This window comes from Telmatherina bonti (genome assembly GCF_933228915.1).
Source record: "Telmatherina bonti genome assembly, chromosome: 1".
Taxonomy (NCBI): domain Eukaryota; kingdom Metazoa; phylum Chordata; class Actinopteri; order Atheriniformes; family Telmatherinidae; genus Telmatherina; species Telmatherina bonti.
Window position 1 is genome coordinate 36,883,993 of NC_136619.1, and position 72,089 is coordinate 36,956,081.

Below are 72,089 nucleotides of genomic sequence, written 5' to 3' on the forward strand. Positions count from 1 at the left end.
AAGGGGTTTTCTCTTACTATCACAAAATATATTAGTGGAAGGAAAATGCCTCCGTGGATGATGAGGCCCACTATTACAGTCACCATGTACATCCCCAGCTGCCTTGCAACCACCTCCAAATCAGCAATGGAGATGATCTTTCCACAGATGAGACAGGCGATACCAACAGGAGAGTACCTGAAGACCAACATAATCTGCTATTATTATTTGATGTTTTTTTCCAGCACATGTTTATGCAGTGTACACAACAATAACAATGATGGCAGAGAAATACACTTACCACATAATTGCACCAACAAGTTTCATAATAATCTCATTCAAGACGTTGAAAAACTCCAACATTAACTTGGCTTTCTCTCCCATTTTCCCCATAATGACTCCAAAAGCAACAAAGAATCCAATCAAACCTGTTCAACACAGAACACAATAACACTCATTTGGTTCAAATGGAGGATTTAACTAAATCCTTTATGGTAATATTCTAACATATTACAACAAACCAGACAGTCTGTATGCTCTGTATGCTCATTTGCATTTACATCACAAACAAGTGTTTTAATGCAGGTTTGAACTGTCAACATATTATCAAATTATTCATATACCTGTCAAGCAGGACATTTATTTGCAAGGCTAAAGGCAAAAACTCAGAAATTTAAAACAATTTAGAAAAATTCTCAGTCAAATTTGGCCAGTTGCAATTTATTTTTTCTAAAAAACATGAAAAAAACATTTTTTTTTCTTTCTCCAGTAACACCAAGTTGTTTCTGTCGTACTTCTCACTTACCTAAGACATTCATCCCACTCTTGAACTGAAGTGACCTCTTGATTGTGAACTGTGGAGGTGCTTTGGTTCTGTTAGTGGGCACTGGCACTTTGGTGGTTACTGTCTGGATCTGGATAAGAAACAAATAAAGGGAAAAAAATCAAATGTTGTGTTTGAAAAACCAAAGAAGATAAAAAACAATGTGGGTGAATTCCTACCTGCTGGAAGCAGGCCTGCACAAGGTTCTCTGGGAAAAGATTCCTGATGAGATCAAAGAGAGCATCCACGCTGGAAACCTCGTCGTTCTTCTTTCCCTGCCCGAGATTGGCCCTCAGCTTGGGATTTCCCGGATGTATGACCAGCACCAAGATCACTCCCAGGACTGCGGCAATCACCGTGGTTGACATGTAGTACACCATAGCCCTGGTGCCCAGACGGCCGCTGGATTTGGCATCCAAACCAGCAAGTCCTGGAGGTACAACATATATTTATGCACACTAAATTAAGTCAGTACATTTCCCACACCGATGTGTTTGTCACTGGGTGATAATTTAACTACTTTATTGCTTGTCAAAACAAATAAAGTACACACTGAAAAACATTTAATAAAATTGAAATTAGAATGAGTTACAATCTTACACTGGAACAAACAGCGGTAAACAAACAGTTATAAGATTAAAAATGCAGTAGTAACAAATATATTTTATTGTAAAACTTGGTATTTTAACAGAGTAAAAAATAACTGACAGACTCAATATCAATCTATTTGCATCTAAATGAATAATATTCTGATATCACAGGAGTCTTTCCCTGAAAAAGTGGTAAGTCTTGGTTGGGAAAGTTAATTACTAGGAGTTTCCTGATGAGGTTCTGTGCAATCTAGTTGGATTCAGGTAATGTCAAAATAACTACACTTTACAGTATTAACTATACTGACACTATAAACTACAAGTGTAAGTGATTATTATTGTAATTCTGGTAATAATGCAGTTTTACGTATTCCAAATGTTCTTACATGGCAGCTGAAAATATCTGAGATTCATGTCAAGAACATAAAATGTTTGTGTTTTAAGAAAAAAATACTACTTATAAAACTTATAAACTTATTTGTACTTATAAAACACGTATCAAGATACACAGAGATTCAAGAAACAAGAAGATTTAAAACATGACAGCAAAAGTAAAAAAAAAAAAAAAAAAAATTAAAGTTCTAAAGATTGGGAAAAAAATATACAGTAAAAAATGTAATATAGACATGACAAAGCTTAGTTTAGATGTCAATCTGTTTTGATTTGTAAAATAATGAACATTTTTAATATGAGAGAAAGGTCATGTGTTTTTCAGTTGCAAAGAAATTCAATTTGTAACCAAACATTTATGACTTTACAACTACTTTTTTGTGAAATTCCCCATTTAAACTAAAATAACAGTTACGCATCATGCAAGGTTCGCACACTGTACAAAACAAAGTACTTATTTCAGACGTTTTAAGAACTTATTAGTTTACCAAAATGATATTACACCAACTCTCCAATTTTTTAGTTTTCCTTCTCAATTGTGAGGTACCAACATGTTCTGTGCAACCTGATTTTAGGACAGCTGTTTGCTGTTTCAACAGAGCATTGTTTGCTCACCCACCTGTAACCAGACTGGAAACAACAAGAGGCAAAATAAGCATCTTGAGCATCCTCATGAGGATCTCTCCAGGGAAGGCAATGATCATTATAACATCAGGAGGGAGAGGTGATATGTGGCGCAGAAGCATTCCAGCAATGGTACCAAGAAACACACCTGCCAAATTAAGAAAAGCACAAATCAAAACACAAAGCCATGAAGTATAAAGTGCCTGCAGATATTCTGGCAACTGTGCATGTGTGACAAATAAAAAAAAAAAAAACAGTTAATCACAACAAAGTAGCTTAGTTGTAGCTGTCAGTTGATGTTAAGTAGAAACCAAACAACTAAACGAAAGTGTGCAAGAAAAAACAGAGCAGATTTCATTGTCCTATTATTGCAAATATATACCTTTTTTTTTCTTTACTTCAGTGGATGCAATTTATAGAGATTTGAAAGCTGCATGAGCTACATTATCACACTCCTCCCTTTCTTTATAATACCGGCTATTTCAACACCGCAAAGAGGAAGGTGTGAGATGTTCTATATTTCAGTGCGATTCTGTAAAACGTTTTGGCATGGTGTAGCGCAGAACAGCGGCTCAGAGGTGAACACAAGAAGATCGGATATTTATAAAGCTGAGGTTTCTCTCGGTTCAGACTGTGTTTTCATGATGTGTGGGAGGATTTTCCTCTGATGTTCCAAGTTCCTCTCACAGCCCAAAGCATGAAGCAGCACTTACTGAGTCCACTGTTTGCACATGCAAGGCATGATGGGAAACACAAAGTGCTCACCTGATGTTTCTGTCTTCAAAGTGATCATATATACAGTATATATATATATATATATATATATATATATATATATATATATATATATATATATATATATATATATATTCACATTGAGTGGAAAAAAGAAACAAAATTTCCTTATTCTTTGTGTTTGAGAGCTCTTTCATGTTTTGAAACCTTTGGGTTTGACTGGGACCAAACCAGGAATGTCATGGTAATAAGAGAGATAATGGCCCACCTTCAGGTCTGAATTATTATTCACACAAACCAGGGAAGTTAAAGCACAAATGCTTTTGACGAGAATGAGATTGCTTGTGTTTAATTTTTACAGCCTCCCTGTCATGCAGAAGAATATTATGATTAAAAACAAGCTGAATGAATTTGTATGATAATGTTTTATTAACTCAGGATCACATGTAACAGGATGAGAGTGTGTCTCTGACTTCCTGCGCAGACTTTGAAGCCTGTTGGGAACTCCAACTCTCCACTGGAGGTTTTTAATCTTTGCATCTGCTCTCGTCCGCCTTCCCGGTGAGCCACGGCTCATCTTGTACCAATGCAGTGTTTGAAATCTACTTCCAAGTTCACAGAGCTCCTGAACAGACTAGAAGATGAATGGATTGCCTTTGTTAGGAGCTGCTATAAACTTACCGAGGATCGTGAGAGTGAGAACCATGTTCTTCATTATCTTTTCACAGAGCTGACTACAAGGATAATCGGGGGTGTCCACGATGGGCTCCAGGTGGCTTTCGCCCATCCTGACCTCCACTTGCTTCTGCATTTTGTTGGCACTGAAAAATACAAAACAGAAAGGGAGAGCCGGTATTGATAAGTGGCACTTAAGGTATAAGAAACTGCGATTCAGTATATTTCATACTTCTAAACATGATGAGCAATCAAAGTTGTTTTCTCATTTGCAGCATTTGGAAGTCAAATAATCTGGGTTTTATACATCCACCTCACTCTAAAGAATTTGTCACACTCTTAAAAGAAAAAAAAAGGTCGGGGCAATAGAGGACGGAGAGTTTGGTTCCCGTCAGATTCTTGTCAGCTTTTCCAAAAAATATCTTTTCTTTGAGCCAGTAAAAAGCTGGTGAGCGCTTGTGCTTTTGTCCCTGTACCATAAACTCCAGTGAAGCTCTTACATTTTGTCAAGAAACTCACTTCGACTCCTTAGACTTCATATTGATGGGAAAAAAGAGAAAAAAACAAGAGACAGAGGCTTCAGCTCACAAAAAGCTCAAACTGAGTTGCAGTTTTTGCCTTAGGTAGTGAACGAAGATTTGTCCAGTTGATTAAATTGGATATTGTAAAAAAGTTAAAGGATGCCATGTTATTGTTACAATAATGCAGACTGTTTATAATCTGCATTTTACAGAGATAATCTTTGTTTCATTTAGTACATTTGAATAATCGGAGCACTGGCTTTTACTCACGTCCTTGCCTCTGGTTCTGTTTGTGTTTGCATGATAATTTATGCTAATATGAGATATTCAGTGTTAAATCACAGAAAACTGTGTTTTTATGGAATATTAATGTAAAATCAAACAGCTGTCTGCAGGAAATGTTAATGGCTGCATTTTGGCATGCTATTTTATTTGTTAAATGGTGACTGATTCAGCCCTTATTCTTTCCCAGTTTTATGTTGAGAATGTGTCCAAAGCTCGGTATGTGTGCTGCTTAGATATCCTGGGTGTTAATTACAGTTCACAAGCTGATCCATCCTACTATGCAGTTCTTTATCTGCCACCTGATCATGATTCTGGAGCAACAAGAACATCGGGTTTGTTGTGCTCTGACTTAAAGCCTCTTTGACTAAAGATCAAACCCTCCCCTGGAAGGCTTTAAATCCCATGTAGAAGACAGACGTACATGGTTATGTAACGGTGAATCCCTGTGGTCATTTGAACAACCTTGACCAGGATGACCTAAACACCTGGAACGCAGCTTTAGCTGCAAAAAAATGCAGAATGCAAATTTCCTGAATCCAAAGACTGAAAGCTTTTTCTCCATTGAGAATAACTTCTGCAGATACGAGTGGACATTTAAAAAGAAAAACATCACTTCAGTCAAGGTTCTGTTATGTGCATACATGTACACGTACTGCACTTTTCCTTAGCAGGGGCTTGATAATTTAGCATATGGATTTGCTTTAATAAGAATAAAGGGAAAGGGAGAACATGCAAGGTGAGGACAGGGCAACTGCCAAGTCAATCAAGCCTGCCTGCTGCACTGCGCTTTGGCATTAATGAGACTTAAGCTATTTAAAGAGGATAAAATTAGCTCTTCCAGCACACAAGTGATTGAGTTATGTAACAGAAAAGGGTCGTCGTAGGAAAAGTCAAGGTGCCACCACCACCTGCTTGAAATGAGAACGCAGGACATTGTTAATTTACCTTTCAAGCCTCAGCGTCAATGCCAAATTTATAGTTTTCTGCAAGTGAAAACTAAAAGAAATGGCACGCACCTTTAAAGATCAAAACTGTTTACAGGAATGGATTATTTTGCAACATTTAAGTTGTGAAAGAGTTAACAATAAATGCTATTTTCATAAAAATAACAATATTATATAAAGACCTTTGGATGGTTACTTTCTTCAGGGTCAAAGGTTCCATGTCCTTTGTTTAGAAAGTGATGATGAAAACAGACATTTTACGGAGGCATCATATCAAATCTGTTGTACAATGCTCGGAAAATTGACAGAAGAACATTCCTGAAGGATTTATGTTTGTAAATAACAGGCAGCAGCAGTTGTTGCGTCACAGATGATGCAAGTGTGCATGATGAAAGCTGCACAAGAACTGGCAACATTCTTCTTAAGGCATCCGTTGCCAGTGTAGACTACAACCATATAACTGCATGCAACTAGAAATACTCACCAGCTCTTTGAAATGTTATTCGAGGGTGAAACTGCACTTGTGGAGAGACACTACACAGCCACGGGTGCCAGAGGAAAAGTTGACTGAGTCATGACTATGCAGCAGTAAATCCAGTCAGAACCATCAAAAGCACTTTAGTCCTCTCTGTTCTTTGAAAATTTGCAGATGAATTTCCTCTTGAGCATGTGATGTACATCCACAATCGTAGTTGTCAGTTGGTTCAGCTGTGGGGAGGTGTGGAGAGGTAAACTGATGAACCCTGAGGTCTGACAGAAGTCTCCCAGACAGAAAGGGTGGAGTCAACCTGCTCAGATTAGCAGGGAGGTGAAAATCCCGGTTGGTACTTTTAACTTTTTGTTTATCGTTTTGTTATGTTTGTTTCTTATTTTGATCTTTTTAAATAGTCCTAGCTGATCACGGCAATGCAAATATGGTCATAAGTATCAAATATAAAATGTCCAAAATATAAAGTAGGTCTCAAGCGAAGATCCTTAATATGATCAATTTGAAGGAAATTGTTGCACAAGTTAAATTAAATGAAATCATTTGGAAAAGTTCCTTGGTCTTTTAAATAACATTTATTTATAAGTCAATAATTTTCTTTTAAATGTGACAATATTATATTGTACCACAAGAGTAGGCTACGTATGGCCTCCACCGAGCAGTTTCCATTATGTACGATAATGTTCATTCAGAAAAATACTGAATTATTGCAAGCTCTAAAGAGCCATAACATCAGGCATCTTTACTTTACTGTTCATTAATGTATTTTAGTCTTACATGGTAATTCCTGTTTAGCATTTTCTTTCAAATACATTGTTGATAATAATCAAATAGGTCACCTCACATGGGACTGAAATTACATCTGCAAAAATATATGAAGAGATATTCTACAACATTCATTAGGTTTTTTCAGACTGATTTGCTTGTAATACAAAATGGCTTTCTACATTAGTAGTATGAAGTATTATATTGTAATTGCATCACTTCACAGTCAACTTTAAGCGACTACAAGCGACTTCTCGGTTAGGCAGTAAAAGGCTTCAGGCAGAGCCACCTTTATTAAATGACTATTGTTCATCTGACCAAAAATGGCAAGCTTTTCTTTTAGTTTTATTCTAAAATACCTAAATCGGACCTGTATAATGCTCGTGTTTCGATGGGATTACTTATCTCCAAGTGATTTTTGTGGTGATTTTGACATCCAAGTGTGTCTGGGAGATCTGCTCAGTGCATAAACTAATGCTGTGATGATGGAGTTTATTAACATCTCAGCTAAAGGTAAATTAAGCTGTATCTGCTGACTTAAAAATGAAAAGGACAACTGATCTTTGCATCGTGTCTCTGTCTCCAGAACATTGATGTTTCAGGTATTAGCAGAGGCACATCGGTTCAGTTCAGCATTATCATTAATTGGCCCGGTGGCTGCAAGTGATTTTCTCTTTTAAATTCAAAATGACATAAACATGGAGTTGCTATGAAATAATACAACGTAGCAATGTTATTTTCTATTCTGGTAGTTGCTGTGTTTTTCTGGTTTCCAGCCGCACAAGTGTTTAAGTATTAAAATGCCATGAAACAGGTGTGTATCCCTGCAGTTTACATATATATCAAATGAAAGTCTGTTGCACAGATTAAACATTAAGTCTGCGTAAAGACGTCAATTACCAGGTTGCTCCCAGAGCAGGGACAAGGAGTAAAGAGCAAAGCTAAGAGCACATGGCAAAGCATTCATCCACACAGTCCCAGTTGCTCCACCTCTCCTGCCTTCTGCAACAAGCCAACCTCATGCTGCAACACCTGACAACACAAGGCCATGCTTAGACAGCAGGTGTCTATAATTAACTAATCTGTTCTGAGCCATCCTAATTCCACCACACATACACACCAAGATGGATCAGACACACTCAGAGAAGTCTGCAGCTGTGACAGCTCCACAGAGACTTCTTGGAACTTCAAGACACATGTTTCATCACATCGATTCTATTAAACTGATCTTTTTTTTTTCTTTAAGAAATGTTCATTGATATTTTATTGTGACATTGTTTTTCAACAGCTCTCGTGTTTTAACTACAAAGTTTTCAGACATTTTACTTTTAAAGACAACAAATTTCTGTTTGTGACGTAACAAAAATGACGCGCAACTCAAAATGTCAGTATAAAAATGGTGTAAGAAGGGGATTTTTTATTTTTTTATTTTTGTTAACTAATCCATAAAGTGTCTTTTCATTCTTGTTAGATTTTAGCAAAATCAGCTCTAAAGACTTTGGATGCACATTTCTGGGGCCATATTTATCAAGTGTCTTAGAGTGCCATTTAATCAAACTTAAGAATAAAACCTTCATCAACCTTCTCAAGTCTAAGAAGTACTCCTCCCCCTCCAGATGTTTTAGAGACCTTCAGTAGAGGATCACACAAGAGCTGATGCAGATGTGCGGACGTTCTGGGACTGGAAGGAGGTTTTAGCTTTGCTTAATGACGAGCAGATGATCAAATTGCTTGGACAACATTTTACAGATTTAATAGGAGACGTCATCTCAACAGTAAAATTATTTTACAATTTATTTGTTTTTTAAGAAGGAATTAAACATTTCTTCCACATTCATTGCCAGTCTCTATAAGATATTTTGATATTCTCAGATAAATAGTTCCATTCAGTGATTGGTCAACTCAACGGTCTTGGAAGTGATGTCAACTAAAAACCCGTTTACGGCAGCTGGCGCTGTCATAACCTTGCTCTGAGACTGACGCTTAAGATTTAGGTCTACACTTTACTGAAAATGTGAGTCAGACACTTGATATGTAAGTTATAAGTGCAGCTTTTAGTAAAGAATTTTTCCTACTCATAGGTCAACTCTTAACAATGATCCAACGAGTAATTCTGAGAAGTTTGATGACTATGACTCACTAGTTGCTTCGCATTTGGCTACCATGTTGACACTGAGATAATGATGAAAACTGACACTGTTCCACCCAACATTTATCCTGGTTACATCACAAGTGCACACAGGTATAACTGTCAAATCAAATAGTCATAAAAGCCAGTGAGTGCTAATACAATGTGAACCAGGGACCAGCTCCCAGTTTTGGTCCAGAAGACAGACATACTCTCTACCTTATAGATCTTATATATAGACCTTATTGTCTTGCATCTTGCTCTCATACACTGCTGCAGCCCCAAAGGGGACACAATTGTTGTCTGAGGGCTGGTCCCAAGTGGGATAAATGCAGAGGGTTGCATTAGTAAGGGCATCTGGCATACCTCTCTGCTCCTTATCTTCCATGAATAAACAAGACAGTATCGGCATCATTAACAAATTTTTTCTCTTTCTGAAGGTCTTCTTGATGAAAGTTGCAGTGCATGTCTTTGGTTTTGCTTAACTAGACTATTTATTATGAATTGGCTGTGATGTGTCTGTAAAGTGCTCTGAGATGACATTGTTGTGCCAGTGAACTGAATCGAATGTGTTTAAGTTGGAAACGGTGATCAATTTTAGTTGTTTGTTCTTTACAGTATTTACTCCCAAACATGTTTGACTTATTACATTTAAGATTACACTTCAAAACAACCTAAACAATATAGTTTCCGTTTTATTTTCATTTTTTTCAACACAATATATAACTTTATGGAGTGTTGGTGAGGGAAAGCAGGAAGTGTTATCTGCTGGCAGGTGAGCATGTGGCTGGGACAATATCAGCATGTTTATTAACTCTATACATAAATGAGTGTAAATATTCTGAATCTTGTTTGAGGCACTTCCAGCCCGTTAAATGTTTGTGATAAAAACTTAAAAATGTACATTTTTGAGAAAAAATATTATTTTTAAAATGGAATAAATAACCAACATTAAAAAACTGGCCCTTTTTAATGGTTTTTGTTTTTCCTCATTCATCATTGAAGTAAGAATGTTTACTAATACTAATCAAGTTTATCATTTAAGTCATTTATCATACAACCTATCCACAGATTTGTACTTCTTTTTAATGTTTAAGTTTCAGAATTAAAGTTCATATTTAGCATGAAGCAGCCTGTGTTTTAACCGATTTACATTCACAAGATGAAGTATTAACATGAGGGCACAAAAGTTCTGCAGTTTTTCTATCCTGCTTTGTTCTGTTTTAATTATGTAGTTAATATTTACCTTCATTGTATTCAGATATGCTACTTTTAAAACATTTTAGGATGATTTAAATAAAATGGATAAAATAAAATGCTTGAATGTAATCATGAAGTGAGCAGAGCCCTGTACATGCACTGTTTATATTACACAGGAACTTTTTACCTTATTATTCTCCTGCAGTCAAACATCATAAAGGATTTGGCACTTGATGTAAACTATTTTAGGAAAAGACATATAAAACAAATAAAAATGCCATTTTTACCATAATACAGGAAGACATGCAATACCTATAGTACCTATACAATCTCTTTTAGTACGGGGCTTTTATTTCATTAGTTTCTAGACATTGGATCTGATTTTAAAGTAAAACTTCCACAATAATTCTAAGCAAGTGGATGGAAAAGCTTCCTTTAGAGATTACTCTTCATGTTTTTACTTTTTCATTTCTTTTTGTTTTTAGCTTTCAGGATTAACTTTTCAATTCCATTGCAATAAATTAGGATAAAAAGTGACGTGAGAACCAAATGTATCTGTCCTGTAGATCAGGGGTCTCCAACTCTGGTCCTCCAGAGCTACCATCCTGCAGGTTTTACTGTGTCCCTGATTCAACACACCTGACCCAAATCAAAAGCTCATTAACAAGCAGGTGCAGAAGATGACAGCAAATTATTGGAGAACCTTTTCATTTGAATCAAGTGTGTTGTACCAGGGAAACACTAAAACCTGCAGGATGGTAGCTCTTGAGGAGTTGGAGACCTCTGCTCTGGATAAACTTTCATCATGGAAGTTTGTGACTTTATGTAGTGATTTGATGGAAAAAAAATAAAGTAGAATATTTCTTTTGGATATTGATGCAAATCATCATGCAAGCAGGTTTATTGTATTTTAGTCATTTGGCAGACATTTTTATCCAAAGCAAATTACATGTGAGAAGTGATTAATTAACCTAACACTCTTGTGGGTGGGAGGATCAGAATGCCTGGAGAGAAACCACGCATACACGGGCAGAACATGCAAACATCCACATAGAAAGTCCACTGTTAAAACCTCTGATCAGACTTCCAATGAACTGATCAATCGCTTGCATTCAATTTCTTCTGAGATGTGAAAAAATAAAATAAAGCCAAACATCAGAAAACTTTGCCTTTCCTGAATAATGCTCTTTTAAATGCATGGAAAAAATAAAATCTAAACCACTTTTTGGGAAAATAAAATATTCATAAAAAAAAATAAAAAGCAGTACATTCGTTGAGTGTCATCGCTAAAAACAATCCGCCGTACTTTGCATAATTTAGACTGAAATGATGATGCACCGCTGATGATCGTGTTTCTGCAATGGTTTTAATGGCGTCTGTCTCATAAGAGGGGAATTTTAAAGGCAGAGCTCAGCTCCAGATTCTGATTATGCCAGTTAAATGCTCTTACTTATGCAGATGTACAATCAAAAAAAATCTAAATTGGATAAGCAGCTCTTAACTTGCTCTGCCATCATGCCTCCACTTGAGAAGGAAGGAAAGAAGGAAACGTAATTTTCTACTCAGTCATTTGAGTCCTCTTGTCCCTTCTCACGCAGATGATGAGGAGTTTAAGGTAAATCAGGCCTGCCTCACCAGAAAATGTGTTGAAGGTATAATAGAAGTCAAAAGTTTGGACACATTTCCCCTTTTTAATGAAAAAGTGTGTCCAAACTTTTCACAGGCACTGTGTGTTTGTCCAAATTGTGACACTGCTATAAGTTTGGTGAAATTGTAGTGGTGTCGCAGTCAAGAAAGAAAAATGGAAAATGTGATTTTTTTGTTTAAAACAGCATTAATGCAAAGTGATATAAAGCCGTATCCATGTGCTTCTTATTTGAGCCCACCATGTTTCTTTTAATGGTAATTTTAACCATATTTTGTTCATAATTGAAGCTAATCAGGTGTCTAACATGTAACACTCAGTGAAATTAGAAAGTACAAAGCCCTTGGACAATGGTGGGTCTGATGGGGCTCATTAAGTTCCACTTTTTATCTGGTCTAACTGGAACTTATTTTAATTTTGTAACACATCATAAAACGTAGCCAAATGAGATCTTAGTAACTACTGTGAAGCTTTCAATTTTCTTTTATCTTGCTCATCTTTTTTATCTTATACAAATTTTTTTTTTTTAAATACAGATATATGCATGCACCAATTTAGATGTCTGAAGTGCAGGAATTGTAATTTTTTTTTTATCCATCACTGTCAAATTGCTGATGAAGAGAACTTAACCAGAAGGGAAGGAAAACACTAAAACTGGTTTCCATCTGGGTGCATTTAAACACATGACTAAAAAGTGTGTAATGCAGCTTTAGTGGAGCCACCTAATTCTTATGGGAACAATTTTTTAACGTACCTTTTTGGTAAGAAAAGAGAAAAAAAAGATTGTACTAAAATTTTGCATTATTCAAGCCAAGAAAGTTCATCAGTATTATCTTTTGTATGTGATGGACACAAAACATATTCAAGTTTAATTTTTACATTAGTCTTTTTAAACTTATCTTTCTTTCTGTCTTTGACAAATAAAAAATATTTCAGACGATAGATGTAAACAGTCAATGCATCCTGAAACCCTGAAGTTACATTGTTTTGCATGAATGGAATATATATATATATATATATATATATATATATATATATATATATATATATATATATATATATATATATATATATATATTCCATAAATGCAAAGCAATGTAACTCCAGGGTTTCAGGATGCATATACTAATATTATAAATAATAATAATCATATTAATATATGTTGAGTGTATATATATATATATATATATACTCAACATATATTAATATGATGATTAATTAAACACGCCAGAAAGCAGACTTATACAAGAACTGTCAGTGTGTTAAAAGGAGGTGTTAACATGTGAAGATGAATTACTCTTGGTCATATAAGTAAACATTTCTTCATTTTTGTTTCTTGTTTCTTTAGCAGAACATTAATTTGTTCTTGAATAGATATGCCAGATTTGAGCAAAGAGTTGAGCAAAAGATGTCTTGACAAAAATTATTTTAGTAACAATGTTGGTTAATGTTGGAGATTTTGCATCTTCACGTTTTAATTTTTTATTTTATTAGCTTCACTACCATTTATTTAACTAACTGTTCCCACAACAGGAGGTCCCACCTTGTGTTGAACTCATGTTTTACCTCCTAGCTTCAGTTTGACTTATTTTAGAGATGTCTTCTGGCTATTTGGGGTTATAAGGAACCAATGATTTTCTTTTTTTATGATTTACAGTATACATTGTCGTGTTTAAATATATTTATTATAAATGATGTTCCATTGAGGATAGATAAACAGCAGCTCTTCTGACACCACCAAATGACACTTTAAGGTTCCACTTACACAGAGTTGAGTATTATAGAGCAGACGACCAGATATGTGATGTTGTGGTGTGAGGATGCCAGGTCTCAGGGGAATAAAGTTGTGGATTTTGCGTTTGATTTTCAAACATTACATTTAAGGACCTTGAATCCTGAGTGTTTCATTGCATGTCCAGTGACAATGCAATACATATTTATATGTTTGAGGGTGAAAAGGGCATTATTCTTTTTAAGCACTGAGTTGCTAAAATTAGATTGATTTCAAGGCTTACTTCTTTTCAGCAAACTGCAACTTTCTTCAAATCTGTTTCTGATCAGAAAGCTCTTTTCCCTCCCATTAACATCTTCCCCCGCTTTTCTTTTAATGGAAAATGTGAAAACAGTCATCTTAAACAGGAGAGAAGGCAGATCAGAGCCTTGTGCCGACCAGTCGCCCCTGGTAGTTACATTCTCTGACATGAAGTGCAGAAAAAGTAACCGTCTCATGTGAAATCCATCAAGTTAATTTACTTGGGATTAACAGTCGAAGCCCTTTGGGCCATTCTTTTGAACTTCATCGTCTTGCAGCTTTGTCTCAAGTTGTTGTGGGAGTCGATCGCACTGGAGCATCATATCTTTACTGATGCACACATCAGTGGCCTAAGGCAAGAAGTGCTGCACCGCTTAAAAAAAAACTGTCACATTCCTACAATGCACTGCTTGACATTAGTTCCTGTCTTGAGATGTGAAGTCATTAATCTTTTAATTTAACAGTTTTCATTTTTCAGTTTATTTCCATACTTTGAGGACTGATGACTTTCAGTGGGAGCAATGCGCCAGTATCCTGGCGTGACCTACATCGAGCCATCCACCCAGGAGTAGGAGGAATACAACTGAGCACCAATCATCACTCTCAGGTATGCTCAGAATGGGGTCACATCAATCACAATACTGTCTGCAGTAAATCCTTTCGCAGAACTATATTTAGAGATGTCTTTAAACCAGCAATCCTCTAGAATATAAGGAATACGATTTGTACAAAATATGATCATTTACATTCTGAAAAGGAGGGAAATCATAAGAATTACAGGTTGAATTTCTCTTCCTGTCATTGCACCTGTGTCTGAGGCCCTCTTCAAATGTTCTTATAAAGAAGACATGCTTGTATTATTATTATTATTACTAAGAATATTCTCAAACATCCTGAAATAAAAGCACTCACCTGTGGAAGTCTTCTCTTTTGCAAACTTGTGGCCTTTTCCAAGTATTTTCCCTGTAGCTTATGTGCAGTTATAGCAGCACTAAGATTTGCAAAGTTTGGGAAGAAATTAACTGAAGCAGCAGGTTCTTCCTATTCTCTAAAAATTAAGCAAGTTGAACAAGACCCAGCATATGCACAGTGTGTTAACTGATGCACACGCAGAGAGGGTGGGGATTTGAGATGAGAGGTCAGCGCCTCTGCTCAGGTGTGAGTGGGATGTTCTTTCAGTTACAGAGTGATGGATTAGCAAACCTTTAAATCATTTAAGCATCATGGAGTCATTTTAAAATGGAGACCTTTACTAAATAAAATTAAGGCTCAAGTGCATTACTTTCTCAAATGCAATCTAATGAATCTAATATTTGCAGTGCATTACTCCTAAACATTGGCTAAATTGGTCTGCAGACTTTTTAAATGAGCAATCAGTGTAGCCCACTGATGTTTTGTCTCAAGTATGACAGACATACAGATGTTACATTTCAGGACATGTCTGTTTTATTATTGCAATTCACCTTGGAAGAAGCAGTGACTGAGGACTGAGCTGCTCATTGTTTAATTGGCTGGGCTTTGCAGGTGTCCTGCACAAAGCCAGGGTAAGCACAGCGGGCGTCTCTGTCGCAGGAGTAAGAGCTAAGTTTAGCAAATCCTCTCAGTGTGTTTCTCAATGACAGCACATGTTGGACAGTCTGCAGGGAAACTCACGAATGCATAACCTCACTCACATGCGATCAGGCTGCACACACACATATGTGTGCATATTTACCGTGACGTTAAGGTTCAGTTTGTACACAGTGTACTGCTGTACACATGCATGCATGCATGCACGTCTTGGAACTGCACACAAAGGTGGAATTATTTCTCAATTGCATTATCAATCAGGGGTTATATATAAATGCATGCAAGAGATTTTTCTAAGATGAACAGAATTTTTCTTCTTATTCTAAATTTTAAACTATGTATGCAAACTGATTAATAAAGATCCATATTCAGTCTAGCTGAGAAATGCCTACAGTAGGCACATTTGCAGAAATGTATGGCTGACTTTGCAGATAATGAATTCTCCTTCACAGCTAATGTTTATCTCCAAGATATTAGAGGTAAGAGCCCTGAAGTTAGCTGAGATGAAGTGCGTTGCCAAGGAAATATAGCAGGAGGGAGACAAGAGTTTACTTCTTTGTCAGAAAGGATAGATTGAGGTAGTAAAGCTAACTGTGGATAACAGATGGAAAAGCCACATTTGGTTTGAAGCCAAAATGCAGAGACAGAAGGAGACATACAGCTCTTTGAGATTATCACTCAGTAAAGATTTTATATAGAGCTATTTCTTGAAGGCGATAATGTCATCAGTTTAGATGCAGTGCAGGACTGAGATACAGACTATCTGAAAGACCCTTATGGTCTAAAGGTATGAAAAAAATCTACATATAAAAGGTTATCATAGACTTTATTTATTATGAAAGATAAAAGGTAAAAAAGAAAAACATTCTGCACACAGTGAAGCAGTTATCATAATCACATGATGTTTCCATGCATAGAAAATCTTATTTAATTCAAATCTTGTGGAAATATCTAACGGATGTTTTCCGCTATCCAATCTCGAAAGTTTGTTATTTTTGTCTGAACTGTGTATCCATGTTGGAGACAGTTTTTCTCATGGATGAGTCTCTCCAAACCAAGCAGCTGCCAGCCTGTGGTGGAGACTCCACGGCTCTCCTCATGACCCGTGAGGATTTCCTGTCCTGTGGAGGGAGATGCAGGTGGCACTATGGTGATGCCTGGAATAACACTGGGACACATGCTGTGGGGACTGGACGGCTTGCTAACAACACAGAGGGAGTTGTCACCAATCAGTGTGGCATGTGCTCCTCCTTCAGCAAACTCTCTTTCACAATGAGAAACATGGCTCAGCTCAGCAGCTTTTGTCTGGCTCCAGGTTGCATGACAGTTCAGGTTCCTGCTATTGTTTAGTGGAATCCACTTCACGCTGTAGGCCTCGGGCACGATCACCTCTCCTCCTCGCGTTTTTGGGAGACACACTGGCAGCACACGCTCACTGATCTTGGCCTTGTCCTGCAGTTTGAGCAATGCCACTTGGAAGTCTGGAGCGGAATAAAAATCTGGATGGAGCAGAATTTCTGAGACCTGTTGAGAGAGAGGTGTGATAATGTCCACTGGAATATAAGTACACGTCATATAGTATTTATAAAGGTTGGCAAATATTTAAAATCCCACTTCAGCTTGGTTGTTTAAAAAGTAAAAAGATTTCATCACTGGTGATTTACAAGCAAAAAACAGATTGCATTTATTCCTTTCTTAATACTTTGACCTCAGCTGTTTGGAAGATTCAGCTGTTATGGAAACTTTTGAAAACTCGGTAAAATCCAAAGACATACTGCAACTGTGCTTGTTAAGTAAAACAAATGATAGGTCTTCACTAAAACATTTCAGTGGTTGTGTTTTCAGACTAATTGGCTGTGTTTTACCCGGAGGTGGTGCAGGTTCTTTGGCCGATCCCTGGACGTCTGGGACTTCATCCCTATGACAACCTTCACATGAGAAGGATGAAGGGCCTGCTGCGTGTCTTTGTCTAATACACACTGAGCTGCAAGCAGGACTCTACGCTGGGCAACCAGAGCCCCGCTGCAGGCCAGGGACCAGAATGTAGATTCCTCTGAGGCCCCCTGCTGGTCCAGCACTGTCCCTCCAGCACACTCATGGCTGACTGCAGTTTGATCTGGCGGTAAGCGGATATAAATGGCTGCATGCCACGGCCACTGAGTGGCTGAGAGGTTGTGTCTGCTAAAGGCGTCAAATCTGCCACAAACTGGACAGTTAGAAAGCAGGAAAAGAGGAGAAAGAAAATGCAAGCTTCATGTTAACATGCAGACATGAAAGTATATTTTCCAGCTGAAGCAATTTTTTTTTTTTTTTTTTTTTTTAACAATCTCAAACATTTAAGTTGAAGTTTTCTTGTTAAAGTTTGTTTAGTTAAAAGTCGCTCTGGCTGTAAGGATAAAATACAGGACAATATTAAATTCTGAAACTTGGATTCATAAGCAATGTTCACAGGCATATTATCAACACAAACTTAATATTTACACTCTTAACAACCAACAACTCTGAGGTCAAAGACAAAAGCCGCTCACATCTGTTCAAAAAATCCTTTTAGATGGGATTGTTTAACTCTGAAGGCATCAGTTCATGTAAATGTGGCTTCACAACAGGTATTGGGGTTAATTAGGTATTTAAAAGATTTTTTTTTAATATTTAAAATCAAGATACTGTCTTTGATTTTTATTATTTTTTTTTTTTACAAAGAACAAGAGGAATAAATGATCATCAAAGATAATTTACTTTTACATTTTTACAAAAGAAATGGTTTTATCAGATATCTTTTCCTAGTAAAATGGAGATATCAATTGTTACCACACGAAGGATTTTGGTGCATTTTATGAGATTAAAGCTTCATTATAAACTTTTTTTAAGATTGAAATGATTCTGCCTTCAATGGTAGTTTAAAGGAAAAATGCTGTTGCTTTGTGCTAAAGATCAAACAGAAGTAATGTGACTGTTATATGGTTGAGATAGTAAAGTAGGCAGGATTCAGGCAGCATTTTGCAGGACTGGTTTATATGCTACATTCATACTCAGAAGATTTTTCTTTATAATTGTGAAAGGGAGAAGAGCAGAACAATCTCTTCTTCCAGAGAGTGAGAATAGACTGCTTGGCAGCAATAAAGAGATATATGATGACTGGAATTTGGATGAGAGCTGTGAATGTTCAGTCTAGCTAATCTGAGGGTCTTTCCAACTCATATTGATGAGACCATTTGTAAGCAAAATTAACTGAATTATTCAATTAAATGAATGAAATTTGCTTTTCTACGAGAACGTTGTAGTTTCTGATGATAAATACATGAGATACTTCCAGATGGTAAAGAATGTACTTTACCTATTGGCCACTTTAGTATACCGGTTTGCCTATTTGTGTTAAAAAATAATTAATTAGCCAATCAAACGACAACAATTCGATGCATTTAAGAACATGAAAAGTCCAACCTGAGCATCAAAATTCAAATGACTTTGAATGCACCACAGTTGTTGAAGGTGCAAGAATGGCTCATCTTAATATTTCAGAATCTGCTGGTCTATTGGCATTTTTTACACATCTCTAGGATTTACAGAGACTGGAGGAGAAATATCCAAAAAGCCGCAGTTGTCTGGACTGCATCGCTTTGTTGATGGAAAAGCAAATAAATGGCAAAGGCAGAGTTGTTAGAAAACAAAAGAGAGTTTCCAACTTAAATAACCACTCATTACAGTCAAGATATGCTGAAGAACAAATCATCAGGCACACAAGCATAACTGTGAAGCAACTGCAGGTGCCACTCTGGCTACAATTCACACAGCTTCATCAAACTGGAATGAAAAGAGTATTTGTGTTTTTGCTTTAACTTGATCTTAAATAGTTCTTAGTGTGAAGAAAACCTTGGATTAGGTTATCCTAACCCAAGGTTTTCCTATAGGTTATCCCCTAACCTTACTTATGTAACTTATTGCCTGGTTTTTGTTTGAACTGATGTCTGAAGATGTGATGATAGGAATGCACGATAATCTTCAATTTTCATCATGGATGTACAGCCAACAAACCTGCATCATCAAGTGTGTGATGCCATCATGTCAACATGAAGTTCTGAGTGATGTTTATAACATCTCGTTGAATACCTTGAATAGTTAGCCTGTCGCTAGCAGAGCAGACGAAGTACAGTGGCTGGTAAGTCCTTGTTTAGAGTATGAGCTGGTTTTGGTGAATCCTGTTTCCAGTAAACTGTGGTTTTCAGAGAAAGTCTTAATTCTGAAGATTAGACCACAGCCATCTGCTTTAAACTAGTTTTGACTATCTATCCACATATGAAAACTTGTCTACAATGTTTTTATTTGGTTATTTGTTTTCAGAATATTTAATTTATTTGCAAATAAAAACATAATATTAGTTTAAAATGTCTGTACTCACTGCAGTCTGTGTCAATGCATGGACTGGAATAGTCATAAGGCATGTAACAACATTCTCATTTGGAGGTTTGTAAAAGGAGCCAAACAACTAAAAATGTAAGCAAATGAATTTGATTTTTGTCCCATTGTTTGATTTGTCAAGTAATTTAACTTTAAAATACAATTTTAGGATTCAGTTTCTGTTTCAAGTCCATTTGAACCATTCAAATGTTTTTTATTAAAGTTAAGAAAACACCTTATCTTATATTAAAACACATACTGTTGTAGCATATTGTGCTAAACTTTCTGTGTGAACCCTCAGACTACTTATCCTTAACTCATAGAGCATAAAATAAAATGGAACTTGTGTTCATCAGCAGAGATAGAAAGTTTATAATCAACAAGATTATGTGTTTCATGTCTAAACAACCTCTTACTATATTTAATAAGAAGGATTTGAACTGCTGCTGATCTCACCTGGTGAGCAGGAAACATGGCTCCCACTCCACCTGCCAGTCTTCAGACAGGTGCGCCTCGAGCTTCCCGTGTGGCGGTAGAGAGGCGAGGCACACGTGTACTCAATGCTTGTGTAGAGCAGGTGAAAGCCTGGAGGCATCTTCTCCAAAGCACTGTCATCTCTGCCTTCATTCCACTGTCTGCTCGGCGTGAGCGGAATAAAGCCAGCTGACAACAGCTCGTGCATGTTGTATCTGGGTGCGAGTCTTTGGTCTGGGCTCTCTCTGTGGAAAAAGCCATGCAGTTTATCCTTATAGATTCTCTCTTGAAACATCAACTATAGTGTGTGTGGTTTTTTTTTTTTGGTTTTTTTTCCTCTAAAATGAAAGAAGCTTGCATACGCAAATACCTTATATACTTTATAACTTCCAGCAAACTTTTTGGAAGTTTTAAACTCAATTTATCAGAAAATGCAGCAAACTCTGCAGTTACTCTCATTTGATTTTACTTCCAGAGTTGATAAGTCTCTCAACTCTCCTTTAGAAATGTAGTGTGATTTTATTCATTTTAGTTTGTTTCTTTTTCAGCCCAATAAAGCTTCATCAGTGGAAATCATTTGGCTTTACTTAAATGACTATCATGCAAAAGGCAATGAAAGTGGACTTTTCTAAAAAATGAAAAATCCACCAGTGTTAACAGCACAACCCATATTTATGCCATATCATATCAGCATGCCACCTGCAAAGCTTTGAGATCCTCATTGTTTCCACTTTCATTTGTTTGACTGCATTTATGCCAGACTCAAGTGGGAGGCTCGTGTTATCAAAAGGCTTGATGCTATTGAGATCCTGCAGAGTCTCTGTTTAAAAGCCACCATGTTCTGAGTTTGAACATTTCTGGAACCCCACTGGCTGCATCAAAGGGAATTTGGAAGATGCTAATGCAGGATGTTGTTAACTGCTCCCATCTCACAAATCCATGTAAAGAACTGCACCCATATTTGGGGACAATTTCAGTTCTTTCTCTATGAAAATCTTCACTGTCAAAGATTTTTCTTCTGATGGTACATTTCTGAATAACACAAGCAAATCTGATCTGGTGGCTTTTAGTGAACCAACATTAAGTAAATAATGATATATGTAAAAGATAAAAGGATACCTTGATAATAGATGTGGTTTCACAATACTTTGCCGTACAAGTCCAGACACTTTGGGTTCTTGACAGACTGCAGAAATAAATCAAACAGGATGCAATTAAAACTCAAAGGTCCCTTTATGAGTCAACTATTACAGGCTATTTAGGGCAACTAGGAAAGATTTTATGCAGGAATAACAGGAAAAACTTGCCCTACTAAGGCACATTTGCATGCAAAATAACTACCTCTCATGCACTTTGGTGGCTTCTCACTCCAGGTTCCATCAGAAAGGCAGGAACTCTGATGGTTTCCAATCAGAAGGTAGGGGGTTTTACAGAAATACTCAACAGCCTCTGCACCTTCAAATGTAAAAGCAGCAGGTCTGTAGTGGCCATGGAGAGGTTTAGGTGGAGGGGAACACCGCGCTGGGCTTGTGTGGCCTTTTGAAGGTTTTGACAAAAATGAAAATGACAAAATGTCAAAGAAAAAAGAAAACAAAACAGAATCCACAGGGTGAAGAAACATACCTTTTACACAGAAAGGATCAGCGCCACTCCATGTGCCGTTAGGCAGACAGGTCCTCTGCTGTGCGCCCATTAAAATGAAACGTGGATTGCACCTGTAGTTTGCAAATGCAAATTCTCCTCCTGAGCCATACACAGGTGACACATCACCATTCACTGGTTTTTCTGGGGGTGCACATGCAGAATCTTTGATGACAGCAGCTGTAGAGAAATGTTCTTGTGATAAATGAAAGGCAAATCTTTTAACTTAAAGCAAAACTATGATCCGGTAAAAAAAAAATAAAAAAATAAAATACTACAACGTCTATTGTTTACTAATTTTACAGAAATGAAACTAAAATTACTTCAAAGTTGAAAAGAAAATTTTAAAAAATCTGTGCTGGGGACATTTAACACACCTGCTACTAAATCAGTGAAGTTTAGCCTTTTGTTTGTGTGTGTGTGTGTGTGTGTGTGTGTGTGTGTGTGTGTGTGTGTGTGTGTGTGTGTGTGTGTGTGTGTGTGTGTGTGTGTGTGTATTTCTATCGGTATCCATACTTCTCTAAAACATCTGTTGTTTTGATTAATCTTTTAGAATGAGCTATTTATATCTACTTGCTGTATGTCCAAATACATTACAGATATATTTTTGCCACCATTTTTACTGTGGTGAGTACCCTTTGAGTTTTAACACTGCAGTACCATGTTGTAATATTCCATCCTCCCCATCAAGGTGTCCAACCGATGCCATCTGTGCATGCACGCATCAGAAAAACTTCATTTCTATGTGAGGTTGAGTAAATGCTCACAAATTCATCCACAACTCGACATTAAAAAACAGCTGCAGCTCTGCATCCAATATGCATAAATGCTCATGGTGATGGATTAATACACTTTCATTCATTTATTCACAGTTTTTTTCAGAATATTTGTAACTTCATTTCTGAAGACTGTATTTTATGTGGATTAATGATCTTTAAAGGTAGAGTATGTAAGATTTTCAATATTTTCAAAATAAATTAACTAAAAAAATAACTACAATCATAATTAGATAGTTTTTTAAACATGTAGGTTCCAGTCTGTCCATATTTGATGTGTTATTCAATTACAAGTTTAATTAATGACAAAGACCCTTCTTGAATGTTTTCTGACCAGTAAAAAAAAAAAAGAAAAGTACTTTTTTCCACCAGTAGGGGGAGTATAAGCCCATTTATTGCAGAGCAGCTCTGAGCTACAGCTTACAAGCGATTCCTGCCCTCATTGGAGCTGGCAAGGAGGAGGGGTGAGGGGTGAGTTTTGCTCATTACTGCCAACCTGTGGTCGTTTGTGGAGGTAGCAGTTTTGTGGTTTTGCTCACGACCTGGTGTTTGCCACCTGGTGGTGGAAAGAATCACCTTGAAATCTTAGTCTCTGCCCGGCTCCAGCTTCCCCAGGACCCTTAAGTGGACTAAGCTGTATCAAAAATGAATGAACAAATGCCTATACTGCAGTCACTGCTGCACAAGAAGCTGGTGGATCCATCCAGATAAAACACATTTATGTCTAGAATAATTTTAGCCACTGAGAGCCACCATTCATTCCCACCTGTACTCAGCATTTGTGAAAAATTTCAATGTCTATCTGCACCACTAGATGACAGTAATTCTTACACACTCTGCCTGTACTGTAAATTCTGGGCTATAGTGTACAGCTGAGTGTAAGCCGGATCTTCACCGAGCTAGCGGCAGCTCTATTTCCTACGTCAACAGTCACGTAGATCACCTTAAACTTGAAGGCTGCATCATATGCATTTCGCTGTGCGTTTTTTATGATGAGGGTGTGTGAATGAGCATAACACGACTCGTTAGCCAGTAAAATCCACACATCAGGCGCAAAATTGTTTAAAGTGGAACTATTATGTGCATTTCAGGCTAATTTATTTTTATTTCTGAGACCAGAAGGACTGGGATTGATCGAGTTATTGTCACAAATCGCTTTATTTACTTCAGACCGACCCTCTCCGTAGGCTGTCAGATCAGCCTGTGGGCAAAACGAGTGGATCGAGAGTCTTCCGCATTAAGCCCCGCCTCCCGCCACTGCACAACGTCGGGAGCGCGCACCGCACCTGCTTTTGCCGTCATTGTAACATCTCATAAACAGAAGGATTAGGCTAATATGAACTCAATAAAAAAAAAAAAAAAAAACACAATGTCAACACATAGCATACAGCTCTACATGTTGGAACCTGAATCAGACCCTGAAAACAAAGTGGAAAACAGCAACCCACAGCAACGAATGCAGCAGGATGTCTCTCTTTGGTGAACTCACCAGCCATCGTTCAAAATAACTTTATCCCACGTTTTCCACCCACCTGATGTATTTGTACATGCCCTTGTTAACCAGTAGAAGGTAACCAATCACCGAACCTTATCCCCCGGGACGTCACAAGGATTTCCAAGTAGAAAAAAACTCCAAAACGCCGTGTTTTTCCTCGCCATGGAAACCGAATGGAGAGGGTGCTGGAACTCAAACTCAAACTTAAACATGCGTTTAGGTGATTAAAAAAACAGTGCCGTTCACATGTCTGATGAGGATTCAACACTGTAACACTGTAGAAAGCTCAGAAAACTTAAAATACCATAATAGCACCCCTTTAAGCTGCAGGATTGAAAACGTGAGAAAAAAAGTAGAAGAACAAAACAGAAAATGGAGAGCAGAGGAGTTACTTGCAGTAATGACTGATCAAGAACTGAACCCAGCCTTTTGTTCTTAAAGGATCTGCTCTCTGGTGAGAACTCGCTTCAATAAGAAGTCAGTACACCTCAGCTCTGTATTCAAAAGATTTTCTTATCTGGGCTTGGGAAAAACAAAAAAAAAAAACCAACATGCCTTCAGTTTTATTGATCTTTGACATCATTAATTGAGTTTTATCTTAACAAAGAGACCATCTGCACACATTCTTTTGAAAACAATTGTTTTTTTTGGGTTTTTTTTTTGTAGGGAAGATACAATGTATACCCTTAAGTTTAGTTCTTTAACTTATTTGCAAAGGTGGGTCTGAAAAATACTCCAGCGCTCATTGATGCTGCTTCAAAAGGATGCAAGTTGAATGCATGATTTGCTTCAAAGAGAGTAAACTAAAAGGAGAGGAGCCAGACTGTGTCATTGACTGTCCGTCTAACATCACGAGCCTAACAGCAGGCTGCACAGACTCAGAGGAATGAAAGAAAATGTGTCCGGGGGCGCTTGTGCTGCATTATGAATGGAGGGTCTGCAGTGTCATCTCGATGAAATATTCATGATACCAGAAGGAAATACCTTCAGAATATCATGAATGCGGACATGTCAGACTAGAAAAAAAGTCATCTTTGTATGTGGAAAACTTGACAGCTGACATGTATGGTGAAGGGAAATAACTACCTTGGTGGACTTTTGTCGACCTACACTCGCCAGCCATTAGGTGCACCTTACCAGCAGGTTTTACCTTATTTTGCCATCAGAACTGGATTCATTTTTCCTGGCATTGATTTAACAAAGTGCTGGAAAAATTCTGCAGAAATTTTGCTGCATGTTAACATGATACCATCACCAAGAATCTCCAGTTCCACCACATGCCAAAGACACTGTTGGATTGAGATCTGGTGACTGTGGAGGGCGTTGGGGGTACTGTAAACTATTATCATGTTCAAGAATCCAGTTTGAAATGATCTGAGCTTTGTGACATGGTTCATTATCCAGCTGGAGGTAGCCATCAGAAACTGGGACACTGTGGTCATAGAGAGATGGACATGGTCAGCAAAAATACTCTGTTGTGTTTAACAATTCATAAGTGGAAGGAATCAAAGTGTGCAAACACAATATCCCCCACTCTGTTACAGCACCAGCAGAAGCTGGAACTGTTGATACAAGGCAGGATGGATTAGTGCTTCAATGCTGTCTGGAGACTCAGCAGACCAGGCAACATCTTCCCCGTCTTCTGTTGTTCAGTTTTGGTGAGTTTCTGTGAACTGTAGTCTCTTTTTCCTGTTCTTAGCTGACAGGAGAGATACCCACTGTCTTCTTCCGCTGCTGCAGCCCATCTACTTCCAAGGTTGATGTGATGTTTAGAGATGGTATTCTGGATAGCTTGATTGTAATGAATGGTTATTTGAGTTGTTAGTGCTATCATCTCTAACCAGTCTGCTTATTCTCTTGTGACCTCTGACACTGACAGAGTAATTTAGTCTGGACAACTGCTGCTTACAGAACATTATTACTTTTCAGACCATTCTCAATAAACACTAGATATGGTTGTGTATTAAAATCCAAGAAATACTCAGACAAACCCTTCTTGCACCAATAGCAGTGATGTATTTGAAGTTGCTTAACTTGCCCTTTTTTCCACCATTTTGATGGCTGGTTTAAACTTTTGCACTGAGGGAACCTAGCTACGTTTGTTAATGTGCAGTTTAACAGCTTTAGGATTGTTTATCCATACAGTGATGCATGCCAAGCATTAACTTTGCTAATTATCATACTTGCCTGAACTCTCTTGAAATATGAAAACGAATCCATCAAAGCTATTGTAGCCATCCGAGTTGAACAGAATGTGCAAGGCATTTCTGGAGCTTTTGATTGGAGGAGGCAGCTGATCCCCACAAAACCGCCCAATCACAGGGGAGCTCAAGTCAGCACCGTCTCGCACTTCAATAAAGTCATAACGACAGTTGAGGTCAGACTCCAAACTGAGTGCAGAGAACCTGAGAAGCATGACAACACAGAGACTGAACCAATGATGTAGGACGCTGGAAACATTTAAATGACTCTTTCTTTATCAACTATTTATGTTTCCTGCACTTGAGTTCATTCACTAAACACTTTCAGCTCCTTATTTAGCCTGCATAGACTAGGTTAAGTACCACAGTTTATTAACTTGATGCACAATTTTTATATGCAGCTCCTTTTTGTGTTTCTTAATTGGAATTCTGGGACATATGCACAATAATATTGCTGAACAAATGCACAATTTAGTCATATCTGTCAAGCGAACATCAGTGAATGGGGTGGGTGTTAATGGTGGATGGCATAAAAAAAAAATACTGTTTTCCCTTAAACAATTGTTACAGTCAGCAATCAGTGATGAAAGATCAATTGTTTCTTTTTTTGTCTACTTTCATATTTTTTAATTAAATTAATCTAAATTTAGATTAATTTAATTAATCTAAATTAATTTAATTTTAAAAAATCATTTGATTTTTTTTTTAACTTTTTCATGAAAACTACCTAGTTAGCTTGCCAAGAAAAGAAATACCTGGGAATATACAACCTTGATTCAAGGAAGAGTAACAAGGTAGATGCTGATTATGCAGATATTTTTGTTTCTAGATCTGTAAAAAAGGCAACATTCCTGTTTCCAAACCTTAGCTCGATGACGTTGTCCTTCTTCACTTGCACAATCCATTCACATCGTGCGTTTGCTGGGTAACTCTCCAGGATTATGTGACCCTGAGCTCGCTGTATGATCCCACCACACGCTACCCCCAAAGAGATGAGTAATTACTTTCCACTTAGTAAAAGCATTCCCATTAAAGGCGTGTTTATCACAGTGGCACAGTGGCAAAACAGTGGATAATGGTCAAAAAATTATGAGGTGATCAGATCCAAGCAGGCTTTTCTGTAACCATAATGATTAGGATCATGCTGGTGTTCGTGCTGGTTTGTGCTCTTCGGAGGACAAAGAGGAGGAAAAAGCATGAGACAGATTTTAACTTTTAGCACTAAAAGATCCTAGACTTTTTAAAGGATTTGATGACAGAATTATACACCACAAACTAATTGAAGTGGTTTATCTCTTACTTCATAGTGTTGCTGAGGACAGGCCCAGTTTTTAGAGCCTTGACTTGTACATCAAATACAGTCTGATGCAATTTTTTTCATATAAATATCTGCCCCAGGTCATGAAAAGTTGAGACAGAAAAATGCCAAAATAGCGAGTGTAGAAGGCAGATCTCCTTATCATTATGTTCTGCAAACACAAACAGATACAATCAGTTGGCAACAGCTATACCTTTGCCAAACTACAAAGAAAAAAAAACCCACTGTCACCACCAAGTGTTTGTCTCAGGTATCACAAATGATCATTTCCCATCTGTCTACTTCTAGCATACAGTACATTCCAAATATTTTATAGATCCTGAATTTGTTTACTTTTGTTGTTGATTATTCTCCCTTACACTAAAAAAAATAGCATATTTCCAACTCTCTACATACCCTATGGAGATTTGAAAACTTTTGTGATACATTTCATATTTAAAGTTTTTGGCCATTTTCAAGTGATCTACAAGTGTGAAATGACTCATTTTATTTTATTCCCCCATTTTATATAACTAACCACTAGCAAATGTGATTTCAAATAAAGAAAGAAGAAACTCTTAACAATCATCGAAGGATAAATGACTCATCAGCACATGTCAGACTTCTACAGATCATTGTTCTTTTTCTGCAGCAATAAAATTGGGAATCTTAAGTCTGACGCAGAATTAAGCTGCACAGCGTTACAGCATGAAAGTGGTGTTACTCACTTTTACAATCCCCTCCACTCCAGCCTTGACGACACTCTGTACAATACTTTCCATTGACAAAGAAGTCGTCATTTGCTCTCCACGTTCCATTGTGACAGCTTTTACAGTTCTCAAACAGGCTGCAGCCTGCAGGGACAAAAGGAAGAAGAAGCTGAACACACTGTCATAAAAAAGTGAAAAGTTGGACATTTTCGAGTCAGTTTAGACCCTTTGGTTATTTCTTATATTATACATGAGACTTTCTGTGAGAAAATGTCAACTAATAAAAGGGTAAATGTTTTGTTTTTTTCCACATTATCTATAAATGCAGCAGCTGCTGGAAAAACAGCTTCAGCCGTAAACAACAGAAAACAATGGCAGCATCTCCCAGTTTCTAGCAGTTAAAACATTTCATGTGCCAGTAAGCGTATACCTGGGTGAACGATGCACGGGTCACACTGATCCACAGCACCACGGCAGCAAGGAACAGTGTAGCCCACCCTCAGCCCATTGGAAGGACACCGACACTGGATCAAATGGTACTCGCAACATGGACGGCACATGGCGTTCCACTTGGAGCTCGGGCAGTTGTCTGCTGTCAGAGCTGGGAAATCAAAACAAAACACTCCAGCCAACTATGGAAACCTCTGATTCCTGACATCTTTGTTTTCTGATAAGAATATAAAAAAATAAACAAATAAATGTTTGGTTTCAGCTGAAGGGTGATGTGTTTATGTGATAACAGAAGTGGTTTATAGAAGACTGAGCATCAAATCTGTTCTTTTGACACATTTGAAGGTCATCAGATGAGGCAAAAACAGAGTTTCTTTTACATAACAGAAGCAGCATTTCACAGTGGCTCAACAATTGATCTTGGCAGGTAATTTTTGTTGCACTAGAAGCTATTAAGCTCAAGCTGAAATGTAAACAGCTTGTAAAACTAAATCCCTATTAGAGAGCGCAGCTTTTCTCTGCTTCAGATCGAATTCTGCTCATGCTGATTACTGCTTGTGCTGTAATTTATTGTGGTTCTCTGAAAACTAATAAATAAAACCTTGTCTGAAAGTTGCAATGGCAGATCTATCCACTCATTAACAATACTGGATTTCTTTGTTAAATACAGCAAAATGCAACAGCATCCCAGGTATGCAATGCACACTTACCCCCTCCAGTTTTGTTCATGTGCAATATTCTTTTTCTTTTTTTTTTTTATGTGACACATACTGCCCGTTATATTAAGTGTGGCACATTTCAGACAGCAGAAAAAGTGAGTCACTGTCATTAAATAACTTCACAGTTAGTCAGCGACTAAGTCAAGCAGCTTATTTCTTGTGAAACGTCAGCAAGATTTCTAAAAAGACCATTCTGTGGGATGTAAAGACTCTCAAAAGCTGCGACATTCAATGAAAAATGCAGTAAAACCATATTACTTACCATGTATCCACCCCATTAGACAGAAACAGAGATTTAGGAGGAGGTAAAAGAATTTTGGGTCTGCAAGAGAGAAAAAGTGCATGTTCCTTGTAAGGTAAGTGAGCATGCTGGCTGCTAGCTCACACTCCTCCAATTGGTTTATATCTAATGTTGCTATGGGTGATGTATTTTCCAACTCCAGCATAAAGGACAGGGATTCTTAACTCATTCCTTCCATCAGGTTTTCATTTGTGAAAGCAGCTTCAAATGTTTTTATTGCCAGCAGAAGCAAACAAAAGTGTAAAAACTGGTTCCTGTTTCTCCTCCTTCGTGTGAGTCTTGATTCTCTGCTGAGCACTAAATAGAAACAAGAAAAAAAAGAAAAAACTGGCAGAGGAAGTGGAAAGAGCAAAGGGTGATAAGTAAACACATGCTAATGGGAAAACCAGTGACGTTTAGTTAAACTCAAAAGTAAGTAAAAATATTTTTAGTCATGGATTTGTTGTAAATACTTTTGATTATCAGCAACTAAGTGCTTCCACTAAAGTACTGTACTTAACCCTTTATCAGGCAAGTAACTATTTTTGATCACTTTGTTTTCTTTCATTTTCAGCATAAAACAATTTTTTAAAAAAATGTAACAGCAGAAGGGAAGTCTTGGTACAAACCAGAAGTACAATTTTAGGTTAAAATTTCTAATTTCAAGGTATTTCATTGAGTGCCTTATAAAGGGTTAACATAGTTTTGAGGGTAAAAAAAAAAACTATATACAGTTTTTTACGACATTTTATTATATTTCTACAATTGGATAACAAAAACTCATCAATAAAGTTTGCATGTAGATACAGTCAAATTCAAATATTCACTGGTTATTAATGTCAACAAAAACAGATTTTCCTTCTAATCTTCTCATGCTTGAGTAAATGTCAAATTAGGCTATATGTTACATAAAATCTGAGACAAAAGCTGGGGAAAAGACTTAATAAAAGGGGAAATAAATTGAAAACTGAAGCATCATGCCCACAACATTCCTGTATATTGGTTGTAAATATGTATCGAATAGACAGATTTAAAATATAATCTATGTATTATAACATATAAAATAGTATATATCAATATATTTTAATAATACATAATAATATGTATTGTATATATGATATATAATATAGATTATTTAATACATGTGAGTTAAAATAATTTATCTGTAGTATTTTCAACCATTTTGATGTTTAATGGTAGCAATGGGCTTTGATGACTTCAAGCAGAGATGTGCATGGATAGCGGCTGTCAGTGGTAAAAATCCTTTTAAACAAACCTGTTTTCATCTAATGGATCCAGTGGTTCATGTGCAGCAATGACTGCACTATACGTAACTACTACAAAGATATATACATGTGTACTGTCTTCTTCTGTGTGCCTCCTATTCTCTCATTTGGTTAGCTGTCATCTCAGTTCACAAGAGTTGTGTGTCCATTCAGAGACAGTGTAATGATGGCCCAAACGTAGCAGCTTCCATGTATGTGAACTCACGGCAAATACATTCAAATGACTCATTCTAAGAGAATAAAAACATAACATTTGTTTTAGTAAAGTGATTTTTAATGTGTCCCTGCAGCTTCCTGCTCTGTAAAACATGAAACGTACAGTCATAACAACAGAACAACACAAACTTTCAGACATATAAGATTGGTTTTGTTACCACCTGCACCTTTAATACTAGAATAATGTTGTTGCTCTTCGTCATCTAATGGCAATTTCTATTGCTCTATTTGTAGTTATGCTTATGAGTAAATATATACTCAACACTTCAAGCCATATGTTTTTTTCCGGGATAAGTTGTTATAAACCAGCTGTCAGCCAGACCATAAAAGTGTTACAGCTTGTCTGACAGATAACAGATGTCCACAATGATGACACAAAAGTTTAACGTCAGTCTACTCTCATATGCCTGGAGCAATAACGCTGACAAGATCTGCGCAGATTACCTAATGTAAAAGGTTTGTTTGTCATCACCAAAACTTTTATGTCTGCGTTTCCATGTTCTGATCTCTGTTCTTGTTTGCCACAAGTTATATATCCAAGTTATATAGCCTCTCTACGGCAGCAAATTGCTGACATATGTTATATAATATTATATAATAATATGTGTGAATGTGTCAAAATTTATAAACTCTACCAGTCAAATGCTTGGTGACACTTTTTCATTGGATTTAATGACAAAGTGTGTCCAGACGTTTGACAGGTACTGTATGTAGCCTATTTTATATATTCAAGTGTTAAAACTGGAAAATAAAACAGCATTTTGTCATTATGGTGTAATATGGAAAGCAGCTCCCACCACATGCTAATTAAAAACATTGACAAAGCATTTCATAGGATTCAAAAAGGAATAATTGTGAGATAGAAATTCATTGAGATTTAACATGTAACATCGAATTAATTATGACTTCAGTAATATTAATGACTGGATTTCATAGTGATGTATTTTCTCATAATTATGATTTGTTTCTAGCTCATAATTATTTGTTTAAATCTCATATTTATAAGACACTTTAATCATCTAATTTTTACTTATAAGTAGTGAGAATGGGCTCCCATAGTGAGACAACTACACAAGGAAGACAAGTTATAACTGGTGGAAATGGTGGGAATGAATAGGTGATTGCTTCATCTTGCTACATTTACAACATAAAAATTAATTTAAAAAAATCCCGTGAGCTAATATTTGTTTTATCTTTGTATGATTGTAATGGACATACATGTTTGAAATGAGTGTGAAAAATACAGATATACTAACAATATTAAATATATTCTCTTTTTTTCCCCTTTTTTGTTTAATCCCATTGAAGTGAAAATAACATGGAAAGGTACATCTAAACAGACATGGGATGGGAATTTTTCTGCATTTCTTCACTTGTTTCGGATCTACAAGAAATTTTTCTATGTTCATATCTTATCTCATTAGCATGGTTTTTGTACACTTTAGCCAATTTTTTTTTTTTTTTTCTTTTGCAAACATAAGTAGCAGATTTTTGTCACTTTTCTTTTGTAGATGTGCATCCAAACACTTAAAGTCAAACAATTCTGAATGAAAATTTCTGGAGAGATCAGAGTCACCACCATGAAAACTGATCTTGCTTTGTAAGACCAGCCATATTTTGTTTTACAGTGAGTCAGGATGACACGTGCGGCTTCCTTTGCTGCCCTCAAGTGGCTAAAAATAATTCAATTTGGGTTTAAAATACCTTTTCTAAGGACTCTGAAAGCATCAAACTCGATGAAATTTTACAACTAACAAAAACAGTGTGGAACTCTCATTGCATGCTGAGAGTGTGTTTCCACACACAGCAGGGAAAGAGTTTAGTCTTCACTGAAAACATCACAGCAGTAATTAACTCTCCCACTGATGAAGTGACAACCATATTTTTCCCAACATTTCAAGCTGACACTTAGAAAGAAACATGAGTGACTGCTTTTGATAGCAGCACCCTTTGAACTGTCAATCATGACCGAAGACTTTGCCTCATCCTGTCATATTGAACCTGATGCAGCCAGAGACGGGGGAGACGGAGGAGGGGTGGAGGTTATGTATTCCACATTATGACACAGTTAGAAAAACTTTCATTGGGGTCACAAGGTCAAACTAACTGTTGGAATGAGTTCTGGACGGCAGAGACCGATGTTTTTGGCTCATATAATTACCCGCAGAGCTCTGCCAGCTATTTTTAGCCCCTCCAGTTGCTCAGAGAAATATTCCATTTGGAGCCCAGAGACTGACTCATCTAACCCTGCTGTAATATTTGTGACCTTCCTCACCTCCAACCACGGGCAACAACCAAGCTGCCCTCATTAAGAGGGAAGCATGGGCACGTCTTGCTGAAACACTCTTTAACATTCTAAAGGGGACACTGGCAGTAGCAGAATCATACAGCTTGATTTGGAAATCTGGAAAGTACAGCTCTATTTACGGGCTTTGTACAAATTATCAAAACATAATTACACTAAAGTGACAAAGTGTTGAAGATATTCAGCTCTCTGACATCAGAACGCAAATAATCAAAGAACGGAAATAAAAATCAAGGACAGATATGTCTCCTAAGACAGACACCAGCATTCCTTTATTTCTTAAACTGCACAGGCAAAGTTTAAAAAGTTCACTTCTTGCTGGATTCAGATTGACCGAGAAGCCTGAGTATAAAGTCATGCAAGCTTCAGCTCCTTCAACTCAATTTGGCTGCTCGTCTTTTAACAGGAACTCGTGAATTTGGGCACATCACCCCAGTCCTTGCTTCTTTGCACTGGTTTCCCATCTAGCTGTGCATTGATTTTAAGGTTTTATTTGTTTTTAAATAACTTCATAGTTTAGCCCCTTCCTATAAAGCAGATATTTTATGTCATCACACTCCCCACAGATCCTTGTTGTCCTCTGGCCAAAGCCTCTTGGTCGTCCCCAGATATAGGCTGAGCAGAGGAGGCCTTTCCTTTGTGGTTGTTGACCACAAATTCTGGAACAACCTCCCCCTTCATATCAGGACTGCTCCAAACCTGGACACTTTAAAAAGTTTTCTTCAGACACATTTTTTATTCTTTAGCCTTTCCCGATCTGCAGTTGATTACTTTGTGCTACGTTTTGTGCCGTTTACTTCTATTTGTGTTTTTTAATCAAGGTTTAGATGTGATTTAATCTATTAGTTTCCTCTTCTTAGCTTACTTTTTAAAATAAAACAAAAGAAATAATAAATTTAACAGGAACAGTTTCAAAGGGTTCCCCTTCCAAACCCCTGGTGACACTGATGAGAAAAATGTAACTACATAACCAAAGGTTATAATGACAGAAATAGATGATGCAGCTTTAGTCATGACTTTAAACATGAGAACAAAGAGGGGGATGTCCAGTCCCCCCATTTCTAAACACTGAAACAAATTCAAACCGTGCTTTTTAAGCAGCTGAGGGAAGTCTTACAGTGATGCAAAGTTAAAAGACATTGCAGGAAATTACTAGAAATCATGTCAGTATTGGAAAATTAAATAAAAACAGATTCATTTAAGTGCATTTGTGCTTCATGTGTGATAAAAGCTCCAGACCTCACCTATTATTATTATCAGCACAACAATCTCATAACAACCCAATATTGTCATTATCATCTCATAGCCACAGCTAAGGATCAATAGCAGAAAAGTCTGATGCTCATTCTGAAGCACAAATTCTTGGACAGATTATACTAAAACTAGCTGAACTGGAATGATAGGAAGAAAAATATGTATCAGGAAGGTTTGGAACGATTCATAATCTGAAGCATTCACCTTCATCTGTCAAACACATGGGAACAGTGTAGTTGTACACACATGAACAGCTTCCAGCAACAGTTTCACATGCTGAAGGCTAAACTGGGAGCACAAAGGCATCCAAACACAAAAGGCTGAGCATCACATATTCTCCAAAAAGACATTAAACATTCATTCATTCATTATCCTAATAATCCTTAATCCAATGAAGGGTCGCGGGGAATCTGGAGCCTATCCCAGCAGTCTTTGGGCAAATGGCAGGGTACACCCTGGACAGCTCGCCAGTCCATCGCAGGGCGACATTAAACATGGAAGTCTTAATTTAGTTCTTGACTGCTGGAGTGATTAGGCAATATATAAACACATTTATGAAAAAAGGAAAAAAAAAAAAAAAAAAGATTTAATACATTTAAATACCTGCCAAGACCTACCCGGACAGAGTTATAAATATTCAGCACTGCACTTAAACGTAAATACAGAGTCATCTGAATTAAAACTGATTCAAGGATAAAACAAAAATCTCGAAAGCAAATTAAAGTCAACTATTCTCACTATTTTATTTTTGACACCATCTTTGACCAGTGAAAGCAGTTTCATATTAAAAATAACTGCCACATGGAGCACTTACTGGAGAGCTGAACTGCAACGTTTTACATTTTCGGTTGATTCGGTTAATTTAACAATAAAATCATTAGTTACAATTTACCCCATAATAAAAAAAAAACCATGTAATGCCTTACTCTGTAATGGATCAATCAATAGATTATAATTTAAAGCTCGCTCTGACAATTATTTCCTTCAAACCTTTTCCAGGAAGTGCTATGTAAGCTGCCTTATCTCATGACACGTTAGCATTAACGGCATGTGGAGTTAAACACAGCGTCTGTTTTTAATCTGCACCATTTTGTTTTATCAATGTCCATTTTATTTCATTTAACCATGTGAATCTTCTCAACATAAAAGAAAAACATGTAGCAAACAATGCACAGTTATTGGTTGTAACATTTTAAATACCTAGAGCAGGGGTGGCGAGAAACTCCGGTCCTACAAGTGTTTGCAGTTTATCTGCTGCAACACACCTGACTCAAATCAATGACTAAATAGCAGACCAGTCTGATGTGCTTCAGGTGCGTTGCAGCAGGGAATCTCCCAACACCTGCAGGACTGCAGCCCCACGAGGACCGGAGTTGCCCACCCCTAACCTAGAGTGTTTTCTGTAGAAATAAAAAGCCCCATCAGCCCCACAGACGTGTCTGTTAGCTTTTCTATTGTTAGCCTGCGTTTCTCTCCTAAAGGCAAGTTTTAAGACAACATAACTTATTGCACATTTACCAATCTGAATGGTTCAATTCCCCTTTAACAAAAATATTGTAATCTGTCTCATAAGCATAGAAAAGTTTCCTTCTAACACCACTATACTTAGTAAATACCTTCAGCTTGATTTCACGTGTACAGTTGTGCTCATATGTATTCATCTCATTTCATTAAAGAAAAGGCTGAATTTACAAGTCACTCAAATAACTGGAGACTTAAAGGAACAATAACTAAAAATTTGCAAAAATATAATTTAGTAATATAAGACAGTTTTTTCATGTATTTGAGTTGAAGAAAAAAAAAAACCAAAAAAAAACCCAACAAATTGGTCCTAGACAAATTAGAGCACGTTTCTGTTGAACAGTGGGACAAAATACCTGTCAACAGGTGCAGAAGTCTGACAGAGGAACAGAAAACACCTGACTGTAGCGGAAACATTAAAGGATTGTTCAACTAAATATTAGTTTATGAGTGATGTAATATGTAAAATTCTTGTTTGCTTTTGTTGAACCAGAATTAGAAAATAATGTAATGATTTTCATAAAATTATTACTTTAGTCAATTCCAGCTTATTTTACAGGCAGCTGTTTTTTTTTCCCCTTAATGAAAAGGTATGAATAAATATGAGCACAACTGTAGACTAAACCATAAAAGACATCATTCTCAATAGTTTCATTGTTTTTAATCATTGTAAAAAGGCCCCAAAACAGATATAAATAGCTTTAAAGCATTTCCTCAAACTCACGCATCACTCACACAGTCATTCGTAAAACAACAGCTGTAGACATTCATGATGCACGTGGAAAAGTTCGGAAGCCTTTTCTACACTTTTCCCGTCACCCCTTCGAGTAAGTTTTCCTTTGCCGGATCCGGAGGGTCTTTACGAGAAGTCTTCTGCATTTCTCGACTTTTGACCCACGTGTAGGCTGAGGAGCCACCGAGAACCATCATGTTACTGGTCCACCACAGCAGGCTTTTACTGGACGAGTTGTACATCACTGCAATGACAGTCTGCGCGCAGGCTTTTGCAGTTCCCGAGACGTTGTGAGTGAGCGGGCTGGTGAACTTGATCTGGAGGCCTGTGACGTAGCCGATGGCGAAACCGAACACGCCTCCCAGCGTCATCATTCCCCAAAAGCCGAGATCTGTCAGGCGGCTGAAGCTGGCCACTCGGCCCAACTCACCAAACACGATTAGGAGCGGCAGGAAAAGGACGCACGCATTGATGTTGTTGTAGTAAGAGAGCTTCCAGATACTTCCATCCACGGCAGGCATCACCTTCTTTGTGTAGATGGCGTTGAGAGAGACGCAGGCGCTCGCCAGCACCCCGAAAAACACACCTGACCAGGAGAGGGATCCTGCCAAGCCTTCCTGGTCCACACCGAGCCAGAATCCACCTGAAAAACACACACACAAGTCCGACAGGTTACACACAAAAAGAAAACTAATTTTTTTACAGACCTGCATTTCTACACAGTCAAAAGTTTATGGGTTTGTTGTATTTTTTTAAGCATGAACCGGAATAGACAGATTTAAATAATCCCCACAAGTTCCTACAACCAAACACCTAATACACACATTACACTCATTAAATTGAATATTTACAATAAAACAACAGAGTAAAACCTGGGAATTTTTACAGAAAACAGAAAAGTGTAATTGTGATAAGAGTCGACTGAAGAGAAGTTCTGAAAAGAGATATGTTTAAGCTGATTTTTAAGAAAAACATCTTGCCATCTAGGAACTCAAGTGTCAACCATCCTGTGTTCTGCCAGGTTCTGATCCAAACCAAGATGTGATAAACAGTATATCATTACTGGATGTTACTACGGACACTTTCTGAATGATAGAAACTTTAATCTGAGCACTGTTTTCTAATTGGAGTGTGTGTTTGTCTGACGCTGCTTCCAGTGCAGACTAGGGCTGCACAATTAATCGGATTTTGATCGTGATTTTGGTGGCCACAATTAAATAAACCTGATCGTCTACGATATTTAAAATGCAAACTCTGCTGCACAACCAGTAGTCTGCCAACCACCTGGGGGAGACGTGTGGTTAAGGCTTTATTAAGCTGCCTAAATATCAAGCACACACACCTTTTACCAGCAGCTAGTTAAGTATCGTTGGATTGGTCGGACATTTGACCGTTGCCTGCGCTGTATTAAAAATGACAGGGAGCGCAATATTTTATATATTATATATACAGTTGTAGAGGATGTAGCATTACCAGGTAGGTTGTTTACAAGTGGTGCAATAAAAATACATGTTTTTCAAGACTCAATGAATGATCGTGATTAATAATCGTGATTACAATACTGATCAAAATAATCGTGATTATTATTTTGGTCATAATTGTGAAGCCCTAGTGTAGACAAACAACTTCCAGCTTTTTTCAGCATTTCACTGTGACTAAAGACAGCTGGAAATTAATCTAGGGAAAACTAACTCAACATACTGCAGTCAGAGAACAAAAACAGACAATAGCAAAGCCTCTGATTGACAGAAATCTTACCAGAGTTCTGCAAAAAGAAATTAAAGATGACCGACTAACTAAGACGTAAGTAAGGAGCTCTGAGACAGAGCTTTGGAGTCAAAATGCATAAAAACCTGGTATATATTGGCTTAACAAAACAAGAAACTGTCTCATTCCTGAATGAAAGCTACACTTTGCCTAATCCCTTCAGGTAGTCTTCCCAGGTCAACCTGACCCCTTCTTCCTTTTCAGACACTCGTGTCTCTTCGTTCTTCATTCATTCCCAAACATGGTAGATTTAACTACACAGTAATTAGTTGTAATCAAGTACAGGTTGGACATTGTTTGGATAGGTTTTTGTTGCATCTTTAACCAAAGGGTTACATACATCTGAACCACAGTCTTGTCTGTGGTGTTAGATATGCCTCCATGATGCATGAATCTTATGGAAATCATCATGGAAAGATGGAGGATGGGTTAACACAGTTTCTAATCAAATACCCTACAGATGGAGTGTGAGGAAGTAGTACATTTGACCTACCAAGAATAATCCCGCAGCAGGACAGGGCTTGGAAAGACGTCGTTTGTTTCAGGATGACATATGACAGCAGCACATTGAAAACCGTGCTGAGGGAACGGCCCACCGTGTAGAAAGCCACCCCCACGTACTTTAAGCACAGATTGTTGAAGGTGATCATGCTGATGAAAACAATGGACAGCGGCAGCACCTCCCTGGACGTCTTCAAGCTGAACGTGACCGCCGGGAAGTTGATGACTCCCGGACACATCCTGGACAAAAGCTGCATGAGCCAACACAGTCCGACAGTCACCACACACTGGTAGAAAGTAACAAACAATGGCGCGTCCAGCTCTCGGTTGTCCAGCAGGTAGTTGTTAAGGAACACCATTGTTATGGAAATAAACCAGTAGAGAGCAACAACAGCGGCTATTTTGGCTGCTCGGAGCATGAAAGGATCTTCATGGTCGTCCTGGTTCGTCTCCTCCGCACCGGCCAGAGCCATCCTCAGGATACTGGACCGCTTCAGCTGTGTCCTGTTCATAATTACACATGAAGACAGACAAAACTAGATGAAAACCAGAACATTTATAAGGTATAAAATGCAATTACACATATACTGGGTGCAAACATGACTTCCGTGTTCCGACATCTGCAACAACAACCGGACTTCCGGTGGGATTTTTCAGTTAAAACAAAAAAGAAAATAAAAATCCCAAAGTGACGTATTTCCCCAGGTAGAACCGAATATATCATCAGGTATAAACCATGTCAAACCCAGCGTGTATCAGAGGACAACGAAAATAATAAATTTGCAAACGATGCATTGTAGTTCGCAAAAGCTTACGGAACTACAATCCAACTTTATTTATACACATTCCAATAAACAACACAGTTGTCCAAAGTATTGTCATTTAAAACCCTGAAATTGGTGCCAAACACTATATTTGACGTTTAATAGGCCCAGTGTCAATAATTCTAGCTTATCTAATGTAAACTAAACAGAGCATATTTAATTTTCATGTTGTCATTTAGTTTCCTCATCTGTTTCCAGGATCTGCTTGTATTCTCTGTCGAGCTTGACTACTTCCTTGTCTTAGCCTCATTAAATCGTCACATATACAGGTTTATTCATTAACATGTTTCCAACTCTTTCATGTTGCGAAAAGCAATGATTTAAAGTAGTTTACTGTTGTTCCTTCATTTCGTGTAGAGTGTTTAAGAGCCATTTATGGCACGAAATAAATAAAGTGAATAAAAGACAAACGTAATAATTTCCCCGTTAGTTCTTAAAATTAAAACAAACAAAAAAAAAAAAATCTTTTCCTACCTTAAAATTTCAGCGAAGGATCTGCACCTGTGGAAAAAAGCATGAGGTGTAATGAAGTGTCCGACCCCTGATGCTCCCACTGCGCATGTGCAGTTGTCAGACCTGTATTTCTCGTCTTGGCTGTCAAGTCACGCTTGCTGCAGGCAAGATGGTGGAAAACTCAAGCTGCTGACAAGACTGTGAAATCATAGTTATGACAGAAGTTATTGTCGAGAAAAGTTCCCAAATTAAATTACCAGAATAAAGCTTGAAGTGCAATGTCATATGAATAGAGAGGAAAAAATGTGAGACTGTGGTGCTACCCACAGCAGCACACAACCTTAAAACAATAGTAAAAATTATTTTTTTCCCCTTTTTTAAATTTAATAATCAAATAATAGCTTTCCTCTGGGGTTTGCCAGGTCAGTAAGGACACAAACAAATTAAATTTAATTGGAGTTTTTTTTTTTTTTTTTTGTATAAACAACAGTGTCATCTCACGCACTTTGTAGACACACGCCTAATACAGATTGCATCAAGCAAACAACAGGACTATATTAGTATATTCAATTCAACTTTCAATTCAATTCAACTTTATTTATATAGCGTCAAATCACGGCAATGCCATCTCAAGACGCTTTACAGACAGAGAGGAAAAAAATAGTATACTTCTGATTATGTTGCACCTACCTGACAGCACAAGTTTGTTGGACATGGAACAAAAATATAGAACCAAGATTATATATATATATATATATATATATATATATATATATATATATATATATATATATATATAAAAAAGTGAATGTAGTGCAGTGTTTCTATAATCTAGTCCCCAGGCCCCCCTACCCTGCCTGTTCTAGACATGTTCCTCCACCTAAGCACCTGAGTCAGATTATTGAACTTCCTCATCAGGCTCTTTGCAGCCTGTTAAAAAGTCTTTATTTCATTCAGGTGTGTTGAAGTAGAGTTGCCTATAAAACATGCAGGCCAGGGGGGTCCTGAGGACCGGAATTGAGAAACACTGGTTTAAGGTGTGTATATTTTAGTAGTTCAATTAAAAGAAAGAAAAAAAAAGCACAGATAGTTTATAACTAAAGAGGATGTATAAAAGAAAAAAAAAAAGGTTATCTGTTTCATAAAGTTTTTGGACTTATTATTAAATGCTCTCCATTCACAGCAGTTCAACTGATGAGGTTTGGGGGTATTTGCATAATTCTTCCCAAATTTCACAATTTCTGTGGTTTTATGAATATTCAGCCCCAGCTTGTTCCTCCTGCACTATCCTGCAGAACACTTCATCCCTTTGTGTGTGCATCCTTCTGGTTGTTCTCAGTCCTGTCCATCTCTGATGCCGTCTGCACATGTCGTGATGTGGTTTGTACTCCACTCTGCATATCAGCTTTGGGTCACTAGACTGGAAAATGTGGAACGGAGGATTCTTCCTTGGTGGTATCCAGTGCTCAATAAAAGGCTTTCTATATGCAAGAGTGGCTCTTAGTAAGTTGTCTGCTGGCTTCTGTTTTCTGTCCTGCATGGTACAGATGGTTTTATAGAACTGAGCCAAAGTAGCTTTTCAGTAATACAAAACATGTGATGTTTGCAAAGTCTTCTGTGCTTCCACAAACCTGATTTTCCACTGCAATCAAATGGACATTGCCATCAGGAAATTTTTGGCACGTATCAGACTCCTCTCTAATTTGTCAAATTAAGAATCTCAAAACTCGCTACAGGCCAGAGAGATGCAACAGAAAAGAAAAAAGACAATTTTCACACTATGCTGTGGGCTTTTAAAAAGAAAGTATAAGAGCAAACTGTTAGACTGTAGTTTACTTTGTTCGTTAGGGCAGCGCTGTATTGTTATCTGGGCAGGGTGTGTGTGTGTGTGTGTGTGTGTGTGTACGTGTATAAGGGGAAGAGTCAACTGTGTCATTACTTGTTTGACTTGAAGGGGCAAAGGGTTTTTTTTCAACTGCTATGGCACAAATTTACACAGCTTGTTGACATGAGGGACTTATGCACAGTCAAATGAATAAATTGAATGAATTCAGTTATCATAGATGGTGTGTCATCCTGGCTCAAACAGTCTCAATAGCTCAGCAATATACCTGCTCCTATACCAGAAAGTGAGAATGGAAACAAGAGACTGTTTGTTTCTTAACACGAGGTGTCAGTGTATGAAGGAAGTGCAGTTAACATGCCAAGTGGTCATTTGGCTTTACACCTTATGAGCAGATGCTTTCCAGGAGAAACATGTTGTTTCTCACAGTGCTTTTGCTTTGTTCAAAGTTCTTATTTACTGACACATTAAAATAATAATAATAAAAGATATATGCCAGACTGCTCTCAATTCAGTTAAACCAGAGTTACATAGAAGAACCTTCAGCAGCAAGAAAAGCAGAGTTCAGCAACAAGATGCCAAGTCCGAGCAGATGCCTGATTGCGGCGTAAAAGTGTAACTTATGCTGTTTTAAAACAGAACAAAGGTTAGTCACGTCACACATTCATTTGATTAGTTTGTATTTAAATTATATTAGGTTCAGCTTGTCATATAATCCATTTATTAAAGTTACCATTTTGTTTTAGAACAACAAACTCTTTGATAACTTCACTACTCTCCAAAACGTCTTTTGGCTTTTAAAAACCTTCTCTTATCAACTGAGCATAAATAACAAGCATCTGACTGTATATTATAGATTTGTCTTCTAAAACAAAAGAAGAAGAAGCTTGTTGACTTTTATCATAGCATCTGAAATAAGAATAAATAATTATTACTGTGTTCTTCCCCCCCTCCATGTGCTTCACAAGGGCAAGCGTCACTTTGCAGCGAGAGACAGTAGGTGGCGGCAAATCTTCATCGGTGTTGTTTCCGTGGGCGGCTGCAGCATCACGACCATGTGCACACTCATTATGTAGCTTCACAGGGATGCTTTTAAAGATCCATTTATAAAGCAGGTTACTGTAAATATACGGGGGGAATGGTCTACAATGATGACCACCAGGCAACAGCCCTGCATATCACGATATTAATCAAAACAAACCACAACATGAGTGTGTCTAAACAGTGTTGGTTCTTTCACATGCCTGATAAAAGCAGTCTTTAATCACAACATGACAATGGGACAACTAGACTTCTAGTTGATAATCTTTACTTTTCTCCCTCATGAGAAAATGGCTTCTGATCAACAATTAAAGCAAGAAATTTATCCAAACAAGGGACGTTTAAAGCATGTTAAAAAATCTTTTTCATTTTGCATTCATGATTGACTGAAAATTTGGCTTGTTTACTTCTAAGCACTCATGATCTGTCTCCATCCATCTGCTGAATCTGCAAACTGACATCTTGTTTGTCTTTTCCATCCGTTTTTTTCTTTAATAAATAAGCCCAACTTTGATAAAAACAAGAGAAAGATGACAAATAAAGTTTTACTTTACTGACCAGACCTTCTGTCAAACTTCATGTCTTCCTGTCGTCATTGTTCTCTTCTTCCACTTTTGTAAGCTTGCTCACTTACTGGAAAATTGCTTAGAGTGCTGTTTGTTGCTGTTATATTTTCTGCTACAGTACACTGCAAGTCACTTGGCTGGTGTACCGCTGTTTGCCACTGAGCTGGTAAGCTACGCCCATGGACCCATACATGCTCCCAGCAAGCATAAGACGCCATCTTCTTCCAGGAACACACCGGTGGTATTTGTGCGGTCTGATGCCTGCCATACATCACATGCATCAGTGGGTGTCCAACCCCTCACTGTGCTCCCGTGTTTAGGTTTTTGCAAGGGAAGAAATCCCTCGCTATTGTCAGTCAAATAGTCACAAAACAATCTGCTTCCCACAACCCATCCTGCTGGGGAGGTTTCCATGTTTTATTATCTAGTAAAAAATAAATGGAAGACAGTGACATAGGGGAACCTTGGATGGTGGAAGGCACCACCTAGAGCATATACATTTTGTCCTTTTTCCACCTTACATTTCAGGGTAGTACTTATCTGAGCAAGATGTAAAATGAATATAAATAATGTATGCTGACTGGTACAGTCAAATAAAAACAAGAGAAATGGACAGACTAATGAAAATGGAACAACTGCTGATTAAAATGATGAGACTATATATATATATATATACATATATATATATATATATATATATATATATATATATATATATACATATATATATATATATATATATATATATATATATATATATATATATATATATATATATATATATATATATATATACATATACATATATATATATATATATATATATATATATATATACATATACATATATATATATATATATATATATATATATATATATATATATATATATATATATATATATATATACAGGCAACTGGATTTTCTGTCTGTTTAAGGTCATGATATTAAGTCAAATATGAAAACAAGGAAATTTAGAATCACAGCTGTCTAACAGTAATATATATGTTTTCATAAAAAAAAAAAAACAAGTCAAATTCAAGCTATTTTTTCCTATAAATACTGAGGAGATGACGATGCTTTCTGATACGTCTGAGAAGTGGAGGCTTATATAAATTTTTATCATGTGATTTCAAGGTTGGCAAAGGTTTGAAAAAGAATAATAAAACAGTAATGGCTTTTCCCAGATGGATATCACTTATGAAGGCATATTATGAGACTTCAGACTCTCACTCTTCCTATAAATGGTTGATTTTGATATCCCAGAGTGATAGTTAAAAGTGCCTGAATGTTTTAAACATTTTTTTACACAGTCCACTTGATTCCCATACCCTGCATGTATACTGGGACAAGGGCAGTGATCCAAATTGCCAGGTTGAATCTAACTTTTCCTCGGTTTAACAATGCATGTCACCACACTCACCTTTCCCCTCTGGCCCATTTAGCCTTGAAACAGAAGACAAATATGCAGACATGAACACAGACAGTTTTTGTCAGTCTCCTTGGTTACGTGTATAATTTGGTCAAATTTTAGGGGGCTCGGCTGTCTGTTGCTTGACGCAGAAAGCAACAGACAGCCGAGTGTGCAGGCTCATATTAACAAACTTCTTCATGCAACACTTGAGTTCGCCCCCTGCTGTCCAACACAGTGCACCTCTGTGTTGATCAACTTTTTATTAGCCATGTTAAACTTCTTCAATAACACAGTAAAATCTATTTGACAAGGGTGTGTATGTATGTATGTTTATTGTTTGTGTAGTTCAGCTAACTATGTCAACACACACATACACACATTCAACGAGAAAGTAATTAGTAAGGCCACCTGAGAGATGATGGAAACTTGCAGTGTCTTCTGTTTTTATGAATGCATCTTGAAGTGAGACTTGGCTTGACATTGCACTGCTTTAATGGTTTCTATACATCCTCAATCGATCAAATTTCTGTCAATAACTCTTTTAACTTTTAAGACATGCTTTCCTCCTCAGTCTCCTTAGCATGAGTGTGTTTCCTTGAATTTCCATTGACTGTCTACACACCAATTTTCCATGAGGAAATAAAAGAAATGCAACCTTTACTTAATAATGATTTCTTTTTTAGCAGGGATACAAAAGTAGTACTCATTAAGCTGTTTGCCAATGACAACTTTAATTGTTAAAATAAATAAGGTGGCTTTTCTTGAACCAGAAACCACCGTATTTTTCACACCAGACCAATAGGTCTGTATCATTAGAAACACTGCTCACTAAATTAATCAGCTAAGAATATTATTTGATGGCTGACTCAGTGACAATGTCTTTCACCTAAGGGTTATTCAGTTCGTAATGAAGCTTCCTGCAAATAAGGTTAATAGATACCAGGCCAGCAAGGGTGAATTGTGTGGTATACAGTCCACAGGGCAGCTCATTTCCGGCACATAATCCTCCTTTGTGGACCAAAGTTGGTCCCCAGCTCCCATTCTTTTAACTTTGACTCCCTCTGGTAATTACAATCCTCACTCTCTCCTGGTTTAGAGAATAGAAGAAGCAAGAGGCTCTGCTTAAGAACTCTCCATGAAATTGGAGTGTTAGAGGGGGAAAAAACAGAAAATAACAGGATGATGGACTGGAACATGAAATGAAACATTGGGTTGGACATTTTTCATCCTCTTGAGACCTGGTAATTCATTTTTGTGGACAGTGGTGCACATTTTGTTTTCACTTATAGCTCTAATACTTTTTCACTTTGCTAAGTTTTGATGTCTCTTAAGGAAGACAACTGTAGTATTAAAATGATATGACGTGTGGAGGTGCCGCCTTTTACTCTCATTTCACTGTTTCTAAATGGCTGGTATCCCCAAAACCTAATTTCCTAGAAGAAACAAAGGTAATCATGGCATTTATATTTGGATTTTTTTCTAATGTTTTATTTGTATTAATTTTCCAAAATGAATATCTAGTAAGTCATTTCTATGAGTTTCCCAAACTGCTTATTTAATATAATGAGGCAAATTGCTAATTTATTGTTGTTTACTGTAGTGCATGTTGGGACTTTGTATTTATGTAATTAAATTTTTTCCTGTTAACAGATATCTGATGAGACAGTATTCCAAGAACAATCAGTGAAGGAGATTCAGACAAAGGTTTTTAAGAATATGGGATCAAGAGAACCAGACAGCAGAGGGTAAAAACCCAGAAAGGGATCCAGATGAGGAGGATATGTGTGTAAGAAAATCAACATCTGTTTTTGTAAAGTGTGTATTTTTAATACAATTTAATTGAATCAGTGCAACTACTGTTGACATGAATTGTCGGACAAGCAAGAATAAGAACTGCTGATAAAAGAGTCATAGAAGTTATCATCCTTATACACAAATGATGGACAAAATAAGAGATTCCCATTTTAAAGGCACAAATCTCACCCCTAGAAACAAGTTCTTATTATCCTAAAAAACTGTTACCCAAAGAGCAGACATGATTTGGAGTTCCAGAAACATATTTATTTGTTATTCCTGGGTTCAGATGATCTTCTAGTGTAGGAAAGGCTGCTTGGCAGGCAAGCAGGAGGGAAGCAGACAATCAGGGGTGAATGCGGGCAGGCAGACGAAAAGGCAGGCAGGCAAATGGGCAGAAAACAGGCATTATCTCTGGCAAGGAAAAATACGGGACAGGTTACTAAACTGTGAATTTACAGTGGACAAATAATCAGGATGCGAGAGCTGTTACCACAAAGCAATCAATCTGGTGACAATCAGCAGGCTGGACTGGTTTTAAATACAGACTATGCTGATTGCCAGATGCCGATCAGGTATTGCTTCACTCGCCAGAATGTCAACCATGCCCACCAGGGAACAGGAACTACGACAAAAAAACTACTTGTCAGTGTTTAGACAAAGCCATAAAGAGATCATAGGCTTGTTAACATCACCACTAAGTCATGTAAAACAAGAAATCAATGTTTTTTCTCGACAGTTGATCAGTGTGTGAATATGGAGGCAACTTGTAGAGCACTTCTATCATCTTCTGGACTATATAAATGCAGTTAATTTACTATTTGTTTATAAGCTAAAATTACATCATCATGTTTAAGAATTTACGTTGCAGAATCTGGCCAGCATCTCAAGGATAACTGCTGAGTGCATCTAAAGTCATTCGCTAAGGTGAAAACTGAAATGAAGGCCTTTTATACATTAGAAGGGATACTTCTTTAGTCATTATGGCACATAAAACATACAAACTTTGTAAGCTTTTAAGAAAGAACATCTTCATGAAAAAAAATAAGATAATCAAACATAAATAAAACATGAATTAGGGATCCTCTCAGCTATTAAGTTTCCCTTTAGTTATTCAGTATAGTAAGCTGTCTATGTTTCTCTTGGCTAAATGCAAAAGATACAAACGCAGAGCACTGTGCATTCAGATGTCCTATTTGTATGGGTCTTGTTCAGTAGACTGCAGTCAAATTCAAAACCTTGTCATCACAGACCAAGGTTAGTCTGATGACTCACCAGGAACAATAGCTGCACTGTAGAGATACATGATGACAGTCGTGTTGCTGGTTTGGTTTGTTGAATCTCATATTCTTCTTTTTTCTTCTATATTGTCATGTTGCACACATCTGGTGCAGCGGGAATTTAATTATTGTAATTAAACTACCGTTGAGGTAACGAGGAGATGAGGTCACAATGAAAACTAGAAAAAGATAAGCCTATTAAAAGGGCAAAAAAGTGAAACTCTTTCACCACAAGGTTTGCTGTTGTGCACTGCCTGTGTGCAAAAGCAAGGGCTACGTTCACACTGCAGGTCTTGATGATCAATTCCAATTTTCTGCTCAAATCCAATTTTTTGCTTGGCTGTTCACATTACATTTTTAAATGTGACCTGTCTGCAGAATGCTGCGTGAACAGATCACGCTCCTGAAGTGACCCGCATGCTCAGTTGGGCATAAATGATGTCACACACAGAATGGCGTTTACAGAAAAAAAAAAAAAATTGAAGGTAGTGTTATTTATGGGCGTGTGTGGTGGTAGTTGACAAATTTCTGAGTGGGTTCTGGTAAAAAGGATGAAGAGGAGAAAGAGATTTAATTTTGCTATGATGTCCCTACTTGGCACAATTGTTGCAACATCAGTATGTAAGAGTGTGTGGACGCGTTGGAGCCAGGAATGACAGGATCAGAATGTGAGTGGTCCCACAGCTGGAGATCATCCAAAACTTTAGAATGTCAAGAAATACTGTTCCTACATCTGTCAACACATCATCTCAAGACTTTTAAGGAGTGACATATCATTCAGGAGACCTGTCACCCTGAGGAAGTGAGGAGTGGGGATCTACTGGTTAGCAAGAGGGCGGTGGGGGGCGTGTTACCGCACCTTGCCTAACCTGTCTTGTCTGTTTGTCACCAAATCCTCTGTTTGCTCTATAGTCGGTGACTTTTGAAGTCCTGTGAATCATGTCTTCATGCCTGAATACATAAAAGTTCCTCTGGGAGACAATCTCCAGGATCTGCGGAATGACATCAAAGTTGCATTGAATGCAACCTGGATGTTCAGACTGCAGTCACATCTAACAAAATCTAATATGCATCTGATTCAGTACTGCACTTAAAAGTGGCCAAAACCTGCCTCGAAAATGTCCGATTCAGTGTGACTTGTGCTGTTCACACTGTCAGAAACTAATCCGACATTGGTTACATTTTAGAGAAAAAACAAAAATCGGGTTCTGGTCATAAGTGTGTCATGAGACCTCCCTCTTCCCTGTCCGCCTCTTTAGGCCTTGTCAGCAAATGAACGTGCAAAGTGCAAAACAACAATCTCCGTTTTGAGGAGCATGGTGAAGTAACATTGATGTTGTCACTTACCTGTCATGGAAAAGAAGAGCTAGTTCCTTGTCAAACTGCAACCTCTTTAGATCTGGCAGAGCTTTCCACTTTGCTCACACGGCCTGCAATAATTGGGTTTTGTCCTCTTTTTTATTCACAATCACTTTGCAAACTATGATAGTTTTTCTTAGATGTAATGCTGGATGCTGGCTGTCTCCAGGTGGACAGTGCGTTACATACTCCACCAATTTGCTTTGGAAGTACACATTTACCTGCTGGAGCCTTTAAAAGGGAGGAAGGTCTTAAGGCTGTGAGAAGAGTTAACAACTCCCATACATGCACTTGGATTAGCTTGTAAACACTGGACTGGAAATCTACATATAGAGATGTGAAAATGTGAGGGTGTGTGGCATCATGCTATACTTCAGATGAAATTACACCTCTACTTCTTTACACAGAAATATTTCATTCTTTCAAAATAGTAAAGGATCATTTTTTGCATATTGTCTCTTTAAAGTTCAAATCAAGCAAATTCAGACATTAAAAAACCTTTTGTGCTGGATATGTTAGACAAGTGGTTCTCAAACTTAAGGTCGATACCCCCATGTGGTTCACAATATAATTTCAGGGAGTTGCCAGAAGAATCCAATAACCCCCGGCTGCCGCCTGGAGAATGGGGCGGGGCTGGACGTTGGGCGTGGTTGGATGTCAATCCAATATCCAGCCCCACCTCTTTCTCCAGTCTGCAGCCAAGACCCTCTCGAAGAATGTAAAAAATGAAAGCCTATGACTTTATAATGTTTAGAATTTAGCTTTCATTTACTTGATTTGCTGTGTGTGATTCAGTGTTTGGTTTGCTTTAAAGGTTTAATTAGAATATTACATGTTTTTCTAATGAAAACTTGAACAAAAATGGCTCTTACAATGAAAAAAATAAAAAAATGCTTAACAACACACAAAGCACTCAAATACTAAATTAGCTTTAAATAGAAGTTTTAAGTGAAATTAAGTGAAGAGCCATTTGGAAGTCAAGAGAGTCGACTCTTCAAAGGGAACCAAATCAAAGGAACCAAATCTTTGAAGAGCTGGACTTCCAAACACTACACTCCAAACAACTTAGATTTTCCTATCAAATTGACTATTGATTCAGAAGTGCAGGTGTACAATACAAACTAAAGCTATTTGAGGTGCACAAGTCTGTACTGACAAATGTTTTTATTTTGTTTTTTTTTTCAATTTTTAAACTGAAAGTAATCAAAGCTACATAATTTTTCTCCACAGTTTTGCTTTGTTTTTGTTTTTTTTGGGTCAGCATACTTGAAATTCAAATTATTCTGCATCATTTTAAAGTCATAACCAGCATCATATTTCTTTCTTGTTAGAATGGAAGGATGTTGATCTTGAAGCCCTCACAAATATGTGGATGAGGAGCTTCTGTGTCTGGTTCAAGAACATAGCAGCAAAAAATGTTTCGCTGTGGAAGCAAATGAAAAAAAAAGTGAAAGAAAACCAAAGAAAAAAATGTGCTACAGTTATTTCTAATTCTTGTAGCATCTTTCTGGCAAAAATAAGTTGCTTTGGGTGAATGAAGTTTAATTTGCTCCATTTCACAGGGACTGAACACAACACTGAACAAGTATGTGAGTACATAACAAAGGTCACCAGGAGTCCATCTCACTGAGTGACTCACTGGTTTCAACGCAGCTAATGAAGCTTAAGTGGTTGTGTACTGCACATTTGTGTTTCCAGTCCCCTGCACTGCTGCACTAGAGCTCAGTTAATTATCACCTTTGAGTGAAATTGTTCTCACTCCAGCCTAGAACGTGCTGTTAGTGGGTTGAATGAGCTATTTAAACTTGATCAATAATAAGACTCTTCTGTAATGGCAAAGAATCCCACTCCTTTGTTTTCTCGGTCACCGCTTCAGAGGTGCTTATTTCATCCTTTGTTTTTCCTCTCCCCACTTTACCTCACTTTGTGCACATCTTTTAAAAGGAGGCAAATTGCTGCTGCAGGCCAGGAAGGATAAAAAAGAAACACATGTTTTCAACCTTAATGTTCATCTATATTCTTGTTGCCTTCATGTGTTTCAACTAAGACGCTGAAATGTTCTACAAGCGCAGAAAAAAAATAAGACTTTCGAAAGAGCTTGCTAATGACCCAACTTTTACTTATTTTCAGAGCCACTGCTATATCAAAAACTATTGCAAATTTAATACTCTTTTCCAGTCATTAAGTACATTCTCAGAAAAAACACAAACATATTTTAAATAAATATCGGGACGAGATTGCAACATCTGTTTTCAAGTAATCGCTGTTTAACATGGAGCCTCATCTCTATGGGCTTCATTCAAGCAGAACAAGACAGTGAAATGAAGTCAATTAAACGTGCAGTTATTTAATCCTAAAACAGATGTTTTGTTTGCCATGAATAGAGGGATAGATGCTTTTTCAATGGTAAATTTCTTTATTGTAGAAGTCCTTTTAAGAAGGGAACATTTAATTCATGAAGCTGCTCTGTGGAGGTTTAGCTTTCAGCCACTTGGTCTACTTTTCATGTGCTGCATCATCCCATCCCTAAAACTCAGCCACCAAGGAAAAGAAGTCATCACTGTTAAAAGACCAGTGATTAAATAAGTGGGGAAAAGCAAGCTCCTGTGTGCACTCACATTTACTCAGTGTGGTAGTGTATTTGTGTGTACTAGCATGTTGTACTGTTTTGGAGAGTGATGGGGAGGTTAAATCTGGCTGCTGGAAAGGAAGCTATACTTTCCATTCTCCTGTGGCCCTTGCTTCTCTTTTTTTCTGCTGACACAGTGAAATATTGATGCGGAATAAATTCCCATCTAATTAGAGCGGCTGAATTAATCGGGAAGCGTTTAATTAGGGGAGTTTTCTTTTCAGTGGAGGGGAGGTTTTGATCTGAGCCATATGGCTGTTCTCTCAGATGTGCTGTATTTCACAAGCTTATAAATATGAACTACTTTTGTTCAGCAGCTTCAATTAAGATTTTTTTTTAGGTTCTTGTGGGGTTTGGATGTAGGGGAGAAGATAAATAGGCAGTGACGTCATTGGTACTGTCTTTTAAATAGTATGTTGCCCCCAAATCTGACATGATTAACAGAAATTTCTGTTCTTTGTACTGCTATGTGGGAATGCTTTTCATGTGTTTTGTTTAGTTTGCTTTAACAGCAATTATTTAACATTTGTATTTACAGGAATTTTGTTAATGCATAAAAAGTCTTTGTCAGGGTGCAGCAGCGGTGAGGACCCAAGAGCAGACTGAACAAGGCAGGAGGCGGACAGAATGCAGCAAGAATGTTTATTCTGAAGTAAAACAAACTACAACGCAATGCGCCATGACATGGCCCAACAAACTAGCAAAGAGAAACTGAAACCGAGGGGGATAAATACACTGAAGAACACTGATCAGACACAGGTGAAGTTGGCTAGCTAAGTGAACTAAACACAGGAAGCAGAAAGCAAAACAGAACATGCAAGAAAAACTACAAAAAAAAAGCCAAGACACCAAAATTAAACATGACAGGACTACAAAAACCCAAACCAACACCTCGAGATCATGACAACCTGGTAATAAAGTGTACTGGAGAACTTTGATGAAACAATCCCACTTTCATGTTTACCGCTACATCATGATGACGTTAATGGGATCAGTTAAGTATCGTGATCGCTGATGCAGGCATAAGGATGTAACGAATCAAGACTAGATAAATATTTGCTTCTGCATTTCCTCTACCGCCATGGATAGAAATAATTGGGGAAAATAATGGAAGAATCAAAAGATATCTGGTTCTGTTTGATTTTTGGCCCCCTAGTGTTAACTGTCAGGAAATGCATCTCCAGATAAAAAAAAAAAAAAAAAAAAAAAAACCTTACTTCACCAATTGAAAAGCCACTGTTGTGTGTTCCCATATCCTATAATGCGGTTCCCTCATCTTTGTGAACTGTGTATACAATGAACGCAAGTTTGTAAATCAGGCACTCAGATTGTGCTACAAACCTGAAAGCATGAACCCCCCATTTGCAGTTTGTAGATACATACAAATAGGGGATCGGTTTACGGTAAATGGACTGTATTTCATTCATTCATTCATTTTCTAAACCGCTTTATCTAATTCAGGGTCGCAGGGAAGCTGGAGCCTATCCCAGCTGGCTTTGGGCGAAAGGCAGGGTACACCCTGGACAGCTCGCCAGTCCATCGCAGGACCAATGGACTGTATTTATGTAATATTTTTCTAATCCCTTTTTTTTTTTACTTTCACTTATTCACAAAAAAAAGTATTGTAGTACAAATTTGGAGGATACTGTTTTTCCGCTTTCTCAGCAATCCAATGTGGGATGCAGAATCTTATCCAAGGACCGTTAACCAGCTGGAAGCTTGGTGGTTCCATCGTCAGGCTACATATCAAATGCCTCCTCTTTCTCCTGAGCTTTATTCATTGAATAGATTTTCATGGAGCTCTATATTATTTATTTATATTTTTTTTGTTAGTCTTTTTTTCCCCACAACTGACACTCAGAAGGCTTTGTGGGCAAATATCAGAGTATGCTTGATGTTTTCCTGCCTACATGTTGCTACTCTTCAGAAACTAAACATGCACCTACATAGCTGTAAGACAGCTCATATTGATCTGTGCATTATAATCGGAAATCATCATTGTGGACCAGTACAAGGAAGCAAAAGCTATATTTACAGTAACACAGGAATTCACAGATGCAAGCCTGGAGCCAGTTTTATCTCGATTAAGTATTCAGAAGTATTTTTATCTTCAAATTTACTCAGAAAAAGCAAACGCAGTGTCATTGAAGTATGACATGATAAAAGATTCCATACATAAAAGTAGGACATACATCCAGGCAATGAATAATAACAGCTACTTGTGAATCATATTAACATCTAAAGGTGTGGATACCCCTTATAGTGCAAACTCGTCAGATATGGGCGTTTGTGATTTTGATTGATGAGATGATCAAGAGACAATCTACCTTCCTATCATCAGTCTATCAGTGATGAGTGGGATGAAGGCAATAAAGATGGCAGGGTAGTCACCGATGTGATTCATGACTTCAGATCTTTTCTTGATGCATACAGATAACTGTCACAGACTGAAGCATCTGTAGCAATGCATAGTTATATCATCCTCCATTTAATCACGCTGTTTATTTACATACATCGGTTTGGTTCTGTGTGCAGCAGGTTTAGAATACGCTGCATAGTTCTCAGAAGGTCACATGTCTTAACCAGGTTTGGAAACATTTAAGTTACTCATATTTAAGTAAACTGTAATACCTGCCCAGGCATAGTGTGTGAAGAAGGTTGCTGCTTGTTTTCTGAAAGCTTGTCTTCTTTGACTTTTAAAAGACTTTGACTGCGACAATGATTAATATAGAACGGGCGTGACCAACTTTGGTCCTCGAGGGCCACTGTCCTCCAGGTTTTGGATGCATCTCTGTTCCACACCACCAAGGACTTAAAGATGTAAAAAACAAGAATGGGATTTTGAGATTGTTGAAGGAGAAATTAAAAGCTAAAATTCTACCAAGACAGACAAAAAGCGAGAAATAGTGCTGCATCCATCTCACTTTATGGCCATATTTCCATTTCTTTTGAGAATTTGACATGATTGAAAAGGTAACTTGTTAGAGATGCCATCCATCCCTTCAGATAGATGCTGCCTTTATTTATATTCTTTACCCAGCATTGTTCAAGTGGACTTCTGTGTGCTTTTGTGCTCCATCACTGTCATCAACCATTTTGATTTACTGCCCGATGTAAGATGTGGATCTGCAAGTGTTCATAAATGTTTATCAACTTCACGCTCACCAACTGAAAATGTAACGCTCAGGCTGAGAGAAAAGCATTTGTGTGTTAATGCTGCTGGTAAAAGTGAGTGGATATTAGAACCGTGGCTGTGTTAACCCCTGCGTGCATGAGTCATGCACAGCGACTCACATCGGGGAAGAGACACACAGGCAATTCAGCTAATTGTATAGCTAATGTTTGCATAAGGATATTTTTTTCAGACTTATTGCCATACACAGTAATACTACAGAAATGTAACCATGTTTGACATTTGTTTTACCTTCTGTGTCTGCAACAGTTAAACTTTATATTATGTTAAAACAAGGGATGACAGCTTTGCTCTAACCTCAACTAGTATGGACATGCTGCTTCAGAATATGGAGTCATGCTATTATGTATATAAATAGATAAAACAGTTTTAAACTCTTTAGCTCTTCTGCACTATACCAGCATAAAGAAAATCCTTTTTGTACTGTGGAGGTAAATGTGATCGTTTTTAGACAACAAGCTGATCAAGTTGACTTTCCCTGAAGTTTTGGAAAATTTCCATCTTTTTCTTACTATGCATACCTTTATTTGAACCTGTCTGACTTTCTTTACCTCCTGCTAGCAAAAAAAAAACTTACATAGAGTTGATTCAAGACTCTCCGTATCACTGAAAGAGGGATCTTCATAGAGGCAGTCAGTGTCAGCAAAGGCAAAACAGTCCTCATGGCACCGTTTTTCAGGAAGCAGATACTGAGAAGTAGCTGTAGATATTTATAAGTTGACTCAATATGCAGAGACAGCTGATCACAGGCATGTTTGCGGGTGGTATGAGCTAACATTTGAGTCATGACAAGAGCTTTTCTGTGCTTTTGTAGCTGAGGCCGTGCTTAACTCTGCGGTACACATGAGGCTTCACTTGGCAGGATTTGTCTATGTCTGTGGTACAAGAATGACACAATAATCCCAAGACCTTTTCCATATGTGGGCCTCGTGTTTATTTTTGCAGAAACATGCTGAATTAGGTCAAATTCACTTTCATGGACCATTAAAAGCTACTGATAGTCTAAACTGCAAAGGTTTTCATTGGGTCACTGCTGACCAACTTATCCCAGGCTCCTTGGATTGTTAATTCTTGTTGTTGCTGAATTTTTATTTATCTTTGCTGTTTTATCTGTATGTGACCCAATCAGGAAGGATGTGACAGGACACAGAATATTCTTTTTGTGGGTCTTTTATTCCCTGACTGTACTCAATAGCAGCACAGTATTAATTTTATAGTTTTTAGTTACACCTAAACCTGTCAATTAACAACAGTAGGGCTTTCTTAAACAAATATAGAAAACAAAACAAAAATACAAGTAAATATGTGACCTGATATTACACATTTCACATGTGCATTAGTTAGAATAAACCTGAGCTAACAAATTAAACGTACTGTAACCCTTCATAAACTTCCATGCACAAGAAAATGAAGCCATGAACTCCCTTGCATAAGAGAATGCAGCCAGAGTACATCAGGATGCGCATTCAGCATGTAAACACAGTAAAATATCTCCCCACTGAGTCAGAGACATAAGAAGCTGAACAAATTATGTAGAAATGAGATGGACTTTAAAATATACCAAACACCATAACTCACGCCAACCCGCTCTTCTGTGATGTTTAAAGCGAGGCAGGCCCTCACACTCGGTGCACGTGTCAGCAATATGGCGAATTTTGAGCCACACACACCTGCTTGCGGTTCAGAATGTGGTAACACTCCCGCTCGCAGCCCTCAGCGTGAAAAGAACCTGAGCGCATGCGTGCTCAAGCCTCGAGCTGATCTTAAAGGGACAGCGTCACCAAAATACCCCAGACCAAGACATCACAAAAGGTGCTTATAAACAGATGTATGTGAAGAAATAAACTGTTAAAAACGCAGTAAGCACTATTTCCCCAAACTAAATGTATGACATTTGTCGACTTGGCTACATGTATTTTTATAAGCTTTCAAATATGCCAAGCAAAGGAACTGGTACATTATAATTAACATCTGATGCCCATGAGGGAGTCTGTGATTTAGTCAGAGGCCACATGATCTAAAAAAATCCACATTGACGTAAAAAACACTTTGAGGATCATATTTTTTGATGTCTCAAGTGATTGTAATACAATTCAATCTGCGCTATTATGTACGGAAATTTTCTGACATGAATCAGGAAATCTAAGTGGCACAACGGCCTGGATTTTTGACTAGCTAACAAGCAGACCAGTTTTTGAGACTGAAAAGTTGTGTGTGTGTGTGAGATGGTGGTCAGCAGCACAGGAAGAACCACAACAGCTTACACTCTCATGATCTGTCTTCATAATGTATGTTTAAATTACTATATAACTCTTAATCCTGTTATCTCAGTGTCTCATCAGTCAGTATTTAGAAGGAAAAAAGAGAATATAGAGTACAAAAGGAGAAGAAGAGGAGGGGGGGGGGGGGGGGGGGGGTAATTGAGAGAAGCTGGCAGGAAAATGGAAAGCTGGACAAAATGACAGCAAACAGCAGTGATGGGAAGACAGAATAGAAGATGTTCATAATGGGGATGGGAAAGGGCTGAGAGAACAAGAGACAGAGTTGAGAAGGTTAAGCAAGTACAATATTTTTATAATAATAAGAATAAGAATAAGAATACGAATACGAATAAGAATAAGAATAAGAATAAGAATAAGAATAAGAATAAGAATAAGAATAAGAATAAGAATAATAATACATTTCCTGGCATCTTTTCAGTCCCAAGGTCACCTTACAAAAGCAACTGATGTTGCATAAAAGATAAGAAACATTCAAACAAAAAAACAACGCAAGCGGATGGTTAGAGAGAGCAGACCAGTTTGAACAAGCAAGTTTTAAGTTCAGATCTCCATAATGGAAGAGAGTCAATGTTTCAAAGCTCAGATGGGAGTAAGTTCCAGAACCGGGGAGCAGAGCGACTGAAGGCTCTGCTCCCCATGGTGGATTGCCAGGGGATGGAGGTGTGGTTGAGGCATGGCCCCGCCTCCGAACCTAAGTTAACACTTACCAGTAACTTCATTTAAATAAACTTCAGCTGACCTGAGGCTCTCCAGGAGCGTGTTTCCTGTGATCACAACCATCTGAAGCTTTCCCTTGCAGGAAAGAGAATAAGCGACTTTCTTAAAACGGTGAACCAAGATCAGGTTGAATGACTAACTGCCTCACATCTGAAAGGAGTCTGCAAAAGACCACTTTAATTTTCTTCAGATCTTCGTTGGCCTGAACTGCACCTAATAGAACAACATCAAGTAGGATCCATTGATTTCCTGACAAATTGTATTCCGCCAATACGATTGGATGTCTCTTCTAAACAGTAAATCAGAACACTGTGAGTTTCAATAAGATAAAGAAAAGTTCCACTCAAATTTCTACTGACAATAGTTTCATTCAGGAATAAATTAATGTCAGTCAGATTTTAATTAAATCCCTTGGTTGAGTTAATTATTATTTACTCTTTCAGATGTGTTTAAATAACAGTCTGAATTGTCAACAAATAGTTAATTTGCTGCCTGAGACTTTCCTCTTCTCTCTCCTGATCTTTTCTTTTTCTCAGCCTTTTATCTTCAACTGTTTCACAGTTTATCGGTAAAAGTCACATTGTTGTGTCATGACCATGTATCACGTTTATAATTGATTCTCTGCTTTTATTCATTGCCAATAATAAATATTTGGACATTGTTACATGTTTCTTACTGCATGATCCAACATAAAACTGCAATGAACACGTGTCTTGAGGCTGATTTATTTAATGATATAAAATATAGCATCCTTCTGCTTGCACATGAGTGGTGCTCTGAGGTTCATGAAATATTAACATTTCATTTCAATACTAACGTGTGGCGCTAAACCACTTTACTAGACTGGAAATGCAACACAGAAGTCATCTGCAGGGAAGAGTAGAACGGGCTCTAGTTTTTCGAGGGAGCCGAGAGCCTTCAATGTCTTCAAACTGTTGCATATCTTCTCTAAATCTGTTGTGGAAAGTGCAATCGGCTTTGCAGCCATCTGTTGGAGCATCAGCATCAGAGCCAAATACTTAAATAAACCAGACAAACTTACCACTGAGGGGGGTCTCTTTGCTGGGAGCAACTCTGTATTCTCTGGAGCTGATTGTAGAGGATCATAGACAATTCTTACCCTGTACTCAGCACAGTGTGGAAATTACAGCATGTTCAGCAGTGTTGGGGTGGTGACTAAAAACAAACAAGTAGTTAATTGATACGGCTGTAAATTGTATTGAGATTATTTTACTCGTTACTGCATCAGAAAAGTAACCTCACTACTTATTACTTTACATTTCCATTCCTTAATTTACCATGTAAAAACATGGGGTAACAACGTGCAGATGTGTGTTTTCTCAGTGTAAATCCACAAACACGGTACAGGAGCTATGATGAGGTCATGCTGTGATGATACCATAGGGCTGATACGTGCTACTAGCATCTATGAAGATGTTTGTAGGGCTGAAGTTCCCTGCAGCTCATCCACTATGTGTATCTAGTGTATCTTGGATCTAGTAACAGTTTCCTGGGAGAAACACACACCTCCCTTCAGATTTACCTTCCAGCCCAGGTTTCTGTTGTAGAGTTTTACTGAGTGCATCAAAGAAAATTATATTTTTGTAATAAAGTGTCATTTTGCGATCACACAGCAGCTGCTTGATCAGACTGATCAGCTGATAGAGGAATTTCCTTCCACTGATCTGTAAAGTCAAATAAAAGAATTTCAGTAGAATAAAAACTCCAAGAAGATCTAAACCATCTTGTTATTCTATGAAATCTAGAAGTGAACACACGAGCAATTACCTCATTCAGATTGATCTCTACTGCCACTTGTCCAGAAATGGACACACACACAAACTGCACATACATGCACCATTTAAACGGATCAGAACTTCCCACACAGGGCAAGCACTGCTCTGTAACAGAGAAAAGCATCTTACTGCAGTATATTAAAGTCATTTCAATACTGATATTTTAAGTGTAATGCATTACTTTACTTTGTTACCCCAAAAAGTAGTCTCATTACATTATGTTTTACCGCAACACAGATGTTTAGTGAAAATTTTCTTCACAGAGATTACGAGACAGAAAGGTACGCAAGATCATTCCTGTCAGCAGCACAGAACAACAACTTGAACTGTCCATTACTGCAGTTCTTCACTGTAATCAGCAAAATCAACAACAAACAAACAAAAAACTTCTGCAACACAATTTCCGTCTGGAATTAAGTGTTTCTCATTTAACTTGTTCATTAAATTTTATCTATTGTTTTGTAACCAGTCTTTGCACAGTAGAGTTGTATAACACACATAGGGTGGGTGTTCCAGGATGGGAATGGGACCAACCAGTTTACCCAGTTATATGGGATGATCTGGCTAACGTGACAAACCTGTGGTAAAACATGAAGTCATGCCATGCTCTTTGTTCAAGGTGGTGCTGGATGAGTAACACCTCTCTTAACAACCGGCGTGGCATCATTTAGCTGATTCTGCAGTACTGGTTTGCACTTTGTAAACAGACCCTGAGATAAAGCTAAGTCATCTTAACATCTTTCTATAAATTACTAAAGCTTGTAAGTTCTATTGTTCTTGTAAATTTGTGGTTTAAACACTGAGCGAATTTTTAATTTTTTTTCTGTAGCTTATGTTGATGGAACAATGAAACGAAATGAGGGGACTCTGTTTCCATGCACTGCTAATGTAAGTAAGACAAAGACCTGATGTCAATTTACTTACATTGATTTAAGAGGATATATTAAAGCTATGTGGTGTTTTAAACATTCCCAGCTCAATGCTTAACTTAAATACATCATCTCATATGCATTGGATAGCTACCAATTTAAAAACTGGACACTTACAGCTGAACTCTGCCTTAAGGGGAGAAGGACAAAGGCAAATTTACACAACAAGGATACTTTATGTGTCACTTTGCTTTGAACTCAGACTCATCAACCATAAACTTCCGAGTTTAATATGTGCAAACGCTGTTGCCTGTTTAGAGACCAAGCTAAGAGAGGCAAATTATCACAGCAGCTCAGCTTGCACGGTAAACATGGCTGTTTGTTTGCCTTTGGGATCAGTCCGTTTGCAGTGTTGGGTCATTACCTCTGGAGTGCAAAAAAAATGTATGTGCATGACCTTTCTTTGCAAAGTTTCCATGGCAGTTGATGCAATTCAAATACAAAATTGCTTCACTTATTCATATTAATAAAACAGGTTTTTAGGTCTGATGTAGACTAAAGACCAAATGGTTTAATATTGGCTTTAACAGCTAACATTTAATGATTATGTCTTTTTTTCCTGGTCTATGCTTGGCCTGTAAACCATTACATAGCCTATTTTTCCTGTCTTTTGAATATTCATATGAAAACAGCAGAATTGTATCAGTGGAAATCATTTAAAATGGAAAGATGCAGAGACTTTCACATGATTGTAATTTGATGTTTTATAGTCTGTGATCATTCTTATACTGAAATGTTAGATTGAGTTGGACACTAACAGCATTGGGATGTTTGTTTATTTTACTTTTTAAGGAATTATAAAGAATAAATGTTAAAAAACTGTGTATATTATATTGAAAAACACTGCATTTGCATCATGTATCCAAACAATACAAGAGTTTCATCATAGTTTAAAGTGAACAGAAAATATTTCTGTGTCAAGGAAAAAATGAGACATGCTTAGGAAAAATTCAACATGCTAGTCAGGTGCTTTGTACAAAATGATTGGTTTACTCAGGCCTTTGTTGTCATCGGTGTGCACAGAAAGCTTGGGGTGGGGGGGCGCATCAACCGATCGCTTTTGTTGTCTGGTGAAATGTGACACTGATGACTGAGCGGGGAAAGTGATATCACAGTCGCATCTTTTATCCTGTTTGTCACAGCTTCACCACTGACAAAGTGTCACAGAAAAAAAATAAGATTAGCAAATATATCTCATCTCACCATCACACTAAACTGAAGTCAATGAATTTCTATGGTTTTGTCAGTTTTCTGCTCGTATTGGGACATAGATCTATTACTGACCGCATGCAAAGCAAAGATACTCTAGTTTTATGTGCTAACATATCAGCTTAATCTATGTTTTTAAGACAACAGACTTTACTTTAAAGCTAAAATTAGTTATCATTAAGAAATTCTTTCATGTCACGGCTTTGCATTTTTTTTCTTGTGAGATAAAAACCGACTTATCCGGCTTCCTTACACCTTAATCCTCCCCTCTGATACATATTACACACCAAATGACAGCTAAACTGGGGATTTTTATTGATCAGTACCCGCATCAACTCCTCACAGGTGCATTTTATTCATCCTGCAGTACTGGGCAGTTAAAAAAAACCTGTTTTATTGCCCTTTTAAAAAGGTAGAAAATGCACAAGCCCATCTATTTTCATGGGTTTTCTCTTACATTCAATGCTAATGATGAGAAAAGCTACTGAGAAATCAATCCAGGGACTGATACTTGGGTAAGTAACTTGACTAAGGAGGTCCTTTCTTAGACACACAAAAGAGAAATGGTGAGCAGCGATGTAATCAAACAAGGTCAACAAAGGGCCATATATTTCTGGAACAGAATGGAGTCTGTCACTGGTTTACTAATGGGCTCTTGACTGAAAGCAGAAGGGATGGGGATTCCGGACTGCAGGACTAATTCAGCTTTAAGCAGAGCCAGCAGCTCTGAATATCATTACAAATCTGCAATCAATATCGTCATGGGTTGTGCTTGATGTTAAATGTCAGCAGAAATGAGAACAAAGACTTTTTGAACACCATTTGCAGTCGTGTACATGATGCCGCCCTCCTCTAAGTCTAACTGGGGTCCAGTGTTCAGCGTTTTAGTAAATGTTCAAGCATTATTCTTGGGACTCTTAAAAATAAAACACTCACAAGTGATTTTCTTTGGTCATCAGACCTTTCATGTCTTCTGGAAGGTAACAGATATCACCGTACAGCCCCAATGGCAAAGAGAGTTAGGACACTGTGTATATGTAAACAAAAGAGGATTTAATGATTTTCAAATTTTGAAAACTAACATTTTTTTCCCACAACCCCCCCCCCCCCCCCCAAACATTCAATTTTTATTTGACTGTTTATTCAAAGACAGCAATGCATCCCAAAAAAAAGTAGGGTCATAAAAAAAAAAGGAATTTATAAAAAAGGAATTTATAAATTATGAAGCAAATTATAAATCATGGAGCACAGGAGACACAGTTGAAAATCATTTTTATTTGTGTTTTACAGGGTCCTCAGGCAGCAGTGCATTAGAAATATGCTAAATTCAGTCAATGCAGTCATTGTAAAATAATTACTAAATTTAGTGAAATCTGCAAATCATTACAGTTTGTATTTCAGGAGTATTGAGAATTTCTTTTCTTTTTTTTTCAATTTAGAGTTTTACTTATTTTTATTCTGTCATATTCTGACTTATTATGTGTTCATTTACTCAAACTACTTTTCACATTACTGCTGATAGGTAGCATTCCAGTTTTATTAATTCATTTGTTCATTGTTTTCTACTCTGTTTATCCAGTTCAGGGTCATGGGGGTTGCTATGGTCCACCAGGCAAGATACACACTCTACCAGTCTTTTTCAACCTGCTTTTAGCCAAGGTGAACTTTTTCACCGAAAAAAATTCCAAACCTTATTTTTCTTTTATTAATGATATAAAGTCCATCTTGTCAAAGTGTCTTGAATAGAAATCAGATAAAATAAAAAAAAAAGGAATTTTCCAATCTTTCACCTGGGTCTGTTTGGATGAACACAAAGCATTTAAAATACAATTTTACATTTAAAACCAAATGATTACATAGGATTCAATCATCTGACAAGTCAAGCAGATAAAAAAGACAAAAATAAAATAAATAAAAAGACACTTAAGCCTGTTGATACAACAGTGGATTCTCCCAGTTTGTGTTTTTTAGCTTTCTGTGTTTCAAGCCACAAAGACTCAAATGTTAGTTTGTTGTTTGAGCTGGATATCTTTATCCTTCTACCACTGTGACCTCCTTACAGGATCAGAATTACTTTTAAATAAACCATCACTTTAAATGATGGTTTCATGTTTGTATTTACAACCGGCACAGCCAGCGCATCCCTTCCCACCCACACAAAGACATGCAATATGCAGCAGTTTCTTTCATGTGGAAAAGTGATGGGTAAGGGATTGCGTTGGAAATATGAATGTTGGCCCAACATCTCATCAGAGTATATGTGTGTAAAGAACAAGCCGCTGTTGTGGAATCAGCTGAGTGACAACCGCATCATTAGTGAAAGCAGCGTACTATAACGCGGTGCTTGCCACTTAACACACACACGCCAATTTTCCTCTGCGACTATCTCCATTGCTGTTTCAGAGGCATATCATCAGCACATCGACCTCCATTCCTCTTTCTGCCTCCACACTTGCTGGGTACTGATGAGAAACGAAAAACTAGAAACCTAAAAAGGAGCTCCGCGCTTCTCCCAACATCTTCAAAAGCTTTTCTTGTGGGTTTCAGCAGAACTTACAATAAAGCGTAGTGAAACAAATAGTTTAGGGAGCTAAAAGTATACTGAAAGACTTAAAATAATCTCTATCGTAGCTGATTTTCACCCCATGCATGTGTCAGTGCCATATTTAACATGGCGTATGTAAACAAGCAACACCTGTACTATGCATATTTTTATGTCACAATCTTGGCAGGCGGACGCGCAGAGCACACAAAAATATGGCCCAGGCTCAAAGCAGAGTTCCTGGAGGTATTCCAGCTGAGTCAAAATCAATCTTTCGCCAGATGCAGCTGATCCGTAGCCGAATATGTTGTATGGTTCATTCAACAACAAAAATGAAAAGGCTTCATCCATTTACATTTCACTCACTTAGAAGCCTGAAAAAAATACTAAGAAAGGTCTAGTATGATGGCAAATAATGTATTTTCTGTGTGAGCCAGAATTGCTTTGACACTGCATCACACTGTGGAGGCACAACGTGTGTTAGTGAAAAGAAAACACTCGATGTTGAGCATGTGGCCTGGGTTAAGACAGAACAGATTCATGAATGACATCAGTATTTATGCCAAAAATCAACTGACTGACGCTGTGAAGTGTCCATTCCTTACATATACTTGGAATTTAGCTTGTCTTGCTTTTGCTGATCTGAGCGTCTTGATGATTCTTTTGTGTCACAATGCCAGAAAAAGTGACTCAGAATTTCTCCACCTGTCTTTCTGTGTCAACATGAAGCTTCCTCATGAATAAAAGTTAATCAGAACACGTACAATAATGTATTATGTCAATTTTATTGCAGCACTTCTGTTGTAGCATCAACAAAACTTCATAAGTAGACTATAAGAATCAACAATTTGTGTTTGGATGACATGGGGGGTGTTATGTTTGACATGAAGATGATGCTTACAGCACTGTCGAACGGTATGGCCCCTTTAAGAGTGAGTCCTTACATCAGAGGTGGTGGAGTGACTGAGAGAGTCATCGCGCTGTGAGTAGATGTGCATGTCTGAGAGCGAGTGAAGCATGCAATCCCAACCGGAAAAGCTGTAAAAACAATACATGTTAAATGGCAAATGAATAGATTTTTAAACACGTTTCAGTAAGAAATACCAAGTTGAATCAAGGAATCTGCCCAAAAGGAATCATCTACCTTACATCTAGAGGCAGATTTGCAGCTGTGTCTGCTTGAGTTTGTACCTACAGACAAGAGAAACACAGCAGTACTTTACTCAACTGGAAAACAAGGTCTGATGCAGGATGAAACAAGCTTTTCATGATGTGATCAACATGATGAGGACTCGCTTGCAAATGAGCCAAAAAATGTCAGACATCAGGAGCAAAAGGAGGAGATGAAGAAAGAAAAAGACTGGTTTTGTAAAGTAGCTAAATGCTTTCATACACACCATTATTTAGGTTGAACATATTAGAAAAACCAAAACCAGAGAAGCTTGTTCACTTTTACTCAAGGAAACCCCCCCCCCCCCCCACACACACACACACACACACATCAACATAATTTACCTTTCACGTCACAGTAATATTGCAGCTATCCATCCATCCATCCATCCATTCATCCATTTTTATCCCACTTTTACCAATGCAGTGTCAGAGAGGGCACGAGTCCATCCCAGTATGCAGGAAAGAGGCAGGGTGCACTCTGAACCAATTGCCAGTCCATTGCAGTGCCAACAAGGAGAGACAAACAACCACTTCCACTCACTCCAAGGGAGAATTTAGTGACCAGATAACCCAGCATGGACATCTTTAGACTGCGTGAGGAAGCTGGGAAGTCAATGTTCATTTTTGCAAAACTGTAAATGGAAAATTAAAGTTCTCAATTGAAAGATGTGGTTAAATAAGGTTTACATGCCAATTCCAGACAGAAGGGCTTGGCTTGAACCCCTCCACCCCCACCTGCTGAGCCTGAAACTGTCTCGCTGTGAGGCACAACTAATCAATTTTAATTGGCCTGATTATTGGAATTAAAAAAATCACTTCTATACCATCAAATACACCAAACTTAACTTTTTTTTTTTTACTTTTAAAAGAAACTTGAAATGCGAGTTTGGGGAAAACCACGCCTCCGAAGTTCACATGAGAGAAACCAGGTCATATGCTGAAGTTCTGACCACTGAAGCCCAAAATTAAAGCACATGGTGGAACAGTGTGGGAGCAGCTTATTTCATGGGCTAGCAGCAGACAGTTTCAGGACTTCCTACAGACCAGAGAATGTGTGAATATGAGAGAAAGGGAAAGTAAGAGAGGGAATGGATGTGTATGTGGCAGCAAGCTGTTCTAACCTGCTTGTCCTCATATTGCCATCTGTCACACTCGACTCGGTTGCTGTGAAAGAAAGTATATTTCATTCAATAAAGTTGCGGGGGATCCAGTTGTTATCAGGTTCACACCTGTCCAACAAAACCCTGCAAGTGGAAACTGACCATGGTCATGTTGCAAAGATCTGCTCAGTGGACTGCATTCATCGCTCTTAAGTGTTGCTGCAAATTAAAAGGTCAGTTCATTATTTTCTGTTATTTTCTGACAGCTGTCTGACAAGCTGCTGTTTGCTCTGCCGCTTTTACAAACTGAGTTCATCATACTCTGTAAGGTTCTTTTCCATTCACTTTCATCAAGTGAACGTTTTTTTGCATGTTAAAGCAAAATAATGCAGAGAAATCAGACTATGCCGCATTTTTAATAAAACTTAGATGGAGTCCTTGAGCAGCTAATTCACTCAAATTTGTTTGCCTTTTATCCCACTTGTTGCACTAATTTTCTGTCTTTTGCTTTACAATTTCACGGTACATTTTATGCATATATTTATCTTATTTCTCACTTACTTTCTGCAACTTTTTACTGGTGGAACATGTTGAGGTGGAAGGAATTAGCTTGATTTAGCATAAGAGAAGTTTTCAGTAGAGCTATAGGTGACCTTCCTTATGCTTCTTTATTCATGTTACCAACAGTCTACTAAATATGTATCACCCCTTGAAAAATAAAAACTGAAGCCTTAGAATTTCAAGTCTGAACTAGCAGTGCACTCAGAGAGCACATCGTCCGCCAAGGCCAGTCTGGAAAAGCAAATTATTCATCTTATGCTAATTTAGAGATTGGTCATTCTGTTTTGGAAGTGTACCAGAATATACTTCAGTGCTCACAAAACTCTGAAAAACACTTTATTTTACTGTAGCTTCTTTCTTTCTAATAAAGTCTATTCTGCTCTGATGAGGCAGCTTTTGGAACAGATGTTCAGTCTTTCTTTGAGGATTTGCCAACTATTCACCAGGCAGGCATCATGAAACTGTGTTTGATGGCAATGTCCTCAAATCCATAAAGAAAAGACAAATAAATTTCAGGAAAGACCCTTCACTCCTGCCAGCCATCACTGCTATTCTCATTTGGAGAATATAGCAGGGATCATGTACAGTTATAAAGATGCTAACTGGGCATGATGAGCTGAGGAAAACAGCTGCTATAAATGGACAAATGATGTTTACTTGAGGAAAAAACAGATACCCCAGTAGTTAGCCCTGAGATAAATGTTACTTGGTAAATTGTTTTAAGTCCAGAGGTCAAATCTGAGGTCAAAAGGGTTCAGACTCTGCAGGAAACATAGTCATAGCACGACGTAAATGTGTCAGTACACTTCATTATGCATGGCACCAATCACAAGTTTGTTCACAAGCACTCAATCACAATGCAAGATAAATGTGTTCAAACTTTTTACTGCTAGTGTAAATAGTTGCTAAGTAGTTGGATGTCTTTCTGCTGCATTGTGTTGATGTGAAGAGAGACATTTTTATTCAGCTGCTGTGGGAGTGAAGGCTGTGAAATCATGCAGGAGCTGTCAGGAACCAACAGTGCTCCATATGGCTCTGCCGTTGAGTCCCTCAATAAAAAAGTGGCGCATATCTGAACCACATTTAAGAGGTTCATCATTTGCTCCACACACCAGTTTAACCCTAACTTTGCCTCATAATTGATGTTGTTGTTAAAAATTCCAAATCTGCACTGTTTTTTTTTTACGTTGGAATTTTTATTATTGATCATAATTTTAATAGATTTTAATTTTAAATTCTGCTTCTTATTTTCTAATATTTTGTCTCTGTAAACCACTTTAAATCACCCTGTTGGTGAATTGTGCTGTATTGAAAAACTTGCCTTGTGAGGAAACATGAGTTAAAGAGGCTTTTTGTTTCTTGAGAATGAGACAAATGTTTAAGTGAGACTATCTGTACATATGAAGAATAAATGGTGATCTAAACCCAAAGCATTAAGCTACCAATCTTTCGGTTTGTTATATTACTTTTCCTGTGTAGAAATCTGAAGTGGAAATCTGCTTTTATACCATACCGCTGTCATTGTAACGGGGCAAATCAGAAAATAACCATAAAAAAAACAAGAGATACTGATTTAAAACAAGGTGGTAAGTTGGTCCTCTTTTTTTAGCAAGTAATCATTCTTGGGAAGAAGTGATGTGGCACAGGGTCGATTGCTGGGCAAACTTTAATATGAAAAAAAGTGGAAAGAAATCCCATGGAGTTTATCCTTTATAGTCCGATGGGAAATCACTCTGTGCTTTACCTGGCCTCTTTTCTAAATCCCCCTTTTTCATTTTCTCCCCCGATTCTGTGCTGTATGTGGTTGTTGCTGGCTTAAGACACTCAGGTTTACTCTGTTGTGAACATGTATTATTGTGGGATGAGGGAACAGTTTGTTTTGTCCTGGAAATTGAGACCTTAGTTCATGTACAACAGCTTTATGATCCAGAAATAAACACTCCCCGCCTTCATAGGAGGACACAAAAACAGGCATGTTGAGGATATGAAAATGCTGTGAGGTTTGATCACCGCAGCTTCAGATGTTTCTGTAAATGTAAAAAAAGGAATAATCCTCTCTTTCGCTTTAAAGATGCGACACAACCTCATCAGTTTCAGTACAATAATTGTCTTCGTTAAGGTTCAGTTATGGCTGACTTTGTTTGATTTAATTTTTCATTTGAGCTGTTTTTGTTTTTTTGTTTTTTTTGTCACAGAATGGCAGAGATGTGGATCCAAATGCAATCCAAAGAGGCATGAAGCAGGTGGAAAGCAATGGAGCATGTTTAATGCAACACAAGGACCATGGGGGGGGACCACAAGAGAATTCAATTCAATTCACCTTTATTTGTACAGCACCACTTCACAACGTCATCTCAGAGCACTTTACAGACACATCAATTCAAGCCAATTCATAATAAATATCCCAGCTAATAGAAACCAACTGATTGCATCAAATCTTAACTTCGATCTAACACTCCATCCTGAGCTGCATAAGGTGACAGTGGGAAGGAAAACTCCCTCTTAACACGAAGGCCAAATCTCCAACAGAACCCAGCTCAGGAAGGGCAGCCATTTGCCTTGACTGGTTGATGTGGAGAGGACAGGAAAGACAAATCTACATGCACTGTAACTTTTATTCAGGAAGACCTTCAGAAAAAGGAGAAATATGTTAATGATGGCAATACTGTCATATATTTTTTGAAGGAAAAGGAGCAAGGACCTACTCAGTGCCTCAGGTGACAACCCCATGGCTGCATAACTAATGGATGAGCTTAACTACCCCTAACAATAAGAGCATAACCTGGACACCTAAGACTCCAACTTAGGAGATACTTGTCTCCTAACTATAAGATTTGTTTAAAAGGAATATCTTCCACTTGATCTTAAAGACAGAACAAGACAAGAATGATAACGAACTGGCAAAGGGGATCCAAGTGATATGAATGCACAAGAAACGTAACAAGACACAGGTGGAATGGATAAGCTAAATGAAACCATGTGACCTAACAGACAGGAAACACAGCCAGACAGAAAACACAAAGAAAAGGACTAAACAAAACAAGAAACCAGAACCAAAGACTACACAAAAACTCCACATCATGACAATTTTAGCTTACTTTTAAGCTTTGAATTGTCCATGAAAATGTGCTAAAAAATAAACTTGCTTTGATATTTAAAACACAGACAGTATTAAATGGTTATAATTTCATTCTACATTTTTAAAATTCTAGTTTTAAAATGAGTTTTAACATTTTTTTTTTATGTTTTTCAGTCAGCTTACTTCAGTGGTGCTCAAATTTGGTCTTCAAGGGCTGCTGGTATCCCTGTTCCAACATTACTGGCTTTCATTAAATGGGTTCAACAGCCAATGAAGTTCCACACAATGAGTGATGAGTTTGAGTCAGGTTTGTTGGAACAGAGATAAATGAAAAACCTGCAGGATTGAGACCCTTGAGGACCAGAGCTGGCCACCCCCAACTTAGATGCCCACATGCACCACCGTCCAGCATGTTGAAGGGTTAGGGCAAAGGAAGCACAAACTCAAACAGCATCAGTGGAAACTACCAGCAAACACCAACAGATAATGCTACGCAGTAGGCAGCGCAGGTTCAGGTGAACAGATGCCTGCTTTATTTTAAGGGAAATGTATAATGGTTTCATATGACTGCATGTACTGCAAGAGGTGACTAGAGGGGAAGATCTAGTGGAAATACGTTTATTTCACTTGCTTGACAATAAGTCTAACTTTTGGAAAAAGTCTTTGGTTGTTTTTTTAATGACAGATCTTAAACCAAATACTGTAACTATGATATGCAACAAAGCAGTAAGCATAGATTAAACAAAATGCAACCAAAATCAGAACATCATTGTCAAGGATTTACTCAAACATTAGTCCCATGCATCGGATAAATTCTTTACAAATGAAAGTTTCTGTGTGATGTGTTCCAAACACTAATGTGTTCATGGCTTTACCACAGAAGTTATCTATT

The 72,089-nt window shown here is 37.6% G+C and overlaps 3 protein-coding genes across 3 annotated transcripts in view; all 3 read right to left on the minus strand.

Annotated features, from left to right (window-relative positions):
• The window catches only part of LOC306754490 (excitatory amino acid transporter 2-like), a gene marked incomplete at its 3' end in the record, with an annotated part of 6,986 nt that extends 3,028 nt beyond the window's left edge, over positions 1 to 3,958 (minus strand). The window contains exons 1-6 of the mRNA XM_079238509.1: positions 3,823 to 3,958; positions 2,402 to 2,554; positions 982 to 1,232; positions 785 to 893; positions 281 to 407; positions 1 to 177 (exon numbers count right to left, since the gene is read on the minus strand). The exon at positions 1 to 177 is cut by the window's left edge and continues 57 nt beyond it. Coding sequence (XP_079094635.1) covers positions 1 to 177; positions 281 to 407; positions 785 to 893; positions 982 to 1,232; positions 2,402 to 2,554; positions 3,823 to 3,952 — 947 coding nt within the window. The 5' untranslated portion in view covers positions 3,953 to 3,958. The remainder of the gene's footprint in view (positions 178 to 280; positions 408 to 784; positions 894 to 981; positions 1,233 to 2,401; positions 2,555 to 3,822) is intronic.
• Positions 3,959 to 16,343: 12,385 nt separating this feature from the next.
• Positions 16,344 to 34,318, minus strand: pamr1a (peptidase domain containing associated with muscle regeneration 1a; the record flags this gene model as incomplete). Its single annotated transcript, XM_079264673.1, has 12 exons — positions 16,344 to 16,916; positions 17,258 to 17,598; positions 20,244 to 20,506; positions 21,381 to 21,447; positions 21,603 to 21,797; positions 21,885 to 22,082; positions 26,361 to 26,578; positions 27,238 to 27,352; positions 28,400 to 28,525; positions 28,812 to 28,982; positions 29,813 to 29,872; positions 34,195 to 34,318. 12 exons carry the CDS (start codon positions 34,316 to 34,318, stop codon positions 16,344 to 16,346), a joined length of 2,451 nt encoding a protein of 816 aa, XP_079120799.1.
• A 2,751-nt stretch (positions 34,319 to 37,069) lies between these two features.
• On the minus strand, positions 37,070 to 40,016 carry slc35c1 (solute carrier family 35 member C1). The gene is made up of 2 exons (XM_079245078.1): positions 39,406 to 40,016; positions 37,070 to 37,788 (listed from the first exon to the last, which is right to left on the minus strand). Exons 1-2 carry the CDS (start codon positions 39,923 to 39,925, stop codon positions 37,214 to 37,216), a joined length of 1,095 nt encoding a protein of 364 aa, XP_079101204.1. The 5' UTR covers positions 39,926 to 40,016; the 3' UTR covers positions 37,070 to 37,213.
• Between the last annotated feature and the right edge of the window lie 32,073 nt (positions 40,017 to 72,089).

Bases quoted from the DNA above. Each gene is read 5' to 3' on its own strand.
- slc35c1 (XM_079245078.1), bottom strand. From the start codon at position 39,925: ATGAACAGGACACAGCTGAAGCGGTCCAGTATCCTGAGGATGGCTCTG. The intron at 37,789-39,405 runs GTAGGTCAAATG...TGTGTTTTTCAG, and splicing joins CTGCTGCGGGATTATTCTTG to GTGGATTCTGGCTCGGTGTG.